Genomic DNA, 72,089 nt, shown 5'->3' with positions numbered 1-72,089 from the left:
ACCATTTGTAGTTTTTTGGGTCTTTGTCAATGAGGTAGTGGTTTCCCTCTTCATGGTGGAACCTATCACCATTTTTGGTTTTCACCTTTATCCTTTAGTAGGCCGTTCTTCAATACAGATGTATTGTCATCCTCGAGCATCTGCATACACTAGGGCTTCAAGGGTGTTTGTTCCCTTTAGAAAGATTTTCGTGTATTTCGGTGTGCTCAAAAGGTTTTAAGAGCTTCTACCCCCATAGTCCCTTGCTACTAGAAGCCTCCTAGTTTTTGTGGTTAGCCATCTTGTGATGTGATTTGTCAAAAGAGGTGTCGATATCATTTCCCTCTTCTATGATTGGAGCTAAGGGATCTATCTTGGCTTGGTTTACACTCTCCTCCATCGATACTAGACTCCCTTGGTCCGTTGTTACTCTATCGTCTCTCAAAAGATACCTACCCAATTTCAAATACATGAAAAAATACAAACACGCTCTTGCAAAATCCCAACCTCTTACTTGTAAGGTCAGCTAGTTCTTTGTGCAGCCTTTGCTCTTCGTAATTTGGATTCTGTTATACACAAAATCAAGCACTTTGGCTCTTGGCTTCTTTGACTGATTAGTCTAGTTTTCTCTTCCAAATCTTTACTAAAATTCAAAATTTTGCACAAATTTTGGAACCTAGGTCAAGAATTTGACAAATCAAAGCCTAATCTTTAACAAGCTCTTTGCAAGTGATTCTAGAGTCTGTTTGATTCAACCAAAGTATTTTTGGAATGCTAGCAAGATGGCCTACATCCTGGTTGGGGAAAATTTGTAAGCTGAGCCAGATGACAACTACCATGGTAGCTGACAATGTGGAATTTTTTAGCCTGGTCAATTCTCGCTGGTTGGTCTTTGCTTGGTGAGTCTTCTGACACCTGATATGAAGTGTTTTGACGCTTTTTTATGTTTGTTGGGTCAGTTATCATAGGTTATCCTTAGACATTAAAAATGTGGGTGATTAGAGGGGTTTTTATTGGTCCAAATCAATCAAGGAAGGTATATTTGGGATTCTTGCAATGCTAGGAATCAAATGACACCATATTGGTCCCAATCTGGCCCAAAATAACAACCATTGTGCTAGCTGGCTTTTGTGGAATTTTGGACTTCTGACACTTCCTGTGGTCTCCTAATCACCTGTGTAGTCTTTTGCACCTATGTGTCACTTGTAATTTTGGATTTTGACTTGTCAAAAGTGAAGTTAACTCCCTTGTCCTAGTCACGTAAGCAATTTGGTTGGTTTTACCCAATTTTTGAACCTTTCTGACTTGAGGAAAGTGGATTGGAAAGTATGGATCTAAGGATCCTACTAGTATGTTTTGGATGTGAAAAAGTGACAAGTGGTAGTAACCATGATAACTACCACTGGGGTCTGATTTTAGCATGGTCACTTTCTCTAGTTTTCTTACCTCTGGGGCTTCTGAATGACACCCTGTATGACTTAAAATGATCACTTTTTGGCCCCTGTCCAAAGTTTCAAGTCTGACTTGGCTAATTACTACAAAATTTGCTTTAACTCACAACTGATGACTCAAACGTAAGCCAAAATTTCCATATATTCTCTACTAGAGTGTATGCAAGTAAATAAGCAAGAATTTTTCAAATCACACACTTTGTTCTCAAATTATGCATACTTCTCGTTCAATCATTTTTTTTATCAAAGGCTGCAATATGGCATTCAAAAGCAACTTTGGCTCATACAAGCAACACCAAAAATGTAATGTTAACCTAACTACTACTCCTACAACTAACCTAAACAAAAAAATATAAAACAAAATGAAGTAAAAAGAAATGATAGCGGGGTAGATGACAGCGGAATTTTTAACTTTAGTCCCTACTCACCACAACCACCTACCAAACAAAATCTACAACAAGACTCAAAGCGCGGACTCAATGCACAATACACTAAAACCACCAACAAAGGTTGTCCTAACCTACAAGGCAATCAAAAAAGAACACACAAATCTTTAATCTACTTGAGAAATTTGCAAGCCTCACTGACTCTCCTACCTAAACATAAATGTAAGGAACTATAATAATTGGGCACTACGTAAAGAGGAACCTCATTGTGACCTCCTTCGCTACTGTAAGTCCTATGTCCCCCAAAAAGGCACCAATGTTGGCGGACCATTGTGATCGGACTATGCAGACTAGCGAGAACTCAAACCACCATAAATATAACAATCCAAGGATGTAGCCAACTTTACTAGTGCATGGAAATCTCAAATGCAATGTCCGAATGGCAAAGCATTGAGGAGAGAGGTGTCACTCTCAAGCCAAGAAGCAACTAAGAGGGAAATGCCTAAGTCTCTTGTGTGGTCTAACTAAAACTCAAATGGTCGTAGAGGGGTCAAATGAACTCCAAATGACATGAAACTTGAGATTGGGGGTCTCTAGGCTATAGGCAATAGGTTTCCAACATCAAGACTTGCAAAAGTCAAATTCGGGAAAATGAGCAACCACAATTGTTGCCACCTCTCAAATTCAACAAAAGTGACAATGAGGGGTCATTTGGATCCTCTTAAGGCCTACTTACCTCTATGCATGCCTAGTTTCACTAAAAACACCATCAACAATTCAAAACAAGCACTTAAATACTCTAGGTGACCTATAGCTAAAATCGCTCATTGCGTCACACGCGCACACACACACACACACACACACACACACACACACACACACACACACACACACACACACACACACACACACACACTCAAACAAAGCACATTGAACATGTGCATGATGCCAAGAGCATGAGGAAACAACACATGAACTTTCATCAACAATGCTTACTCGAACAAAGAGTAGCAAGCATGCAAGCATAGTCGTACTCTTCACTATGTGAGCTCCAAAATAAAAATAGATCTCCCTTAATAATTACAAAGTTTGGCTTATATACCCAAGGTAGAAAATTGGGTATTTTTCTAGAAAGGAATAGTTACTTTAAAAATGTGATGTGGCATCTAGCCTCTTCATTAAGTACAAAATGGTTCGAAAATCATCACTCTTTCGAGTTCAGAATTTACAACGCTAGCTTAGGCAAAAAATAAATGAGTGAAGAAAAAAGGTTTTACAGGCCCATTTGGATTGACGTGATTGGGCTTCTTGCTTCAACACACGGGTAGATTCTCTATCTCAAGGCTTCAAGCACTCCCTCAAGGGAGGCTTCCCACAAGGCCTTCAAGCCCTTCTTCCTACCAAAAGGGTATTCAAGAGACCTCTCAAGAATCAAGGAGAATTCAAGCAAAACTTCAAAAGAGATTCAACCATTGAAGCTTTGACTTTGAGGCAACAAGGCATCAATAGATTTTCAAGGGCCTCTTTGAACAAACAAAGCAAGGGTCTTCCAAAGGAAGTTAAACATTGAGCATTCAAATGAGTTTTTTGGAGCTTCAAGCAAAGGTTTTTCAAGTATCTCAAATTCAAGCAATCGCGGCTTCAAGTTTTTCTTTTGAGCTTCAAAGATCTCTCTCTCTCTCTCTCTCTCTCTCTCTCTCTCTCTCTCTCTCTCTCTCTCTCTCTCTCTCTCTCTCTCTCTCTCTCTCTCTTTCTCTTTGTGTGTGTGTGTGTGTGCGTGCGCGTGCGCGCATCTGTGTGTGTGGATAGTTTCCTATGATGTTAAAATACTCTTCCTCGTGTGTGTGTGTGTGTGTGTGTGTGTGTGTGTGTGTGTGTGTGTGTGTGTGTGTGTGTGTGTGTGTGTGTGTGTGTGTGTGTGTGTGTGTGTAGCTGTTTAAATCTTAACTAATAAGACATAATTGAATTTTTACATTCAAAAGATAGCTGGCCAGGGAACAATGAACAGATAAGTACAAAAATAACTCAGTATTAGAATTATTTAGGTACAATGATTGTAGGAAAGAGATCCTCTTTCAGTAAGCAAGTAGTCAAAGAACTTCCCCAGTCCTCAGTGAGTGCTTCATTAAAGTAGGGTAGCTTGCCAAAGAAAAGAAAATCCTCCAAGATAAGATAGAGTCCTTACCTGCATCCGTCCAAACAAAACAACAAATCTGTTAGCCTTGGATGTGTTTTACAGGTATTAATGGACCATATCAGTTGTTATCCATGTCCATCTTATAGAATATTAATCACTTTAGCCAAGCTAGGTCATCCGTTTAGCAGTGTTTGTGTCAAAAACAGGGAGTGATACAATCTCCTTACTGGATGGTGCAGTCCATCAATCATCAAAACATTAACAGTAATGCGGTTTATTTGTTAGCTTAGAGCAAGAACAAAACCCTATTTAGTTTTTAAAAACTGATTCCTTCTTGAAGTAAAAAATCATTTCAATGTGGAACATCATTTCAAGAGCCATAGCTCGGTAGCTATGCTTAAGCCCAAAGTAGAAACCATATACTTACCTTCAGAAGTAGCAATCCCAAGATTTCATTGTACAAGTCATTAGCATCCCTTTATACAAAGAAAGGTCATGTCCGACCCTATTTGTGTAAGATGCCTAATCATTTTTTCTAATGTTCAACAACAAAAGGTACCAAATGAGGGCAATGAATACCACCCTTTTTCCAACTAGTAAAAAAACAACAGTATTACCAGTTCAACAGAGTAGCGAGACTCCATCTTTTCAATGTGGAACCTCATTTCAAGGGCCATAGCTCGGTAACTATGCCAAAGCCAAAAGTAACAGCCATATATTTACCTTCAGAAGTAATAATCCCAAGATTTATACAAGTCATTAGCATCCCTTAAAGAGCGGTAATGTCCGGCCCTGTTTGAGTAAGATGCCTAATCGTTCTTCCTTGCCGTTCAACAACCAAAGGTGCTAGATGAGGGTAATAAATATCACCCTTTCATAACCAAAAACAACATAACTGATTACACCTATATTTGCAAGGTACTGTAGCGGCTATAACAGAGCGCGAAAAAAACTTCAGCAAAAAAAACCTTGTATGCAAGTGTTTAGCTAATATAGTCGAAAGAAACCCCAAACAGTCGCCGAAATGTCAAAGGACAAACTGTACACATGCCCAGGTGTGGCAGCAGTTTATCAAGCCAAACTAACCAAAAATGTTTTTAACAAATAGTCTCCAATCACTCTAATCATGCATAGTGTTATACTGTTTAACAGAAATAGACTAACATCCTGCAGCGGTTAAAACAAAGCCAATACAACAACCTGTAGAGCGAAAGCCAGTACGTGCATGTGTTCCCTTCATCAATACAGTCGACAAAAACACAGTCGCTCTTTATGCATAAGAGGTCTCAAGGCCCAAGCTAAGAAAATGCCACAGCAGTTTATTATGTGATCAAGCAAGACCAACCTATAGTGTATATAACAGCCGGCTCCCAATCTTACCAACCATGCATAGTTACCACAACAGAAACAAACTAGAACTGGTATTGTCAGTAAGGTAAAACAACCACAGCACCTGAGATGTTTGAGCGACAAGCTCCATCACTCAGCAAGTTCAGACAATAGCGACACTAAGCAAAAAACACCTAATCCAAGGCTAAGCGAGGGCCAAGGTGTGCCCTCACCTTTGTTTAAATAGGTTGGTGTGCACACTTCCAGAGCAGATGAGATGAATGCACCAAGCCGCCCTCTACTATGTGAGTCCCTTAAGCGGCCTGCAGATACCATCGCCTGGGGAGGTCCATAGTTAGAGAGTAGAAGGGGCCACCTTCCCCGTATAATGATAGCAGGGTATTTTTTCATGCTTCGATTATGCAAGGGCCTTGTCCCATTATAAGGCAAGTTTTTACAGTAGTAGAGCAAAAAGCTCTATAATGCCAATAGGTGGGGGGGGGGGGGGGGGGGGGGGGGGGATGTAGGGGGGTGAGAGATTGAGTTGTAGCAAGCATTTACTAGTACCTTAGTGTGTGTGTGTGTGTGTGTGTGTGTGTGTGTGTGTGTGTGTGTGTGTGTGTGTGTGTGTGTGTGTGTGTGTGTGTGTGTGTGTGTGTGTGTGTGTGTGTGTGTGTGTGTGTGTGTGTAGTTGTTCATAGATAATAAGACATAATTGAACTTTTTACATTCAAGAGACAGTTGGCTTTAGAAGAAGGAAATGAGAGGTACAAAACAAATTAATCTTAGAATAATTTTGTACAATGATTGTAAGAATAAAGCCACATTCCAGTATACAATATAACAAAAGAACTTCCTAGGCAGTAGGTGAATGTGTAATTCAGTGTTGGACAGCTTGCTACAGCCAAAAAAACTTTCCAAGACAAGATAGAGTCCTTACCTGCATCCATCCAAACAAGACAACAAATACGTTAGCCTTGGATGTGGTCTACATGTATTATCGGACTATACTAGTTGTTATCAAAGTCCATCTTACAAACTTTTTTAACTTACAAGCTTAGTCCATAATATTTTTGTAAAAAAATGTTTTTTTCTTAAAAGAATCCCAAAGTTTCAAGTAAAAGAGTATCGTTTTGATTAAAAGGCCATCACCCCTTCTAGTCCAAGTGTCTGGATCCCCTCTTTTCAATATTTTCAACAGTTTTACCAATTTACGAAAGCTCCACCAAATGAAGTTTAAAAAAAGTTCCATTTACAGTTAAATTTGCTTTTAGGTTAGATAACCATCGTGGTGAATGGACTCCAAATCATCCCTTAATTTGTACATCATTTAGCATATACTTCTCTTAAGCAATCAAAGTTACAAAGAGCACTGCTAAAAGCCAGGCCTTAATCCAAACCATGAAGTTTTAAGGGAAAAGATATACCATGTTTAAAGTGCTAGTACCATATCACTATACAAAGCTATAACAGGAGCAACATCTGTCCGAGTGAATGCAGAAATTGTAATGCATATCCTAACCTTACTAAAGTAAAGACGAAGAACTACCATAGTGTGCAGCCAAGTACAACACCCTAATTCCCCATTTGTGTTTTTATATATAAGAAAACAGTGAACAGTAGGACACAAAAACACTACCACCCATGTATGTAACCACCCAATTAAAATCAGTGTGCAGTAAGGTAGAAAAAACACCTCCAACCCATGTACGAACCCATAGCCATCCAATATACAAGGCCAATCAAGGCTTCTCATTGATGGTGCTACAAAAATTATGTAAAAAAGCGATAATATCAAGTAAATCACACGGCATTTTGATGCTCAGCAAGACACCAAAGTAGTCCTGATTACTGCCAACAGAGTATTGCCAAGCTCAGTAAAGTGGCAACAAAATCCCTTTCAAAAGCCAATGTTGACGTAGAGTAGTCCCCAAAAAAACAGTTTTAATCAACGATTATAAATGGCAACATTTGGTACCACTTACCCGAAAAACCTTTTTGCACAATAACCACGAAGTTTTAACAGCAACCCAAAAACCCAATGGAAGGGTAAAAATCCATGCCAAAATACCATTATCATATATACTCACCTACCATCAAGGACCATAAGAAACTGCCCTTTTAAAATAGGTCTGCAAAGAAATATGCATGGGCAGAGTGGAAAACCTGAGTGACTTGTGTTGCGAGCTCCATACTTCATTGTAAAAAAGACACAAAATTCTACTTAAACAGAATGACAACCAAAGCTAAGTGAGGGGCAGAGTTGCACCCTCACCTCTTTAAATAGAGAAAGGCTGCCAGTCCGGAATAATGAGTATAGCGCCATGAGTGGAGAGACACCCTCCATCAACAACAGTGAGGCCACCTATAAGCAGTATGAAAGAACTACACTAGCGTCTTTACGACAAGTATTATATAAGGCAGTAAACCACACCCCTTTATGTCAAAACCTACTTATACCACAGAATGGCCAAGTCACATGGTGGAGACCTAATAAAGTGAATCTTGAGTGTTCAATAAGCTATGGGTCCTTTAAATAATACAATGTGTGTGTGTGTGTGCGTGCGTGCACGTGTGTGTGTGTGTGTGTACGTGCGTGTGTGTGTGCGCATGCATGTGTGCGTGTGTGCGTGTCCACCCTGTCCCAGGCACCAAACACAATGAGTCGATAGTAGGCCCATTGTGAATGGGCCTACTACCTTATTAGAGAAATGAGATTTTCATGTTTAAAGTGTAACCTAGGCCATTCATGCTAAGTAAGAGATTGTATAATTTTATTGACTATTAGGCTTCTATTGAAACGGTTATGGCAATATTTACTTATTATTAGTAATCTTATATCCTCTTAGGCAAGGAGAAAGTTGGAGGAAGGGTAGATAATCAAATATAGTAAGCTGATACAAGTGCTAAGTGCTGCTTTGTGAGGCTTGTTACTATTCCTTTTAATGAACTCCAAAGGTGGCAGTTTAAGAAGATCCCTTTTCCACACAAATCTTAGGTCGTATCCTCCGTGTTAGCGGGTACGCCGCGATGGACAATGGAGCACAGCGAGAACACAGACCAACAAACTGTCAATCTGAGGACGTAGCTGACCCGACTAGGGCATGGAGGCAATCTCTGGGTTGTCAACCCTGATGTAGACACGAACAACACTCCACAGTCACTAATCCTACCACAACACTACCATAAAGCAAAGAAACAGACAACGCATCCTACGAAACACTACAAGCTCGAAACAGTCTCAAATCATATCGGAATGACTCGAAATCGAAGGGTAAGACTCACAAGGACATATCCTATATGGCCAAACACCTAAACCGTGAAAACCATAACTGTAACACCTCTAATCGCTATCGCGATAGACTCAAAACAGCAATTTCCAACGTGTCTGGAACTAATCTACAAAGACATCAACACGAAGAGCTTCTCGCCCTGATTCTAACGACTACTCGATCATTCAGAACGGATGTCGTTTGAGGTACTTACGACCAAATATAGCTCGTAGCAGGCGGGCTCGCGATGTGGTCCTCGGCTTGCATTGCTTGCGTCGACGCAGAGAGCTCCTCGATGCTAACACGCTCCTACTCTCATATCTGCAATGTGATTAGTGTGCGCGACGGTGTGTGTGCGTGAAGCTCACTACTGTGTGCTGCAGAACCCACGACTGTATATTAATTGATATAACGTAATGTGTCCTTTACAAAGCCTTAGGTTTTAGCTTATATACAAAGCCTTCAAACCTAATGTCCGGCCAGATGACCTGAATTGTCCTTAGCCTTCTACAGAGCTTAATTACAAGAAACTGAGTTGGCTTTACTCATTATACAAGCATCTGCGGCCAAAATACAAGTGCCGATTTAAAATATGAGGTTCCCGTAAACATTACAAAAGTGGCCGTAATGGCTCAAAATAATAATAACGGGATATTCGATGACGTCCATGAACTCGTATCTTCATGTTGCAGCATCCATCTTCATCTTCATTACTTCATCACCATCTTCATGTGGAATCTTTACAGAATCTTTGAGGAATATTTAATGGAATCTTTATGGAAACGTTGTTGAAAGGGCGTCCTTTCAACACTCTCCCCCTCCGAATTCTTGTCGTCCCCGACAAGACCCTATGTCTTTGCTGGCCTTGACGAGTTCTTGATGTCTTGGTGTTGGTTGAAGTTTTTGTGGCAGCCTCTTCTGTAGTTGGTTGCTTTGTGTGATGTTAAAGCTACCTTGAAGTTGTACCTGTAGTGTATCTGAAGCCTGGAACTCTCCCCCTCTGGCTCTAGTATTTGCTTTTCCTGTGGTTGTTATCTGGAAGTCGTACCTGTAACTTGACTTGAAGCTTTGTCAAGCTGTTTTTGGCCTCTCCCTTTTGATTTGTCATTAGATTTGCAATTAGTAGTGTGGGGATATCATGGTTCTTCTTGTTTTTGTTGTTATAAAAAATAAAAGAGTAAAAGTAAAATATAGCGTATATACAAAATGAAGGTCTTGGATACCTGGATAAGACTAAAGGGAAAAACCCAGTGGGAAAAAATGTCTTTAGTCATAATTAAATGCGAGGCTATATGTACTTAGGTTCTGATGTTATAGAGTTCTGTTGAGTTAAAGTACATATGGCTATATGGCTACTAGTATGGGCTTGATATACATGGATAAGTGTTAGTAGCTTGAAGTCAGAGTCGTTTTTGTTGAGCAAAGGCTCATAAAACCTGTTTCCGCTTGGTCATCGTCATTTGTTTGTGTAAGTGAATGGGTGGAATAAAAAAGAGAGTGCCTAATGCATATGTCCAATGATGGGACATCTATATGCTTGCACAGAGTTATGCATATTAAACAAGATGTGGTGCGAGAGAAGAGTATTGATGGGCTATTCATGGAGTTAGTGTAGCTAGCAAAACATATAGCATGAGTGCTTCAAAAGCTTTCACTACTCACAAGAAGGATTTTTGTTGTCGAGGTTTCTCCACTCTTCCTCACTGTGTCAAGTGTGTGAGTGTTTTTGTTTTGGACTACTCCGCCTTCTCCACCTTATATATTATATGGACTTTGACTCTTATGCTCACCTCTTCCAGCATGAGCGACATGACTTTATGTATGCTCAACTCTCCAGCTTGAGCTTATACCTATTAGCTAGACTCATAGACCACAGAAAAATATTAACTTGAAGCTTGGGTCTGACACTTTGCTCATTTAGTGGCTTAGCTGCCCGACTCTCGACTCTTATGCCATGTAAGTTTAATGGCGACTTGGACTTACCTGATCGCGGCCTGAAATCCAATTCCATATGCTTTTGATGTTTAGGCCTTTCTCGTTAGTTTCTGTTTGAGATGCCATGTTGTCCAATACATTGGCATATATCTGCTCTTCATTCCTTGGTAGCAAATTGTGGTCGCTTGATGAGACAGGTATTGATGTTGAAGCAATGATTGATGAAGTCTTCTTCTTCCAGATAGTGTTCCTCAAAACTGTGACCTCCGCATTTACCGTTGCTTTCTTTTTGTTGTTAAGAGGCTGTAAAGGAGTTGTGTATCTTTCTTGTTGTTGAGCCTCAATCGCGGTTTTTGGAACCCACATTGTTCTTGGGCCTGGTGTGATCTCCTTTGCCACTTGCCTTGTTTCTTCTTAGACTTGATGGTACCTTATCTTTAATTTCCAAATATGGCTATTACTTTTGTACAAGCCTTGCTCTTGTAGTAATTGACGAGGGATCCATCTATAGGTTGTAGTACTCTTGGGTGTAGCGGGTGGCTGCTCTTGATTTGTTGATGTTTCTTGCTTTTCCTGGGTAACTCCTTGATAAGCTACTACCTTAGGTAACCAGATTTGAAAGTTACCCTCATAGAATCCTTGTGCTTCGAGTAACTCGACTGGAATGAATCTTTGGACTTTCTTGGAGGTGATCTTCACTTGACTTTGTTGGGTAGTCTGGTAGAATTCTGATTTCATTACCCAGACTTGTCGTATGGTTTGTCTAGTGGAAGACCTTCTCTTTTGCTTTTTGTACCTGTCCTTTCTCTTGGTTGAGTTATGCGATTGACGTTGACGGCTTTGTTGATTCCTGACCGAGTGGTCGTCATGGGATGGAAATCGCCAGGCTGTTATCTTGGGCTTGTTGACCTAAACATCTGAATTTCCTTTCTTGTAGCCTTGTGCAATAGATGACTCGCTTGATGTGATCCATCCTGTTACCTTTACTTGTTGAGGTTGTTCCTGTGATTGTATCCAAATTGGATCATTAACTTTAATATGCGCCTTGGATACTAGCACTTGGTTGACCTGTTTTGACTTCCTTTGGAGACGTTCGGGCGATGGAAACTTTGGTTGATAGACTTTTTGTTTGGGTTTCCATTGTTTTGTTGATGGTTTGGCTTTTGATGTAGAGGCTTTGTCTTGCACTTGCATTGGTTGGGCTAGAGACTGTGGGCTTACTTTAGCTTTGCCTTTTTCAATAGCCAAGAATCTTTGAACTGTGGTAGGCTTGACCTCTGTTTCCACTTGATAGCTTGTCGTGATGACCATTGTTGAAGATTCCGGCTCGTCTTCAAAGACTTGTGCCCATGGCTTGGACAAAATCAAGTGTGTTTCCATTTTTTGAGAATCTACCACCAAGAATTTTTCTTTGACATTCTGTGAGTGTAGTTGGAGAGTAGCTTCTGCAATCCCCATACTTATAACATCTACTTCGGGTGAGAGATTTACCTTTAATTGAATATCATAAAGCTTTGGCTTACCTAGAAGTAACCACATGCCATATGACATGACATTAGTCGTGGAATTTGTATCAATTTCTGCCATAAAATTCATCTTGACTCCGTCTTGTGCACTTAGCAAAAAGTTGATCTTCTTTGGTACTAGATTGTCTATGTTCTCTTTAGTGACTTGAGCAATCTTTGGCCTGGACTCCTTGTCGTCTTCTTCTTCATTGTTCACACTTTTGAGTTCATCTGTGTGTTCTAGCTCCTGCTTGACCACCATTTCCTCTGATATGTCTTTTGGAGAGACAAAATCAGCATTTGGTTCCTGTAGAGTCATAGGCTCTTCTTCCTCGACTTCAGCTATTGAAATGTCACCAATAGTGTCTGAACTTCCTGTCACTTGCTACACCTCTTCTTTGATTGATTCCAAGTGTTCATATTGCTCTTTTGTAGGCGTTGGACCTGAAGCATCTTCTTTGGATCTTAGCCCTTCTTCCTGCAACTTTGCTTCGTTGACTTGTGGCTCCTCCTTTGTACTATGCATTCGATTTGGACAGTTTGTAATCAAGTGTGTTATCGCACACTGATCGCAAAGAGCACCAATTTCTATATGACCAGTATTCGGGCTAGGTATGTGGTTTTGTGCTATCCCCATAGCTAATAACCCTGTTTCGAACTCATACTCAGATTCTTCATCTGTCTCACACATAACCCTTAGCATGTAGTAGGGGAATATGTCATACCCATTCTCATCGCAAAATTTTGTTGGTGTGGTCTCATTAACACAGACATCCAAAGTAGCCAATATCTGAGTCCACTCTAGCGGTTCTAACGCCTCTTCCGGAAAAAGTTCTCTTATGTAAGCATCATCTTCTAAGACCCTCTCTAAGGCATTCTCATTTCTCCCAAAGTCACTACACTCCGATGCTCCGCACATCCAGATTTCTTTCTTTTTGCCCATCCATGGATGGTCTGTTGATCCACTTTGTGTTGCAGAATCAAAATCTTCCACGGGCGTTCTAGTTACATCTTGGTAACTTTGATTTCTCATATTTACACGTGTTGTGGTTTCAGCATGTCTCAAGTATAGATAATCATAACCCCAATCTTGTACCATCTTGAGTTGCCTCATGAATGGTCTTCCAAGGATGATTTCATAGTTATTTTTCTTGCCAAAGTCAACTATGGCAAAAGTATGCGCATACTCTATACCACAAGAAGACACCACTATCGCTTCTAGCAATCCCATGGGTCTTTCCACATGCCCATCAGCTAACTGTAATTTTATTCTGGTTGTTCTAAAGGCGGACCTACCCCATTTCTCCCATATTCGTTTTGTTGCTATGGCAATTCCTGCTCCGCTGTCAAGTATAGCTTTCGTTTCAATCCCATTGTACTCGACAGGCAAAGTGGCATTACCATCTTCTCCTTCACAGTACTCTCCTACTTTGTTCAGAGGTACCGGTCTTACATTTGATCTAGGCTTCTCAATCTCATCTAGCTCTTTTTCCAGGAACCTTAACGGGATTTTGATCCCAATTTTTTCCAAGCATTTTCCTATATCCGTCCACATACTTGGCCTGATTTTTAAAAGTTCTGCCAACGTAATTGTGCACTTCACTGGCGTGGATAGCAAGTTAGTCAAAATTTTTGTGTCCAATTCTTTTGTCCCCCCTGGCCTCTGTGATGGAACTCTCACAATCTCAGACTTTGCCTCAAAATCTCCCATGTACTGTGGCAAAGTTCTTAACGATGCAGGTCTACTGTCTTCGGAGGCTATCGATCCTACGTCACCATAATATGACCTCGCATCAACACTCATTTGTGGTCTATCTAATCTGATTTCAGGAAATGGTGCTGGTCCAGCATCCTCTTCTCTTTTTTGGGCATCTCACACAGCCTTCCATAACTCCTCTGGCCACTGCTCCTCAACTATAGGAACATAAGGTGGGAAATCCCTCATTGATTCATCTGTTGTATTTTGGACTATCCTCAAGTCTTGCGACCTTGGCAGTGGTTCTTCCCTATGATCCACCTCTTCTCTAGGCAATTCGTCTACTTTAATGCTCTCGTCTTTGTGCACTGGGGTGACTATCCTATCCTTCACTTCTGGTGGAGGTGGTTCTAGCAATGCTTGAGCAGTTTCAATGAGCTGCGTACACATTTCTAGCCTCTGCTTCTCTAGTTCAGGATAAGGATGGGTCATCCATCTTTGTTCTAAGGTCTGTCTATTTGCCAATCTAGCCTCATAAGCCTGTAAAATCGCATCTAAAGGCTCATTCACTTTGTCCACTAGGACAGATCCTCCTGAACTAGCACTCTTGGGTGCTTCAGCTGGTTTAAGGGTTTCAACTTCCCTTTGCTATGTCTGTTGCTCTTGAGTTTTTTCCAACTGAGCTGTAACAGCCTTTTCTTCTCCTTTCTCCCTTTCTAGTTTCGCTTTCATTCTAGTCCTTCTTGCTTGTCTAGAGTTTCTACGGCTTTTGGAACTCTTACTAGTCTCTCCATCTGTAGGCTTCTGCTCCTACACTTTTGCTTGTGCTCTTGTGACAATGTTTATTGGAGCAACTTGCTTACTTTCATCTTCTTGTTGTTTAAGCACCTGTTCTTTTGTAATTGTTTCTTTCTCTGTTGTTGTTGTTGTCTCTCCTTTTGTTGCGGCTCGTTCTTTCTCTGATTTGATGGTAGAAGGAAAGGTAACATGTGGTTGCATTTTACCTTTCTTTCTTGGATTCTTAGGACAATCCAAAATCATATGTGTGACTGCACACTCATTACAATATAGAGGACGCCCTTTCAACACTCCGACACAAGGAACATGAAGGGAGATAGAAAGGTTAAGGAATTGTACCGAAGTGCAAAATGCCCCATTGGGTGTTACGAACTCGTGTAAAGAAGTAGGTTCAATCTTTAGGCAGTGAGGATATATAAGGCAGATTTCCTCAAGTAAAGCCTTATTGTTGATGCTTAGTATGTCATCCATGTATCTGTACGTATGTCTGAACAATGAAAGATTACTACTCCTACATTACATGGATTTGAGAAACCATCTGTATTTAAAGAAGGCCAGGTATAAATTGCACATAAGTGGAGAACAGGAGAACCCCTTGGGGATGCCCAGGCATTGGTTAAAACAATGTCCTCCAGAAAGGATAGTACAATTATCAAGCAACCATGAGATGTAAAGACAAAGCTTCTCTTCATTGAAGTGTAAGGGGTTGTACAGAGTACATCTTTTTTAACCACCTCGGTTTTTTGGAAAGTGATATGTAGAAAAGACTCTTCTTTCTTGCATTGGAGAAAGCCATTTTAATAACCTTGGCTAGAACATTCTTAAGGCCAAGATCCCCATCAAGGGGAATGTTTTCATAACATTGCGTTGAAAAAATATGGAAGATTTGTTTAGGGAGGTTAAGAGAGACCTCAGTAGAGTTTTTTGTTATCCAGAAGGGATTGTAATGTATTTGTAGAAAGTCGTGGGTCTTTGAAAACTTATGCTTATATGGGATTTTTTTAATCCTAGGAAGTGCATATTTATTGCATGACAAGGTAAAATTTTGGAACATACAGTGTCTAAAGTGGGAAATCAATAGATCTTGAAAAGATCAAGGCCAGCAATTATTTAACAAGACCTACCACAATTTGAAAAGTGCATGTATTCATATGACATTGTGAATATTTTAGAAGATTTGTCTATATAAATCTCATAGTAGTGAGGCCTCTCTATGCTTTGATACTAACTTTAACTAGACTAATGAATGTGGAGAGTCTTTTCAAAAGATGAAGGATACGTTGGTAACTGCACAAAACCTAAACGTGCATGATTGGAACAAGATCTTCCACGTACATAAGATGCATCAAATTTTTCTATTGGTTGTGTTTTGACTCAACTTGATGATTGCACAAAGAATTTTCTAATCTACTATGCTAATAGGCATGTGAGCATTGCATATATAAATTACATCACCATTGAAAGAGGAGGGATATGGATGATATATGTTATGAAAAAAGTTCAACATTATCTATTGACAAAAATGTTGACATCCTTTGTAGACCAGCACGCCCTATTCTATTTAACACAGGCAAAATTATGACACGGCTCATATAATATTGTTAAAATGTTACTTTACTATTGTGGTAAAGAAAGGTACCATGCATATTAGAGCTAATCACCCTTCTAGGTTTACGTTAGGAGAAGCATCTAAAGGGGTGGATGATTATCTACAAGACGCTTATCTCTTTTCTATAGAGACGGTACCAATATGGTCCAACAAAAAAGTGACTCTAATGACCATAGCATAGTTTGATCCTAGAATTCCTATTCCTTTAAACCCTAAGATAACAATTGACAATTTATCAATTACTTGCAAAATGATTGTATCAAAAAGATCGTAATGAGATTATGAATTGATGACTTGAACCACATGAATAACACTCTTATTTGAACCAAGCTTGTGAGACCATAACAAGTTGGCACTTAACCAAGGATAAAGCTATACAAAGGCTCAAATGGATGGGGGGGTTTTGCCCATCAATGAAAATGGATGTCCACAAATACATTGAGAGGTGTGAACAATGTCATGACAGGTAGATCCAATGCCACCTTCCACCCTATTCAAGATACTGGTTGTATCATTATAGGGTCAATACATGGTGGAATACCTTTCCACAAAAACCGACCCTAAAACTTGGAGTAAACAAAGACAAATAAAAATATCAATAAAGTCTTGAGATTATACTTTTATTGAAGCCTATTAGGTCTCCCCAATCTCAGAAAAATAAAAATTCTTTCAAAACATATTAAGTGCATAAGTGAAGACACATGAAGGTGGAAAGTCAAAAGATGAATGAAGATGGAAATTCAAAAGACAAATAAAGATGGAAAGTCAAAAGACAAATAAAGATGGAAATTCAAAAGACCTTTTGCATCCATATAAATATGTGTTTTTTTGCTCTTTCATTTTTCCTTTAGCGTTTTCTTCTAAGTTCTCTCTAGCATTTTCCTCTCTCTCTCTCTCTCTCTCTCTCTCTCTCTCTCTCTCTCTCAATGTTGCATTCATATTTCTTAGTTAATATTATTGCAAATCTATGTGCTTCATCATTGCATGTGGTTACGTGCTATAGATCAACGCATGGTTTTTTTTGTTTTTGGGTGGAATCTTTGAATTAAGAGCACCTTTTAATTTTTTTGAAGCCATTAGGAATACCTTATAATTTTTTAAAGGCTAGTTATATAGCCAAGCTAATAACCAACAACTTTGTTTATGTGCAAGCCAAGATGGAACATGTACTATCTTAAAGCAAGCATATGCAGGACTAGCAAGAGGAAATTTTTCAATTGATACCAACTCTCATACTTGGTGTCCTACTCTATTTTCCAATTCCAAAGAGTATGTTAAACAATGTGATACTTGCCAAAGGGCAAAAATGCCATAGAAGCAAGGCTATATGTCAATGAAGGGGGCCAAAGTTTCTTCCAAATTGGGCATAGATTTTTTAGACCAATTCAACCTTCTTAAGAGCCAAGCCCAATAAATCATTGTGGATATTGAGTGTGTTGGGTGGGCTTCTTGCCTCACTCTATCTTATTGCATACATAGCAAGAACACTACATAATTGTCAATCCATAGGATCTAGCTGACACAATTAATGCATGGAGGCTACAAGAGGTTGTAAATTCTTGGGAAACACACTCAATCCTAATTTACTCAAATGAAACAATCAATTGCATGTCAAACAATGAAAGCTAATCATCACATCAATAAGAAAATCATGATAGTCCACTAAGTTACCAAGCTCTAATTTGTATCGATCTTATAGGATAAATAAATACGGTCTAGAAATATATGCCCAAGGCCTCAAATCCACTATTTGACCACTTGCCAAAAAAAAACAATTTCGTATCAATAGGGAAAATTTGATCCAGCTGGTTTTGCTTTAAAATGCACCTAAAGGCTTAGCTTGGTGCATCCATACCCCTCCTATAGTTAAAATGCATTTTTTATACTTAAACCTTCAGTTACCAGATGATTAGCAAGAGTATTAGAGACAAAAAATTCAAAGAACCATTGCAAGAGACTTAATGTTGCTACATAGAGCTTTCACATGTGGATGTGTATTAACAGACAACACTCCAAACATACAATCCACGAGACTGATACAAGCATTACAAGGTAGAGGGAGAGTGCATAGTACTCAAAGACAATGACTACAATTCATTATTCAAAAATTAAAGAGTTTTTACAAAAAATTGCTTTTATGCCTCAGCCAAAAGATTTTAGGTCAATAATAAATGATGATTAAGCCCATATGTGACTATAATTGACTCATACAACTTGGAAACACTTAGCTCGTCTTTGTTAGGCTCATAATTACACATATAAACTTGAAAAATGACAATTTACATAAATTAGAGGCTATGAATGTCCAAGTTTCTTAAATGAATTATAAGACATTATAATAGGGATCATGGGTGAGGCTATTTGCTCATAGATTAGCTATGTTGCTAGCATTCGCCCCCTCCTACTATGTGCCATTCATGACACAACTACCTATTGGTGAGGTAGTGTGTGGTTTGACAGGTTGTGTGCCTCTTCTACAACTCTTCTAGTGCCTTTTGATAGCAGTTGAGAAGCTCCTTTTCAGATCGAGTTATAAAATTCATGGTAATTAGGTTCTTCACTTCGATGGCTAATAGGCCACAAACCTAGCTTGCAAATTGGAGACAAATAAGTTCAAAGATCTTTGATCTAAAAGTGAAGAATCTGATATAGAATGCCTCCTCAAATGTAGAATCCACAAAGAACTTCATCGAAGGGATGGCTAGATAGGTTGTTGCAAACTAGTCTATTAGCTTCAATGTAGTAGATGCCACCAGATGGTATCCAATCAATCCTTTATCCTCTTTGAATCCTTGAATTTGGTGGTACAAACAACTTTTCAATCATTTTTTGAAAGACGTATTTTGGTTATCCACATGTAGCCTCATACATGACACATAATGTCACAAACTTCTCATAAGTCATATGAATATCTTTGTGCATTGGGAAATTCTAATTGTAAGCCTATGTAGGACATAAAAACAATATTCCTAAGCCAACTAAATAGCAAACATTCATTCCCTACTATGAGAGAATAGCCCATATTCCTAGGATTACTAAACCTTGCTCTAATACCAGTGTGAGGTCCCTACCCCATCAATATGAAGTATGGGGTACCATTGAGAAATGTTCAACCCTATTTCCATAGATTAAGAAAGAACCAATGGACATTTCCCTTGCTACATGTGTATCTTTAGGCATGAACCACTAGTGAAGGCTTGGTCTCGTCTCTCATTGTGGAATCTAAGATAAAACATAACCCGATAGTAACATTTTACTTCCTCACTCTACATAGACACCGTAGGTTTGTGAGTCTCAACATTGCAGATCCTCAAGTAAGAGTCATTGACCGTTGAACTTCTCTATAGCCTACAAAGTTACACATCTAAACAGAAGTCTTAACATGGAATGTGCATGCTCTTGGGTAGCTAATTGTAATACTTTTTGCCCCCATAGCTTTTACACTCATAGCCGACAAGTTTCACTGATCCCTAAGGCATATAACTAGCTATGCTAATCTTTGAAAATGTACCTGACTTGTAAGGTCCCTCCCTAAACCCTAGAGCCATTCAGAAAATTTTCAGCCTAGAAAATAATTTAGAAAAAGCAAGACCGACAAAGAAGTCATGCGGACAACGAGACTTTACTCCAGAATGAAAAGACAAGGATATCTCGGATAAGAAATTACGTCATCCCTATATTTTTCCAAAAAGATTAAGATTATTTTTATACTTCTTCGTCAAAAGCCGCGTGGGAACTGATCTAGATCAAGAACTGGAAGAAAAAGGGACTAACTTGATTGAAAGATAGAGTTAAGAGATAAGAATTAAGAAGAAAATTGGGGTCCAATAGGAATTAAGAAGAGAATTGGGGTCCAATAGCAATTGAGAAGAGAATTGGGGTCCAATAGGAATTGAGAAGAGAATACCCACCATTTCCTATATAAGCACCTCCTCTCCTTTGTAATTTTACACACAGACATATTGCTAAGCTACTTGCATACTTGCCATACTCAAGATTATGCTTAAGTAAATCAAGGTTTCCATTAAACCTTGCTCTTGATCTCTCCCTCTCTTGAAGGCCAAACCCTTGAGGGTTTTGTGAAGAAGCTCCTTTCTCCTTCCTCTTCATCCTAAATCCCTTTCCTTCATCCTTGAACCTCACATCTCTTCGAAAAGGACTTCAACCCCACTCCCCTCTTGTTTAGAGGAGGTAATCTTCATTTCTAGTAGGATTAATTAACCCATGTGTTTTAATACTAGGAAGGTTTATGTGCATCATTTTAGGTTTAAGCTTTAATGGTAACCTTGGAATTAGGGTTAAGTAGTAGTGGTAGTTATGCATCATAAAGTTAAGCTTCAAAGGTAGGTTTGCACTCGTAAGCTAAGCTTTAGTGGTAACTTTGCACTTAGGTGTAATCTTTAGTGACTACCTTGTATTTTAGGTTTAAGCTTCAATAGAAACCTCACAATTAGGGTTAAGTGATAAGAGTATCTATGCATCATAAAGTTAAGCTTCAAAGATATTTTTGCACGCTTAAGCTAAGCTTTAATGGTAAATTTTCACTTAGGTGTAAGCTTTGATGACTACCTTGTATTTTAGGTTTAAGCTTTAATGGTAACCTCGCAATTAGGGTTAAGTACTAGGAGTATCTATGCATCATTAAGTTAAGCTTTAAAGGTAGATTTTCACTCTTAAGCTAATCATTAATGGTAACTTTGCACTTAGGTGTAAGCTTTAGTGACTACGTTGTATTTTAGGTTTAAGCTTTAATGGTAACCTCGCAATTAGGGTTAAGTGCTAAGAGTATCTATGCATCATTAAGTTAAGCTTCAAAGGTAGATTTGCATCCTTAAGCTAAGCTTTAATGGTAACTTTGCACTTTAGTGTAAGCTTTACTACCTTGTATTTTAGGTTTAAGCTTTAATGGTAACCTCGCAATTAGGATTAAGTGCTAGGAGTATATATGCATCATTAAGTTAAGCTGCAAAGGTAGATTTTCATCCTTAAGCTAAGATTTGATGGTTACTTTGCACTTAGGAAAATCTTTGAAAGACAAACTTGCAATTTAAGGTCTAGCTTCCATGGTGACCTTGTGTGATTAGGGTTAAGCTTCCATGGAAACCTTGTCTCATTAAAGAGAAAAAGGTTTAGTCTCATTATGGTAATCAATCTTAGGGTTTGCATGTCTCTTTACGGTAGGAAGAATGTATGGTTATAATCCTCTCTTCCAAGCTTTAATGAAAAGCTCTAGATTTCCATTTATCTCCAAAGCGAGTTTTAATGGAAAGCTCGAAAACTCATAAATTATAGGACGACTTTCTATCTTCTTAAATGGAAAGCTAGGCACCATAAGAAAAGAGTAGTTGTTTAAGCTCGATAGAAGTAGTTCAATTTTTTGGTATTGAAGAGTACTTCTAAAGTTGTCAATTTCAAGTTTGTTTGCAAATACGGGATGGGGGAGATAGGGGATAACTTCGCAAAATTGATCTCCATGTTGTTTGAATGGAAAACTCTACAAGCTTCCATGGAGATGCCCCATGGATGGCAAAGGGTTCCAAAAACCTGGGAATCGTACAAAACGAGGATTGAACTTAAAAAGTTGGTATTTCGGAAGAGACATTAACCATCAAATGCCAATGGCAAAAACTCGTTTGTATTTTGTAAATAAACTTGGCTGGTAGATAATTAATGAAAATAGGAATTAAGGTTGATAAATGAATGAACCTGGAAATTACCAACTAGGAGTCAAAAAAGAATCTTGAAAGATGATAGGGGTAGCCTATTGCAAAACATAGATTTAATTAGGAGTTTTGAAGATTGTTTGGAAATGACGGGAAACCAAGATCGATCTTCTTGGGGTCATTTTGCTTCAAAGGCCGGCCCATTGAGAGGATTCTCTTGGGGAACTTGACGGAGATTGGTCCTTTTCGGCTAGGGCAGTGTAACCGACAATTTTTTATACCTAGGTCATTCATGCTCTAGGGATAAGGGATGAATTGGTTTGTTTTATTTTTGCCCGGCCAAGTGAAGTACCCCCGGTTTCTTATTGGAAAACGGCCATAGTCCGGGTATGGCTTGATGCCAATAGTTGGATGAGAAGGTCATACTCAAGGAGGAGGATGTGAATTTAATTAAGGAACTTTGTTCGACTTGGTTACTTAAAAAGGAACTGGAAAGGCTAGGAATATAGGGGCTATCCTGTGCATCTGTCATATATCACCAGATGGTGATATACCTCTCGAAATAAAATTCTTAGGAAGGAATGATTACATTACTTGATGAACCTTTCCCAAACACTTAATTCTGGGAAATATTGTGAAGGTGTTGCCATTTTGATGGCTTGTAACTGTTTATCTTGGTCCTGAATGGGGAGGCAAGATAAATTGGTTGAAACTAAATGTGTTGCATGATTAATTAGGAAACTAGCTACAAGCTAATTATAACAGATAAAGGAAAGGAAATGAATTTAACCTCGCAATCAGGGTTAAGTGCTAGGAGTATCTATGCATCATTAAGTTAAGCTTCAAAGGTAGATTTGCATCCTTAAGCTAAGCTTTGATGGTAACTTTGCACTTAGCAAAAGCTTTGAAAGACAAGCTTGCAATTTAGGGTCTAGCTTCCATGGTGACCTTGTGTGATTAGGGTTAAGCTTCCATGGAAACTTTGTCTCATTAAAGAGAGAAAGGTTTAGTCTCATTATGATAATCAAGCTTAGGGTTTGCATGTCTCTTTACGGTAGGAAGAATGTATGGTTATAATCCTCTCTTCCAAGCTTTAATGGAAAGCTCTAGATTCCCATTTATCTCCAAAGCGAGCATTAATGGAAATCTCGAAAACTCATAAATTATAGGACGACCTTCTAGCTTCCTAAATGGAAAGCTAGGCACCATAAGAAAAAAGTAGTTGTCTAAGCTCGATAGAAGTAGTTCAATTTTTTGGTATTGAAGAGTATTTCTAAAGTTGTCAATCTCAAGTTTGTTTGCAAATAGAGGATGGGGGAGATAGGGGATAACTTTGCGGAATTGATCTCCATGTTGTTTGAACCGAAAACTCTACAGCCTTCATGGAGATGCCCCATGGATGGCAAAGGATTCCAAAAATCTAGGAATCATACAAAATGGGGATTGAACTTAAAAAGTTGGTATTTTCGAAGAGACATTAACCATCAAATGTCTATGGAAAAAACTCGCTTGTATTTTGTAAATAAACTTGGCTGGTAGATAATTAATGAAAGTAGGAATTAAGAGTGATAAATGAATGAACCTGAAAATTATCAATTAGGAATCAAAAAGGAATATCGAGAGGTGATAGGGGTAGCCCATTGCAAATGGCATAGATTTAATTAGGAGTTTTGAAGATTGTCTGGAAATGACCGGAAACCAAGATGGATCTTCTTGGGGTCAATTTGATTGAAAGGCCGGCCCATTGAGAGCATTTTCTTGGGGAACTTGACAGAGATTGGCCCTTTTCGGCTAGGGCAACGTAACTGGCAAGTTGTTATACCTAGGTCATTCATGCCCGAGGGATAAGGGATGAATGGGTTTGATTTATTTTTGTCCGATCGGGTGAAGTACCTGCGGTTTCTTATTGGAAAATGGTCATAATCCGGGTATGGCCTGATACCAATAGTTGGATGAGAAGGTCATACTCAGGGAGGATGATGTGAATTTAATTAAAGAAATTTGTTCGACTTCGTTGCTTAAAAAGGAAATGGAAAGGCTAGGAATATAGGGGCTATCCTGTGCATCTGTCACTAGATGGTGCTATACCTCTCAAAATAAAATGCTTAGGACGGAATGATTAAATTACTTGATGAGCCTTTCCCAAACACTTAATTCTGGGAAATATTGTGAAGGTGTTGCCATTTTGATGGCTTGTAACCGATTACCTTGGTCTTGAATGGGGAGACAAGATGAATTGGTTGAAACTAAATGCGTTGCATGATTAGTTAGGAAACTAGCTACAAGATAATTATAACAGATAAAGGAAAGGAAATAAATTTAAAAGTTTCTAAATAAAGATCTGGTGGGAACAACCAGATGAATTTTCCTAAACGAGGGTATGCAACAGATTGCATGATGCTTGTTGTCTGATGATTTCTAATAGACTGTTGTCTTCCTAATTTTGTAGTAGTTAAGTACTACCTTGGGAAGGGATTTTCATGAAATGGTTCGGTGGGTGGATGGATCCGGAGGGTCAGATGGTCGGATGTTGATTTAAAAAATTTTATGTTAAACGCTAGGACTACGTGGGATTAAAAAATGGGTAATCGGGGACGAGCGAGACCAGGTAGGATTGCAAAATCCCTCTTCTTAGGGGAAAGTGATAACTGCCATGCCTGCTTGTTAGGAAAAAGGGGTTATCACCATGAACCAAGGGAGAACAAGAAAGCAAGAGTAGATCCTCAAGTTAAAGATCAAGAGAATCAAGACTAAGGCTACGATTTTGGGTGCGAAAAGCTGTCAAGGACAGATTGATTATGAGAAGCGGATAGAATCGTGAATGAAGGGATGTACCCCCTTGGGTTGGCATTCGAGATAGACCGGAGTCATGTCTGAGTGTCGGTCCCAAGTGGAAGGGATACTTGCAGATAGATCTACATCATTCCCTGGAACGGTCTGGAGGACTGAGGGAGGTGAGTAGGGTCAAGTCTCGGTATGGCCCTCACAAGTGGTATCAAAGCCTATTTTTTTATCTTGGACCTTGGAATTTTTTAGTAACGCATGAGGGAAAAACAACTCAGTCTATTCTACACCCAAATTTCAATAATATATTACAAAATGAAGTCTTGATGTTCCAATAAATTATTCAAAAAATTTCAAGATGGCTAGGGATCTGCTAGAAGAAATCCAGTGGCTTATATATGAGAGGATGGAAACTGCTACGCTAAAGTGAAGGCTCGCTATGTTGGAACATTTTAGGGAGCTCTTATTTCCAGAAACCTATATTTGTCCCAAGGATTTAAGCAAGTGTGAAGTGTGAGTAAAGTTCAAAATGAACGATATAGAAATTTATGAAAGAATAGGTAATGCACTTGTGCAAAGACGCATGGAAGTGGCATAAATGAATGAAGACGCATGCACTTGTGGAAGACACATGAAAGTGGAATGGATGAAACTTTTATTGAGCTTTACTTGTCATTCTCCCCTAAGCTTAGTAATAAGGATCAAGATTGGGTAAGGTAGCTACCACATGAAGAATTAATTTTTGGGACATTGATTGGAAGATAATTTTGAGTAATAATGAAAAAATCCAAGAAGTTCTTGTGATTAGCCACAGATAAAGCTATAAGTATATATAGCAAGACTCGTTTTTGAAATTACTGATGGCTTGGAATATTCATGAAGAAGAAGTTTATAGGATAGTCCTAAAAGAATGGGGATAGCCAAACCAGAGAACACGTTAGCCATGTTGAGACACCTTATCGAACTTTTCTCTCCTAAGGAAAGTACAATTTCTACTAAGAAATGGAGAACATGTGGGTCGAATGGAGTTACACGGTTAACCCTATGAGGACGCGTATAACTATTGAATAATTTACGGATTGCAATGATGAGAGAAAGCTGGGATTGGGATCAAAGAGATATGGTATTGTCCAATCTTATTTTTAGATTTTGAAAGTAAACTTCTACTTATAGCATCTCAAGACAAATAGAAAAGACAGTAAATGACACGTGCTTAAAAACGCACAAGGAATCAAGATGGGAAAGTGCAATAGATAAGCTCATAAATATTGCACACATTTCAACTCCGAAGAAGAATAAGAAAACAAACTTATGAGTTAGCCAAGAATTCAAAGTTGGAATCTTTACTCAAGACTATCATAGACAGAAGACCCTTTGCTGAAAGCACTAAATAGAGATGTCTTTAAGATTTTATTTAAAGAGGAGAGACTGACATTTCAAGACAAGGAAGTACGGACAATACTCAAATTTTTCAAAAAAATGGTTATTTCTTCAATTACTGCCAAAAAGGATTACAACGGAGGCAGGAATTAATTACAAGAGAGGCAAGAAAATTTACAGCTCCTCAAGATCCTCTAATATATGGTCACATTACCAAGTAGCGCAAGCAACGCACATATTAGGATGCTCACCCTCTGGAATGTTTCTACGAGAAACAGCTTGAGCAATTTCTCGGGTATGAGCTGAGAAAAGAAAGGGACCTCTAAGAGGAAGACTCTAGATGGTATCGAGGCAAATCTTGGAATGGGCGATAAACTGCACAAGCAAGAACAACCTTGCGGAGAAACCAGGATCTCGTGTCCTTTTGATGCAGTAGTATCGGGGGCCAAGTCCCAGAGCCTCTGTAACCATAGCAAGTCGGGTATTGTTGTGGAAATGGTCTCTACCCCAGAGAGTCACTCTTGTGAGATGTCGCCATGTCTTCCATATCACCTGGCCGACACAAGAATTTGGTTGAGGAAAGAGGAGATCTTTGTATCGCTCTAAGAACTGTCTTTTAACTGCCTCATCTGCACTCTGCAAGTGAGAGATGCATACAGGAAGAACCAAGTCTTCTTGCCAAGACACCATCAGATAAGAAAATGACTAAGTTACAAGAGAGTGAAGTTCGCAAAAATAAGAGGATAGCAAGTGCTAATAAAGAAGGGATTACCAGTAGCTTGTAAAGAAGAAGTAGTGTGTCAAAGAAGCCACAAATGCGATGACTTATTCAAGAAGATAGCTTATTAAGAAAGATTTTCCATGACTCCAATATTATATTAGAAGATTTTTGGGATGAAGAAGTGTAAGAGAGAAGTCAAGTTGAAAGCGTTAACAAGAAGTTAAGTCACAAGATGTATCCAAAAAGCTTCATCAATTACGTATTCTATTCAAGTTGAGGACAGCTCTTTCTTTTTTTGTTGGGGAGAGATGTTGCCTTCAATAGACTCAAAGACCTCTTGACCAACAATCCTGTCCTCATCAACTCTAACTAATTCATCCCTTAGCTCTTCTTTACCCAAGGAAGTTCAACAAGAAATTCAGGTAGACCCTTATTTTAGACCTCTTCTGCAAGACATTCAAGCTCAGAACCCGAGGGAACACTTAACTGACTATACCTTAGCAGATGGTCTTCTTTACTACTTGGAAAGCTTCAGCCCTAGATATTCCTCAGATGAAGTGGGAATGTCTGAGTATGGACTTTGTTACAAGTCTTCCAAAGACAACTGGAAACTATGATTCTATTTTTTGTCATAGTAGGTAAGATCACTAAGGTGGCTCATCTAATTCCAGTCAAGCAGACAGCCACCGCCATCGACATAGCCCAAGTAATTGTCAAAGAGGTAGTAAGATTACATGGAATCCCTGCAAGAATCATCAGTGATCGGGATGCCAAATTTACTTCTAAGTTCTGACAAGCCATGTTTCGATCTCTGGGTACCCAACTGAATCTCAGCGCAGCATATCATCCAGAGACTAATGGTCAAACTGAGCGAGTGAATCAAGTCATTGAAGATATGCTTCAAGCATACTGCAACCAGTAGCCCAAGCAATGGATCAAGTTTCTTCCCCTAGTTGAGTTTGCTTATAGCTCTTTTCACCATCACAACCTCGGAATGTCACCCTTTAAAGCCTTGTATGGTCAGGAATGTTTAGTCCCTCTTCGACTAGCCGACCCAGCTCTTCATCTTCCTGCCACTAAGTCTACCCTGGAACAGATGGATCATCAACTTCTAGTCATTAGAGACAACCTGAAGAGAGCTAGTGATAGGCAGAAGAGCTATGATGATCTTCACAGAAGCTTTAACGAAGGCAAACAAGTTTTCCTCAGAGTCAAACCCAAACGCAGCTCCTTAAAGCTAGAAAAATCCAGTAAGCTTGCATTCAGATATTGTGGACCTTTTGGAATCCTTAGAAAGATAGGACAACAAGCCTACAAGTTAGCCTTACCGCCTCACATGCGCATTCATAATGTTTTTCATGTCAGTCTCCTTAAGAAATATGTTACTGACCCTCTACATGTTTTGAATCATGATGACACAATTCTCGTCAATCAGGAAGAATTTCAAATGGAACCAGAACAAGTTCTGGAAACTAAAGAGAAGCAACTGCGGCACAAGACAATTCGAGAAGTACTAATCAAGTGGAAGGGCTATCCGGTTGAAGATGCTTCCTGGGAAGATTGGGACCAGCTAATTACTCAATTTCCAAGTTTTGGAGGATGAGCCCATGTAATTCATCTTTTGAAATCAAATCAATATCTCCCTTTTGTCCAAACCCTTGATTATATTTTTGGTTGGTTCTTCGGAACAACTTATGGTTATTCTTCAAGATATCGATGGCACTTTTGATGTAATTTTTATGTGGATGTAATCAATCGTCATATTTATGGAATTCAAGCATCTCTAGTCATTCAATTCTTTTGAGATTTGAATCGTCTATGGTGTTTTACAAGTCTAATTATTATGATACGTGAAATATCTGATTGCCAAGTGAAAGATGAGGCAGTAAGCTATATACATAAGAGAAATAAGGAAGGAGAAAATAAATTGGGTACACAAGGGAGAAGATATTGCAAGATTAATTGAAAGATCGGTATGAAATCCTTAACTGTCAAAAACATGGTATTAGTTGGATGATATCAATAGAGAAATGAGTCAACGCTCAAAACGAAAAAAAGTTAAAGTCTAGGTAAGAATGCTAAGATTTTTACAAAACATATTAAGGCTAGATAGAGAGTGAAGTGAAGAAATGATCTTCAGACCTAACAAGAGAAACACAATCCGGTCACACCAAAGAAAAAATACCTAGTTGAGTAAGATCACACTCAGTAATTAAAGTAACCCCGAGTCATTAACACTTCTTTATGATTAAGACTTTTAAGTCAGCGCTAAAAAATGGAAGAGAAGTGTATTATTCAAGTTCCATACCAACTTCACTGTCCTTTAATCTAAATACCCTAAAGTTACTGACTATCTTCAATCATAAGTTGACAGAAGATTGAGTCTGACTACTCTCTAAAGAATGTCCCGAGCTGAGGACAGCTCTTTCTTTTTGTTGGGGAGTTTGTAAGGTCCCTCCCTAAACCCTAGAGCCATTCATAACTTTTTCAGCCTAGAAAATAATTTAGAAAAAGCAAGGCCAACAAAGAAGTCATGCGGACAACGAGAATTTACTCCAGAATGAAAAGACAAGGATATTTCGGATAAGAAATTACGTCATCCCTAAATTTTTCCAAAAAGATTAAGATTATTTTTATACTTCTTCGTCAAAAGCCGTGTGGGAACTAATCTAGATCGAGAACTGGGAGAAAAAGGGAGTAACTTGATTGAAAGAGAAAGTTAAGAGATAAGAATTAAGAAGAAAATTGGGGTCCAATAGCAATTGAGAGAGAATTAGGATTCAATAGCAATTGAGAAGAGAATTGGGTTCCAATAGGTATTGAGAAGAGAATACCCACCATTTTCTATATAAGCACCCCCTCTCCTTTGTAATATTACACAAAGACATATTGCTAAGCTACTTGCATACTTGCCATGCTCAAGGTTATGCTTAAGTAAATCAAAGTTTCCATTAAACCTTGCTCTTTCTCTTTCCCTCTCTTGAAGGCCAAACCCTTGAGGGTTTTGTGAAGAAGCTCCTCTCTCCTTCCTCTTCATCCTAAATCCCTTTCCTTCCTCCTTGAACCTCACATCTCTTCGAGAAGGACTTCAACCCCACTCCCCTCTTTTTTAGAGGAGGTAATCTTCATTTCTAGTAGGATTAATTAACCCATGTGTTTTAATACTAGTAAGGTTTATGTGCATCATTTTAGGTTTAAGCTTTAATGGTAACCTTGGAATTAGGGTTAAGTAGTAATGGTAGTTATGCATCATAAAGTTAAGCTTCAAAGATAGGTTTGCACTCGTAAGCTAAACATTAATGGTAACTTTGCACTTAGGTGTAATCTTTAGTGACTACCTTGTATTTTAGGTTTACTCTTCAATAGAAACCTCACAATTAGGGTTAAGTGATAAGAATATCTATGCATCATAAAGTTAAGCTTCAAAGATAGATTTGAACTCTTAACTAAGCTTTAATGGTAACTTTGCACTTAGATGTAAGCTTTGATGACTACCTTGCATTTTAGGTTTAAGCTTTAATGGTAACCTCGCAATTAGGGTTATGTGCTAAGAGTATCTATGCATCATTAAGTTAAGCTTCAACGGTAGATTTTCACTCTTAAGCTAATCATTAATGGTAACTTTGCACTTAGGTGTAAGCTTTAGTGACTATGTTGTATTTTAGGTTTAAGCTTTAATGGTAACCTCGCAATTAGGGTTAAGTGCTAAGAGTATCTATGCATCATTAAGTTAAGCTTCAAAGGTAGATTTGCATCCTTAAGCTAAGCATTCATTGGAAACGTTGCACTTAGATGTAAGCTTTAGTGACTACCTTGTATTTTAGGTTTAAGCTTTAATGATAACCTCGCAATTAGGATTAAGTGCTAAGAGTATATATGCACCATTAAGTTAATCTTCAAAGGTAGATTTGCATCCTTAAGCTAAGCTTTAATGGTGACTTTGCACTTAGGTGTAGCTTTAATGACTACCATGTATTTTAGGTTTAAGCTTTAATGGTAACCTCGCAATTAGGGTTAAGTGCTAAGAGTATCTATGCATCATTAAGTTAAGCTTCAAAGGTAGATTTTCACTCTTAATCTAAGCATTAATGGTAACTTTGCACTTAGGTATAAGCTTTAGTGACTACCTTGTATTTTAGGTTTAAGCTTTAATGGTAACCTCACAATTAGGGTTAAGTGCTAAGAGTATCTATGCATCGTTAAGTTAAGCTTCAAAGGTAGATTTGCATCCTTAAGCTAAGCTTTAATGGTAACTTTGCACTTAGGTGTAAGCCTTAATGACTACCTTGTATTTTAGGTTTAACCTTTAATGGTAACCTCGCAATTAGGGTTAAGTGCTAGGAGTATTTATGCATCATTAAGTTAAGCTTCAAAGGTAGATTTTCATCTTATAGCTAAGCTTTGATGGTAACTTTTCACTTAGGAAAAGCTTTGAAAGACAAGCTTACAATTTAGGGTCTAGCTTCCATGGTGACCTTGTGTGATTAAGGTTAAGCTTCCATGGAAACCTTGTCTCATTAAAGAGAGAAAGGTTTAGTCTCATTGTGTAATCAAGCCTAGGGTTTGCATGTCTCTTTACGGTAGGAAGAATCTATGGTTATAATCCTCTCTTCCAAGCTTTAATGTAAAGCTCTAGATTCCCATTTATCTCCAAAGCGAGTTTTAATGGAAAACTCGAAAAGTCATAAATTATAGGACGACCTTCTAGCTTCCTGAATGGAAAGCTAGGCACCATAAGAAAAGAGTAGTTGTCTAAGCTGAATAGAAGTAGTTCAATTTTTTGGTATTGAAGAGTATTTCTAAAGTTGTCAATTTCAAGTTTGTTTGCAAATACAGGATGGGGGAGATAGGGGATAACTTTGCGGAATTGATCTCCGTGTTGTTTGAACCGAAAACTCTACAAGCTTCCGTGGAGATTCCCCATGGATGGCAAAGGATTCCAAAAACCTAGGAATCATACAAAACGGGGATTGAACTTAAAAAGTTGGTATTTCCGAAGAGACATTAACCATCAAATGTCTATGGAAAAAACTCGCTTGTATTTTCTAAATAAACTTGGCTGGTAGATAATTAATGAAAGTAGAAATTAAGGTTGATAAAAGAATGAACCTGGAAATTACCAACTAGGAGTCAAAAAGGAATCTGGAGAGGTGATAGGGCAAAACATAGATTTAATTAGGAGTTTTGAAGATTGTCTGGAAATAACTGGAAACCAAGATGGATCTTCTTGGGGTCAATTTGATTGAAAGGCTGGCCCATTGAGAGGATTCTCTTAGGAAACTTGACGGAGATTGGCCCTTTTTGGCTAGGGCAACGTAACCGGCAAGTTGTTACACCTAGGTCATTCATGCCCGAGGGGTAAGGGATGAATGGGTTTGTTTTATTTTTGCCCGGCCGGGTGAAGTACCCATGGTTTTTTATTAGAAAACGGCCATAATCCGGGTATGGCCTTATGCCAATAGTTGGATGAGAAGGTCATACTCAGGGAAGATGATGTGAATTTAATTAAAGAAATTTGTTTGACTTGGTTGCTTAAAAAGGAACTGAAAGGCTAGGAATATAGGGGCTATCCTGTGCATCTGTCACCAGATGGTGCTATACCTCTCGAAATAAAATGCTTAGGAAGGAATGATTAAATTACTTGATGAGCCTTTCCCAAACACTTAATTCTAGGAAATATTGTGAAGGCGCTGCCATTTTGATGGCTTGTAACCGATTACCTTGGTCGTGAATGGGGAGACAAGATGAATTGGTTGAAACTAAATGTATTGCATGATTAGTTAGGAAACTAGCTACAAGCTAATAATAACAGATAAAGCTGTTATTATTAGCTACAAGCTAATAATAACAGATAAAGGAAAGGAGATGAATTTAAAAGTTTCTAAATAAAGATTTGGTGGGAACAACCAAATGAATTTTCCTAAACGAGGGTATGCAACAGATTGCATGCTGCTTGTTGTTTGATGATGTGTGATAAATTATTGTCTTCCTGATTTTGTAGTAGTTAAATACTACCTTGGGAAGGGATTTTCATGAAATGGTTCAATGGGTGGGCAGATCCGGAGGGTCAGTTGGTCAGATATTGATTTAAAAATTTTATGTTAAACGCTAGGACTACGTGGGATAAAAAAGTAATCGGGGACGAGCAAGACCAGGTAGGATTGCAAGATCTCTCTTCTTAGGGGAAAGTGATAACTGTCGTACCTGCTTGTCAGGAAAAAGGGGTTATCACCATGAACCAAGGGAGAACAAGAAAGCAAGAGCAGATCCTCAAGTTAAAGATCAAGAGAATCAAGACTAAGGACCATGACTTTGGGTTCAAAAATTTGTCAAGGACAGATTGATTATGAGAAGTGGATAGAATCGTTGAATGAAGGGATGTGCCCCCTTGGGTTGGCATTTGAGATAGACCGGAGTCCTATCTGAGTGCCGGTCACAAGTGGGAGGGATACTTGCAAATATATCTGTGTCATTCCCTGGAACGGTCTGGAGGACTGAGGGAGGTGAGTAGGGTCGAGTCTGGGTATGGCCCTCACATGACTGATTGGTTCCATCCATAGCTTTTACACTCATAGCTGACAAGTTTCAATGATCCCTAAGGCATATAACTAGCTACACTAATCTTTGAAAATCTACCTAACTAATTGGGTCCACCCATCCATAGAATGGTGCCGTCGTGGCTTCATTCTAATTACTACCAAGATGTGAAATTACTACCAAGATGTGAAAAATGTTTGAGTTCTTTATTAGTTTATCTCACATGTTTGTTCCATCAGCCTTCCAAATAGTATTGAAGAAATTATTTTAAAAACAAAGGAGTAGATCAAGTTTCTCCAAGACACTCTTGGAATAGGTTTCTGTTAGAAATTCAACTTCCACAATAATCGTGTATACATTATATATAAAACATCTTTGCCACTTGTGAGGGTCCCATATCGCTTGACAAGTAGCTTGTTGAGCTAACTTGGGCATACTCCCACCATAGCAATAGTGGTGCCAACCTAAATGTCATCTCATGTCACAAAAAAAACAAGAAGTTTACAGTATTCTGTTAGGCTAACCTGGATGTGCTCTTGTCAGAGCAACAAGAGTGCACCTTGGGCATCACCTCATGCCACATATCAATGCTAGTAAGTAGAGAGTCTAAGAGAAAACTATATCAAAAGGTTTTGCAAACATTCTTTCCTAGTCAGTCATTCCTAAACATTTCTTTCCTAGTTTATACAAAATGTTGTGTTTCCACGAATAAACCCTATGTTTCGGTCAGTGCTTTTCTTAAGATGGATTTTTCTATTGGTTCTCTAGGGTCACATATGCAACGTATGCATAACTTGAATGAAATTTCTAACCTATGCAACATCCACAACAGGTATAGTTAGTATCACCTCTTTCTCCTCCACTTGTGCTGCCAAGATGCTTAGACCAGCCTCATGATCATTCATCGCCTGGTCTTGAACTCTTTTGCAAGGTTCCATAGCTACTACACTTAGATTTATTTATTGGTATCTTTTATTTTATAAGCGTATCCAAGAATGCACTAAGTCTATTAGATGCACTCTCATAAGGTTTATGTAATTTTCTCTATTTATTTTCTTAATTTTATAGCTAGTTTTAGCATAAATACCTAGCTTATAGATTCTTATGAGTTAAACAAGCTCTAATGATAACCACAAGTAAGTATAGCTAAGAACTATCTACCATAATTATCTCATAATTAACTATAATAAAATTGTACTTTTTCTATCTACTTTATGTGTTGAAAAAGACAATTTTTCTAAAATTAATTAGCAAAATTAATCTTTCAAGATTCTTCTAGTATCTCAAGCTATTCTAGTAGAGAATTATTGAATCCACTTTTTTACTTTTTCTAGCTATTTTTCTAATTTGTAAGCCTAATTCTAGCATTATTTCTGCTAAAAATGGCACAAAGTAATGATAAAGGACCTATAAAATTTATGATTTTTTTTTTGTAAAGTCAAAATACGTCTTTGAGTATAAGGGTTTTATTTTTAAACAAAAAAAAATGATAATATAGGTCTCTTAACCATGCAGTAGAGAATCCAATTCTAACTTTAATTTTCTTAATTGGTCTATAGAAAGATTAAGCTTGTCAATACTTGTGCTAGTTATAAGTACATACGATAATTAGTTAATAAATTAACAATGCTTTACTCTTAGCGAGAGCATAATCACCACCTAAGCCTAATCATGCATAATATACTAACAATGGTTAGCATAATCACTCTTGTTTAAGAAAACAAGGTGAGTAGTTAACAGAGATTCTAACATAGAGAAAGACTTGGCATAGTTGCATAGAGATTTTATAGAACAATTATAATAATAATGCTTAATTATCTAATAAATTCACTTGAGTTTTTTATCTCTAAGTGGCTTGTGTATGCCCTTCTCTTGGGAGAAGGAAACGTCTCGAGTGCACTAGAGTATTTCCAACACAATGTCTAAATATGTGAGAACCAATTCCTATCTATAGCTTTTTTCAAGCAAGGCCCTACCATAAGCTTCCCCTTGCTACTACAGAAGCAAGCATCTTGCTTGATAGCTCACCCTAGCATCCTTATTTAGTCCTAGTCAAGTTCTAGGGCTTCTAAGCCTTGTAGTAGGTTCCATGCTTCATTTAAGAGCCACGTTGGTCCCCCATGTGACTAAGGTTCCAATAAAATTTCAGCCTAGATTTCAAGGGCCTAGATTTTTCCAATAAGATGCATGTGTGAAGTAATGCTCAACTTAAGATTCATAAAATATCATAATTCACCCAATTTTGAATTCCCTTTATCCATTTATAGTTAAAGAATTATAACTCTAGTAGAAAAGAAAGTAGGTACTTTAAAATTTAAGATCCATTCCTCACTTAAGCAAAAAACACTCAAAGCATCAAATTTCCAAAATTTGAGCTAAGGGGCACTTGAAAATTTCCAAAATTTACCAAAACCACACCTAGAGCTTCATTACATCATGATCTTCCATTGTACAACGTCAAACTTGCAACAAAAGTGAAAAAAGTGCCAAGAGATAATAATTGAGCTTATTATCTTTTGAATCAAAATGAGTTCAAATTCACATTTTCGTATAAACCAATACTCTAATGTGTCATCATAATAGACACACCAAATTTAGAAGAATTTGGACTACCAAAGCTCTCCAATTCATAGTTACCACTTTTAGAGGCCTTCTGTTCAAAAAATGTTCCCAACCAAGCATCAACTCATCCAAAATTTCCCAAAAGCCAAACCCTATCTATTTATGATACACTTAGCCCTTATGCAAGTCCAATGCTCAATTTTGATATCAAAATCAAACCCTAGATAATAATCATAATTATTATCGTGCTTTGAATTTTTTTTCCCAAAGTTGAATTTTTGAATGCATCATGTTTGCATGGGTTTTAGTGATTACCTTTGAACAATATAATTCAATTTGACATTTCCAAGTTCAAGCAGTGATGATGCATAGATAATGGAACTCTAAAATGTATATTACTTGAAAATTATGTATGCTACATATAGGCTCAATGCAATCATCACCAAAGTGCTACTCAAAATAAGAAAATCATGAACAAAAATCTACAAGAACTCCCAATATATGAGCTAGAAGACGAATCCATTAGAGTTTCCAAGAAGACTTATACAGGAGAAGCTCAATTGGAAGAATGCCTTGTGTCCATCTTCCATGGAATATTTAGAAATGAAGACAACCAGTCGGTAGAGCTATAGCTCATGCCCAAAGGAATATATGATGTTGCTAAGGCACCAAGCACAATGGAAGCCAGTCACAGACTGGGTTTACTTCCATTGTATCAAATGGAACCATGTCGAGTAGATTTATAGAGATTTTATGATCTCTTGAGCACTCTTTAAGAAGATGATATTTCCAAAATCATTGACTCCACATGCCCAACCACTGAGGTGAATATCACAAAGGAGATAGTTGAAGAACCTCTAAAAATTCCAAAAAAAGGGGTTTCTATGATATCCAAAAAAAGAAGAGAACAGGGGTGTTCACGAAGAGCATTGTTCTAGCCATCTTCTTTGACATGATCCACAAACCTATTGAGGATCCTACCAAGTTGTATCACCAACATTTTCATTTTATGGAAAAAGGGCCACCATGGTGCACAATAAACCATGTCGTTGCATTGGCATTCACCAATGCAAATTGATTGTGCATTATATGTGCTAAACACCTTGAAGAGTAGAAGAGTCTCATACCGAAGGCTCCAACAGTCCTCACTAGAATTTACTATCGTGCTATGGGGAGTAAAATAATATATTGCCGGTACTTGACCAAAATGCTTTCCTCCTAGTCGGAGCAAAAAATGAAGAAGTGGAAGGTGAAGAAGCCAAAAAGGGCTAAATCCCAAAATACCTACTCCAAGAGAAAGTAGATGGAACTCTTGGAATACGACAAAGAAGATGAAGAAGGTGAGGAATCTAAAGATGAAGGGTTAGAAGATGTTATCGTGGAAAGAGCTCTAGCAAAACCTACTGAAGGTGCACAAGGACCTTTAGAGTTAGAAGAATAAAATAAAAGAATCACTAAGGGAAAGAAAAAGTGGGTGAGCATAGCAACAAGCACACCAAAGTATTGTCACTTGTCAAAGTTGAGGAGTCATCACAATGAGCTACCTAGCTTGAAAGGGAAAAGGAAGCAGTTGAGAGGGAAAGAGATCTCCAAGGAGACGGTGAGGAATTTTGTCAACCCAAGCCCATAAAACTAATAACAAAGAGCCCAATGTTTTGACAAAAAGAAGATCCACTAGCAAGGTTGGAGTATTGCTATGTTCTAGAGGGGAGAGAAAGAGCCTAGGAAGGGGGTGCAAAGAAAGAAGAAGCACAAGTTAATTTAATAACAGTGGAAACCACATTTGTTGTTAAGGAATCAACAACCCAGTATACCACATCATCACCTATCCTTGAAGAACCTCATGAGGGAAATCTCCCTATATCTTTAGAGCAAACAACTACATATAAACACCATATTAGTGAATTTGAGAGATTCCAAATTCCCACTTTCAAAACAAGCTTAAGATTTCACCACATGGCCAAATCTTAGCCAAATTTTTGAGAGCATGGTGCGAAAGAGCTTTTCAAGTACTAACTTGTGGAAGGATTTGGTCTTATAAACAATTTGAGATTTGTCCATATGGCCAAATCTTCAAGACATTGGTGATTCCCAAATTCGCTTTAAAGTCTCAAAATCTCTAATATTGTGTTTATATGGGAACTAAAGAAGACATAAGCAAAAAGGATCAAGGGAAATATGACCAGGCAAAGAACCAAAAACCTAGAGACAATATAGAGGAGCAAGATGAGAAAAAAGATGAATGTATCAATAGACAAGGGGAAGCCAGTATATCCCAAATAGCTCCCATGAAGGACATGAAGTTTACACAAGCTTTGCTCACCACATCATAGACAAGATGAATAATGAAGTGTACTCTTACCAACAACATATGCATGAGATAGAAAGTACACACCACTAATTCAACACACAACTTGAAGTGGAAAAATAATTCTTGGAAGAATATAGTGGTTTACATGACCAAGCCCATGAAGAGAACAAAATCTTCTAAGAGGTTAACCGCAAGAAATTGGAAGTAATGATTGATATGACTATGATCATGGAGCAGCTATCAATCGCAAGAAAAGAACAAGAGAAAAGATAAAAGAGTTAAACACTTCTATCATGGACACAATTTTTCCCATGCACAATGGCTACAAGTACAATTAGATGTGGTAAATATCCAGATAGCACAAGCCAAATCAAGGGTTAAAGAACATAATGAGCTTCTTGATCAGCTAAGGACCAACCAAAACATCCTAATACTCCAAGGATGTGTAACCTATCAAGCATTGGAAAAGAGGAAAGAATAAAGATTGAGCAAATGCACAGAAGAGAGCTTGCAATCAACTTTATGTAGAAGGAGTAAGCGTACCAGTAGCAAATAGAAAGCTTGAGAAATGCTCCAAAGATGACACAAGACAAAGGAAAGTACGGGCAAGGGAAAATACAGTAGCTAGACTCACCAATGGGTGACTTTGAAGCTCTACAATTTTCTTGATACTTGTTGAAAAAACCCATTGGTGATTCAACACAATTTCTAGAGATAACCCCTACAAAAATAGAAGCTAGAACTTCTTATTGCCTATCATCCTCAAACCAATGGCCAAATAGAAAGGGTTAATCAATTAAATGAAGATATCCTCCAAGCTTACTGCAATTGGGAGCCTCACAAATGGATTCAATATCTACCCTTAGTAGAATATTCCTACAAATCCTCTACTCAAACGTGTATTGGGATGACAACCTTTAACGCTCTCTATGGTCAAGAGTGTTTATCACCTTTCATTTTTCCAGACCCTACTATAAAGGGCGAAGCGTCAAAACAAATGTTTGAAGAGATGCATGCCAAGAACAAAGCTAGTCAGAGAGACATTCAAGTGGCTCAAGACGATCAAAAGAAATATGTTGACCTTAATAGATCTGATAGGATTTTCTTGAGATTAAATCCCAAGAACATTAATTTATCATTAACAAACTATAAGAAGCTTAGGTATCACTATTGTGGACCTTACAAAATCATCAAGGTCATAAGTGATCAAGCCTACAAGCTAAAGCTTCTACCTCTCTACGGTCAAGAGTGTTTATCACCTTTCATTTTTCCAGACCCTACTATAAAGGTAGAAGAATCAAAACAAATGTTAGAAGAGATGCATGCCAAGAACAAATCTAGTCAGAGAGACATTCAAGTTGCTCAAGACCATCAAAAGAAATATGTTGACCTTAATAGATCTGATAGGATTTTCTTGAGATTAAATCCCAAGAATATTAATTTATCATTAATAAAGTATAAGAAGCTTAGGTATCACTATTGTGGATCTTACAAAATCATCAAGGTCATAAGTAACCAAGCCTACAAGCTAAAGTTTCTACCTCATCTCAAAGTTCATGATGTATTTCATGTGAGTTCACTGAGAAAACGTGTGCCTAATCTGGATCATATCCTTGATGATGATGAGAAAATCACCTTACTTGCCCAAGATGTACATCATCTTATGCCGTATTCTTTCTTGGAAACTTGAGAGAGGAAACTCTAAAATAGATCTATTCAAGAATACCTTATTTCATGGAAGGACTAACTAGTTGAAGATGTTACTTGAGAGAGGAAGCAACACTCCTCAAAGAATATCCTAGCTGACTCTTGGGATGAGGAAACCTCAATTTCCAAGTTGGGGAGGTTGTAAGGTATCCACTTTTTTTCTACTAAAGTTAGAATTATTTTATTATAAATAGCTATAGAGAAATCCAAATTGGGCAAAGTATGATATTTAATGAATCTTAAAGTGAGCATTACTTCACACAAAAAAATTCTACTCTATATCGGAAAATATAGACTCTTAAAACCTAAACATATATTTGATCAGAACCTCAGACATTTGTAGATATATTGGAAAATGTAAGGGTTGAAAAATATGCAATCCTATTGACTAGAATGGATACGAAATCACATGGGTTGCACATGGAGTCACATGGGGGGTAGTGTGGCTCTTAGATGAAGCATGGAAGCAACTACAAGGCTTAAAAGCCATAGAACTTGACCAACCGGGTAGTGTAGAAGCCTTAGGTGGCCTCCAAGACCTAACTAGGCGTAAATAAGCATGCTAAAGTGAGCTACCAAGCAAGAGGGCTACCCTCTCTCATGAGAGGCAACCGAGTGTAGCCGCCCTTGTGTTGACAAGTTCAACTTGGACTCTCCAATGCACCCATGTGTGGCCGCCCTTGAGAAGACAAGTCCATCTTGAAATCGGCCACCGGCCACCGGCCATTTTCCGACCACTTTTTGGTTGATCGTCTGGCCATAATATTCCGGCAAAAAAGAATATTCTTGCAAAGCTCGAGACTGGACATGAAAATTTTGGTTTTCGACAAGTGATTTTTCTTCACGCACGATGGCTTCTCCTCATAATGGGGGCCTTACAAATGTGCATTTTTAATACAAAAAATTACACGGGGTAAATCAAGCTCCATACTTAACAATCTCCCATTTGGAGATTGATCTCCACACCAAACTTGTGACTGCTTTCCATCCTCGCTTCTTCTCCTTGAATGCCAATTGAAGATGAGCAAAATCTCAACTTTGCCTTGTTGACCACCTTTGTAAACATGTCTGCAGGATTTTCACTTGTATGCACCTTTCTTAGCTTTAGCTGTCCCTCTTCCAAAAGTGTGTGTATGAAGTGATATCTCACCTCAATGTGCTTTGTCCTTGAATGAAAGGTTGAGTTTTTGCAAGACGAATAGCGCTTTGACTATCATTGTTCAAGACACAATTGTCTTGTTTGAATCCAAGCTCTTCTAAGAATCTGTGAAGCCACAGAATTTCTTTGCTTGCCTCTGTCATTGCTACATACTTTGCTTCCGTGGTAGAAAGTGAGACCAGTTTCTACAGATTTGAAGCCCAGCTTATTGTTGTACCTCCAACTGTGAAGACATAGCTAGTAGTACTCCTTCAAGTATCTTTGTCACCTGCCATATCTGCATCAGCATACCTTTGAAGAAAATATCAGTGCCTCCAAAATACAACAAAGAATATTTTGTTGTCCCTTTCAAATACCTAAGTATCCACTTCATTGCTTGCCAGTCCTCTTTACCTAGGTTGTCCGTGAACCTACTTACACCTCCCATTGCATGTGCAATGTCTTGCCTTGTCTAGGCCATAGCATACATAAGAGAACCTACCACTAGAGCATATGGAACTTTATACCTATAGGCTATCTCCTCTTGTGTCTTTGGACACATTTCCTTGGTTAGTTTAAAGTGACCAACCAAAGGTGTAGAAACCGTTTTTGCATTTTGCATTGCAAACCTTTCTTCATCAAGAACTCACGGGTTTTCTCTAAAATCAATTTTAAAAACCCCTTTTGTTAATAGAATCCTATTAAAATTTAAACATTTTGGCAATTAGAAAACCCATTCATTTAAACTCACATGGTAACTTACATGTCTAAGAGGTGAACTTCCCAAGCATATGTCCCAACATCATTTACGTCAGCATCAACAGTATCATCTGTGCTAGCATCCACAATTCCATATGTGGCATTATCAACTACCATAGCATCAATGATGTCATATGTGCTAGATTCAACTTTAGTAGGGATAGGCAATGTACCCTTTCCAAGTTCAGTAGGCTTAACATTTGTGAGCATATCATCATATGCAACCTACACATGAACTGTATTTTCATCACCAATGGCTTGGGTGTCAACTGTATTAGGGGTAGGCAATGTATTTTCAAGTTCATCATGCTCTATATTTGTGTGCACATCATCATGCAAAACCTGCACATGAACTGCATCATCGTCAACAATGGCATCTATGCCAGATTCAATAGTAGGAGAAGTAGATAATGTATCCCTTCCCATATTAGTAGGCTCAACATCTCCCATTACACATCATCATGCACAAAATTCACATCAACTGCATTATCATCCACAATGGCATCTGTGTCAGATTCAACTATAGGAGGAGTAGGTAATGTATCTGTGTGCACATCATGATGCAAACCTCCACATCAATTGCATTTTTGTCAACAATGGCATCTATGCAATATTCTATTGTGGTAGGGATAAGTAATGTACCCTTTCTATGTATAGCAAGCTCAACATCTATGTGCACATCATCATGCACAACCTGCACATCAACTGCATTAGGCACATCCATTGGAACAAGTGAAGTAGTACTAGTAGTGGTGCAGTGATCAATTGTATTTGTGCACACTTTCTTGTTATCATGCTCACTTGTATTTGTGCACGCTTTATGTCTATCATGTTTGTCTATATCTATGCACACTTTTTTTCTATCACTTTTGCCTCTATCTAAGCACACAATCTTTGTATAACTTTTGGCTCTTGGATTCTTTAAAGCATAAGAAGATTGAGTATGTGAATGTACAGAACCCTCATCTAGAGACACTGAAGAGAGAAGGCATCTTGTGATGGTACTTCTATTTTTAGCCTCTTGATTATCTATGACAAGAAAAAGTAGAAATATATTAATAAACATGTACAAAAAACTTTTTGAAATAGTTTACAACTTCTCAATGCAAAGAAATAAAAGACATGTCATTAACAGATTCCAACAATTGAATCAACAAGGGGCATGGATAGAATAGGGGTGCAATCGAAAGAACGAGCCTTTTAAAGGCATCTTCTAGATGCATGGACCTATGATTAAGATATAATTAGTACTTTGCATTTGGTTTCTTCCTCTTCCTAAATGAGTCAAGGGGTATATCCATTATGGGAATTCCACCTAGTTTCTTGGGAGTCGATCTCGTGCGCTTTGGTGCTAGCTTCTTTGGCTCCGGAGGTGGCAATAATTTCTCCTCATCTGAAACTACCTCATCTGATGCTTCACCCTTACTATCCACCCTTGGGGATTCTTTGGCACTCAGCGGCGGAGAATGCAACATCTTCTTGGAGTTACTTTTTGCCTAGATGATTTGGTTGTAGTAGACTTAGCAGTCATGATGTTTTCAATTACTTCACGTACTGCATCCCCTAAGGTAGACTCTGCTTTACTTTCCCTATGCATCCCTGGTGTAATTAGGCCATCCTTTCTTATGATCCTCTTGTTAGAGAAAGCATGCTTGCTCTACAAAGAAGTTTATTACTCAATCTCAATTGGAATATCCCAAAAATACACACATAAATAATTATTTTGGACCTACCAGTGGCTTGCATGGAGACTCTCTCTCTATTTTCCTCATTGATTCTTGTAGAAATATCTTTGTTAGGGTGTCTATGCGTGCAAACCATTTCATTAAATGCAAGAGATTAAATTTCCAATTGGAAAGAGAACCTTCAATAGTGCTAGTTAAATAATTCACATTTAGTACTTACGTGCACTTGATTCTTTCATCTCACTCTTCACCTTCACACCAATCATATGCTTTGCTCTAGGGGGAATAGACATGTTGCAATCTTGTGCAACACAGTAGCCATAATCCCTACAAACATGAGCAAAGCATAGCATAAAGTACACATGGGTGCAAGGAAGGGAGAATACTTCCAAGCTTCTAGCATCAAAGGGGAATCCACATCCTCCTGCACAGTGGTAGAATCCTCTAATTTCCACCTGGCTATTTTTGTCATCAGAATCTTTAGATGGAGGGAAAGGCTTCATCAAATTGGTCCCCATATTAAGTGAAGCCCTTTCCATGCTGACACAAAATTTAAGGTGCTTGGACCTCTACTGCATCCATCTCTATTTTTGCAAGTAGAGTCTGTAAAACAAAGAAGAAAAAACATTAATTTAAGTCTAAAATAGCCCAACAAAAGCAGAATGATAAAATACAAGTTTATACAAGGTATTTTGTAGTCAATGATAGCATTTTTTCAATTTTGTGATGTATAGCACATAGCAGACCATGATAGCACATCTACTTTCTACATTTACTATTGTGCTACATAGCACATAGACCAAGGATTATGTGCTATAACTGCTACATATATTATGTAGTGTAGATCATAGCAATTTACAATACCACATATAACACATGCATTTTCTCTATATGCTATATAGCACAAGCTTGTTCTGGTAAATGATATGATGTGTCCTATATGCTATATAGCACATAGCACATAGCACATAGCACACATGAATATTGTGCTATATAGCACATATCACAAAACCACACAAAATCCAGGGATATGCAAAGATTGTGGTATATAGCACACATCACATTTGTAGATTGTGATTTATATCACATATCACATAGCACATAAACACACACACTCTAGGGAGATGAGGGTTATATTGTGACCATATAGTACACAGATTGTGCTATGTAGCGCATAGCACATATGAGGATTGTGCTATATCACACAATATCACAAAACCACACAAACTCCAGGGCTATGTAAAGATTGTGCTATGTAGCACATATTACATATGTAGGTTGTGCTATATATCACATAGCACACAGTGCATATCACATAATCACACATAGAATATATAACAGAACCACACACATTGCATGGCTATATTGTGAACATATAGCACATAGATATGTTATATAGCACATATTACATATGTAGCTTGTGCTATATATCACATAGCACACAACTACACACAATACATAATGCATAATAACACACATCTAGGAAGATAAGTGCTATATTGTGGCCATATAGCACGTAGATTGTCCTATATATAGCACATAGCACAAATGGATTATTCTATACGACATACAACACATAACCACACACATTCCTTGAAGATGAGGGCTACATTATGACCATATAGCACATATATTGTGCTATAAATCACATAGCACAAATGTAGTGTGTTGTATAGCATACAGCACACAACCATACACCTCAAAACACACATGACCACAAAAGCACATGGGAGTGAAACCACACACTCCAAAAAAACTCAAGTACATGTAGGAGGGTGAGATGTTAAGCACCTTTTCCATGGCCACCTTGGCTTCTAATTCAGCAATGTTCTCTGCAGTGGTACACGAGAACTGAAAAATCAAATCAATCAAACTTTTTGGTCTATAGGGTCTTGCATGCAATCAACCTTTGTTTGTAATTGCATGGCTAGAGTGTTTGATGTTTTAGCACCCTCATCCATATGCAATTATCTAACTTCATCCTCCACCTCCTTCTTCTAGTCTTGACTTTGAAACTTGCAATTTGTCCTTTGCAATATTCTTCATTGCTACAAGTACCATGTTGTCCTCCTCTTCCAATTGTACTCCTGTAGGAACACTTAACAATGGTACGTACATACCTTCTACTTTCACTAATGGTTTAGCAGAAGCACCACTGGTTCTAAAACCACTCCCTCTACCACTCATCTAGTCTTCCCACCTCTTGATCTTGCTACAGGTTGTGTCTTTCCTCTGAGGCTTTCATTGTCCTCTTTGCAAAGTTAGCCCATGCAATTTGATGTTTTCCAAGATATGAGGTGGTTGATGTGTAGTTTTCCAATGCAAAGGCCTTTGCAAACTAAACCCCTACTTCATATATGAAGGGACCCTCCTAGTACACATCACAATGTCTCCACACAAGCTTTTGTAAGAATTATTATTGTGCATGCATACACAACTAAATGCAACAGAGCAGAGTATGGCATTCATGAACTCATTCAACTAGTTAATCTTGCCTTGTCATATGTGATATAAATTGAACTCTATATAAATAGAGCTACATGCAACATAGAACTAGTACAACATATGCAACAACCCAGGTACCTTTGCAGCAATGCATGTGCCTACAGTGTGTATAGAGTGAGACATACTTTGTTCAAAGACCTGTACAGTAGGAGAAGCCCTTTGCCACCTTCTTCAATCATTCCATCTATCTTGTCAAGCATCAAGCATAGTATAAGCGTGAGCATCTTTGAGTAGGGTAACAAGCCTGGTATTCAAGAATGATGGCAGTACAGGTAGCTCCTGATGAGAGAGAGAGAGAGAGAGAGAGAGAGAGGGTGGGTGGGTCCCCTTTCAAGCTGCCATTGGGCCATGTTAAAGAGAGTGGGGTATTCAAGGCTAATCTCACGTTAAATATTTTCTCTCTCAATGTATATCAATCTCCTTGTGCTATGCTATTTCATGATATTATACATATAGCTTTCCACCTATTCGTGCTTTCACCCAGATGATAGTGAGCCATCAAGAGACTGTAGTGCATGGAGTAAAACCATGTGTTTATGCATAGCCTTGGTTGATTCTATCATGTAATTGAAATCAATGAAGTTTAAAACCTATGCAGTTTAAGAAGAGGGACTTGAGCAATGTGCTCAAGGATGTTTGATGGTGAGGCATCCTAATCATTGCTATGTTTCATAAAGAGAAATATTTGCAGCTTTAACTCTCTGTTAAACAAACACACTCATATTGAGGAATAGAAGGTATGATGATGATCAAGAAGATATGATGGACAAGCACGTCAAATCTTGTTCAATTTAGACAACGGTGACAGAATTTTCAATTGGATCCACGGTGCTTGAGATTGCAAAATTTGTAGAAACTGGCCAAGCAAAATTCAATTGAAGATATTTTTGAAGGAAGAGTAGTTTGTAACTTACTAGGATTGACCGAGAGGTATGCAAGAATTTGATTTACGGGGTCCAAGTATGTATATACTAGGTAGGTCAAAATCTATACTAAATTTTTAAAGAAAGTGTAATTCATAACTTACTAGGATTGATCGAGAGGTATGAGTGAATTTGATTTATGGGTCTAAGTATATATTAGGTAGGCCAAAAATAATCTTATTTTAAATTTTCACCTTTGGGAAGAGCTCTTGGAGACCATTTTTTATGTGCGTATACAAGCTTTGATTGGACTCCATAGTGCAGTTCAACAGGGTTTTTAGAGGTGTTATACATTGTATGGAGCTGGCACGAAGTGACAGCATGACCATCGAAGCCCGGACCATGGGGATATTGTGGATCAAATTTTGTGCAAGGTGATGGCAATGTAATGCCCTTTTTTTTTTGTTTTTTGGACTCACAGTTTGCAAGCTTTGCAAAGTCCAAATGTGACAAGACCTTTAAGAGTTGAAGTTGACAATGGGAGTTTTTAGCTGGTTTTAGTGGCTTCATCATTGGACCCCCTGGCACCAAACTGTAGTGCAATCAACTTGGGGGGAAAAACAAGATTTTATTTGAGGATTTTTTATGAACTTGGAGGTGGTTTTGGATTGCCACTATGGGGGGGTGCCCGAAGGCTGCCACGTGGCATCAAGCCAATCCCACATGCAATATGTAGAGCAGGCACCGGGGGTATTTGGTCAAGGCCGTGGGGTCACTATGGGTGTCAAGTAGACAAGGTGGAGCTCTTTGAGCTCCTTGCCATGGCGCTTATGCCGCGTGGGCACTGTTGAGCGTAGGTCAATGCCATGCAAGGCTGCCTTAAGGTGGTTTTGGAGGAGGTTGGTGGTGCACAATGGCAACCAGCTGCTTTGGGATGTTGATTGATAGCACATGCAGCATGTTAACATTGAAGGTCTACTGGTGGGGCTTGGTCCCGCACCATCAAAGGGAAAATTTTTTGAGAAGGGAGTGCACCCTCCGCCCCCCCCCCCCCCCCCCCCCCCCCCAGCGACCTCGCTAGTGCCTAGGGGAAGGAGAAGGGTTGAGTGCAAGCAGCAATGGATCCATAACTAGGAGATGAGAGAGAGGGCAAAGGTGGAATTGGAGGGTGATTTTGGCCCATAAGGGGGTGGTCAAAGCCGACTCCAAGGCCGGTCAAGGTGGTCAATGGGGAGCTCCAAGGCCAAGCTCGGTGGGCAAAACGAGGGCGGACTAGGCCGGAGAAGGGGGGGAGTTCATGAGTTGAGAGAGAGAGAGAGAGAGAGAGAGAGAGAGAGAGAGAGAGAGAGAGAGAGAGAGAGAGAGAGAGAGAGAGAGAGAGAGAGAGAGAGAATGGAAGCTTGCCGAGGTGTCCACCCTACAATGGTAATGCTAAATGGATAGTGCAATGTACAAAATTTCTAAAAAGAGACTCAAATGGAGCTGCGAGAGCAGGGGACAACAAGTTTTTTTTTCTTTTTTTGGGTTGGCACCTCTTATAAGAGGGGTATTTTCAACTTATAAAGGGATTTTTTGGTTGATTGAAGGATTTTTTGCCAAGGCGGCCATTGGAGCTAGTGGATATTGCGGAGAATTATGACGGTGTGAAATACGTTTTACATGGTTATGTTGATGATAGTGGAAGCCATCATTGATGTCTTCTAGTCTCGATTCTCCCTCCCCCTTCTCTTCTCTGTTTGTGTGGGTGTGTTTCCATGCGTGTGTCAGCATGTGTGCCCCTCAAAGTCTATTGTGAAAAAAGAGATAGAGAGAGGCCATGTGCATGTGGAAGGATGCGAGTTGAGCAGGGCGGGATGATTGGGTTGGTTTCGTGTGTTGCAATGCATATGTGCATATGGTTGTGTGAAAGCAGTGGTTTGCTTGTGGATAGTGTTGAGTTTTGAACGGGAACTCTAATGGATTGGGATGCTATGTACACCTTGGACTATAGTGAGGCATTGTGTTGTGGTATGGGTGTGTTCCACTTTCCCCCACTCCATCTTTTAGTGCCCCCATGGAGGAGCGCACTAATGCTCCGGTTTGAAGATTGATGGTGATGTTTGATGATGACAAGCGGTTTTTGGATGGTCAAAAAGTGTTCATTGGTCAATCTTGCAGCTGGCAGAGATGGTGGAGCCAAGTTTTGGCCCCATATTCATAGGTGTTGAAGACTTGAAAGATTGGTTAGCAAATTTTGAATTATGGTTGTTATCGATGCATATAGTGACGGATGCAAAAAACTTGCAGAGGGTGTCGTTGCTGATGCGTGGACGGGCCAAGATTTGGTTTGATGGTCTAAACAGCAGTGATCAGGGTTTGTGGCAGGAGCTTCATAACCAATTTTTAAAGCGGTTTCAAAGTGTGGTTACTCCAAAAGAAGCTGGTGCAAAGCTGAAGGTAGAACGCCAGGATGTAAGTAAGGATTTTTCCATTTTCTTTGAGCAGTTTGAAGCATGTTGAAGGCAGTTAGAGATTGTTTCCAAGGTGAAGGGCAACGAGTACCTAAAGTTGTCAACGTTGTTAGAGTGCTTGCATCCGAGCATCAAATAAAAGGTTGAGTACAAATGCATCCCTATGAAGATATGGTCTAATTGGCCAAGATAAAGAGCCAACAGGTAAAGCGAAAGTTGGAGTTGGGCATGTTGAGGCCTACAGATTATGTACCCATTGTAGCCATAATGGAGCGTTCTTTGGTCCGATCGAAGGCAGTGCACCTTGTTCTAAGTGCATAGCCTATTGAGGTAAGGCCTATGGTTGGTTATGCTCCTTAGAGGTTTCCACTTTATGATGTGATTATGACGATGGTGGACAAGCTTGTTACGAGGATAAGCCCTTGTTGAAGAGATCTAGTGTGCAAAAGAGCTAGCAGATGTGGATTCCCATAACAGATTGAAGAGGTAAGACCCTGTTCTTATGGAGAGTTTGTAGAGTGCAGTCAAGTGGCAGATGTCGAGTGCTTAGAAGTGGAAGAAGCAAGTAAGTCTGCAAAGCCATGGAAATGGTCAAGCTTTTATGCGACAGCGAGCAGATGAAGAAGTTGATACAGAGTTGAGACCAAGTGGAGGAGTCTATGCCCACCAATGGAGGTATATAGATAAAGACAATGCAAAATCTTACCACAAGGAATGAAGTGGCCTTACCTATGAATCGTGACCAAGAGGATGCAGTGTGTGGAGAATTTTTCTCTACCTTGGCATAGCATGATGCAGTGGTAGAAGAGGTGATTGAGGTGCGAATAGTTGTTGAAAATGATAACTAGGTGGACCACATCCACCTTGAAGAGCAGTTGGTTGTAGGAGAAGGGCTTGATGATGCTAGAATCAAGTGTATTGTTGTTGTAGAAGAGGGAGTGGAATCAAAGATAATGGAGATTCAGTTGCAGCAGTCATGTCCAGTGATAGATCAAGGAGAGTTTGAGGCGGTGTCTTTTCATCCTTTGAAGGTATGCGATCTCTGGTTGATGAGTATGGTGGTAGATAAAGCTATGTGTGGATGGTTCAGCAGGTGCAAGGGCCTGGATGAGAGGGAGGGTAAGACATGTGGTCAGATATGTTGCCAGGTACATGTTTCTTGGATGATGGTATGCTTGGTGTTTCTTGGTATGTAGTGGATTGTTTGTGGGTGAATGCATGGATTGTTGAAGGTATGCCATGGACGGTCTACAAAGACGATGGGATATGTGATGGGGTGCAACATAATGGTATGGTGTTACAAGTGGGTGGGAGGAACCAATGGCAGGTTCTTGATCCATGCAAAAACTTTGTGATGCAGGGGGTGGGGCCATGGACGGTCTACAAAGACGATGGGATATGTGGTGGGGTGCAACATAATGGTATGGTGTTACAAGTGGGTGGAAGGAACCAATGGTAGGTTCTTGATCCACGCAAAAACTATGTGATGTAGGGGGTGGGGCCACCCACTTGAGGTTTGCTAGACACCAATAAGACTATGTATATGTGGTTGTGGTTTTATGATAGTATGCTCAGTTTGTGTAGTCTGTATACATGAATAAAGATCTTTTCGGTTGAACATAAATGCTCAACTGGGGGGTGGGCAATGATAGTGCATCCAAAGTCCGATCGACCATAGAAGATGGTACTAGCCGGTATATGCAAGCTAGCAAACACATGGCAAAGAGCTAGAGCAACTACAAGGATCCTGGGCAAACAGGTAGCAGCGATTGTGTGTGGCTGATGCGGTTTATAGGCGAAGATGAGCTTTAAAAACGGCCAAATGGGATAGCAAGTGAAGGAGGATTTCAGGAATGGTTTTTGGGTTTCAAAGGTAGAGCTTGAAGTGCTACGGAAATTGCTTCAGACAGCTCATCAAACAGAGCTACAAAGCCCAAGATATTTGAGTTTGAAGGTGCACTTCATTGCATATCTGAGACAAATAGGGCAGATGGTGCCAAAAGTAGTCTGAGCCAGTTTCAGTGGATGTTTGAATTATGGATCCTCTTGGTCTTTTTAGATCAGCACTCTAAGTCCTGGATGCCGACTTACAAATCTTTGAAATTTTGTCATGGGCCAATTTTCCCACCTTCGAAAATGTGCATGCAGGAGGTTTTTGGAGTTCAACGGTTTTCAGAGGTGTTATGTGTTGTATGGAGTTGGTAGGAAGTGACACCACGACCATCAAATCTTGGACCATGGAGATATTGCAGTCAAAGTTTGTGCGAGGCGACGACAGTGTAATGCCATATGTTTTTTTGTGTTTTGTCGACTGATGGTTTGCATTCTTAGCAAAGTCAGAATGCGACACAAGACCTTTAAGAGTTGAATTTGACAATGGGAGTTTCATGCTGGTTTTGGTGGCTCGATCATTGGGACCCCTGGCACCAAACTACAGTGCAATCACCTTGGGGAATAAAACAAGATTTTATTTCAATATTTTTTATGAACTTGGAGGTGGTTTTGGATTGCCACTATGGGGGGGCACTCAGAGGCTACCACGTGTGGCATCAAGCCAATCCCACATGCAATATGTAGAGCTGGCAATGGGGGGTATTTAGTCAAGGCTCTGGAGCCACTATGGGCATCAAGTGGAGAAGGTGGAGCTCTTTGAGCTCGTTGCCATGGCGCTTATGCGTGGGTGCTATTGAGTGCATGCCGGTGTCGTGCAAGGTTGCCTTAAGTCGGTTTTGGAGGAGGTAGGTGGTGCATGATGGCAGTCACTGGCTCTGGGGTGTTCATTTGTAGCAGGTGCAGCATGCTGATGTGGCAACTCCACTAGGGCTTGGTCCCATGCCCTCAAAGGGAAAAAATTTTGAGAAGGGAGTGCACCCCCCCTACTAGCAACCTCGCTAGTGCCTTGGGGCAGAGGAAGGTTTGAGTGCAAGCAATGATCAATCCATAAGTGGGAGATGAGAGAGAGGGCAAAGGTGGATTTGAAAAATGATTTCGATGCTCATCAGAGAGTGGTCAAAAATGACTCCAAGGACGGTCAAGGTGGTCAATTGGGAGCTCCAAGGCCAAGTTGGGTAGACAAAATGAGGGCGGACAAGGCCGAACCGGGGGGGGGGGGGGGGGGTTCATGAGCTGAGAGAGAGAGAGAGAGAGAGAGAGAGAGAGAGAGAGAGAGAGAGAGAGAGAGAGAGAGAGAGAGAGAGAGAGAGAGAGAGAGAGAGAGAGAGAATGGAAGCTTGCCGAGGTGTCCACCATGCAGGGGTGATGCAATGCACAAAAATTCTAAAAAGAGACTCAAATGGAGATGCACGAGCAAGGGACAACAAGTTTTTTTCTTTTTTTGGGTTGCACCTCCTATAAGAGGGGTATTTTCATCTTGTAAAGGTCTTTTTTGGCCAGTTGAAGGGCTTTTTTCCGAGCCGGTCATTGGAGCTAGTGTATAATGCCAATGTGGAATATGTTGTACATGGTTGTGTTGATGATAGTGGAAGCCATCATTGATGTATTCTAGTGTTGATTCTCCCTTACCCCTTCTCTTCTCTGCTTGTGTGCATGTGTTTCCGGGCATGTGTTGGCATGTGTGCCCCCCCAAATTCTGTTGTGAAAAGAGAGATAGAGAGAGGTTGTGTGCATGTAGAAGGCTATGAGTTGAGGAGGGCGGGATGATTGGGTTGGTGTGGTGTGTTGCAACGCATGTGTGCATATGGTGATTATTATAAGCGATGATTTTCTTGTGGATAGTGTCAAGTTTTGAAGGGAACTCTAGTGGATTGGGGCATTGTGTATACCCTGGACTATAGTGAGCATTGTGTTGTGTTCTGGGTGTGTTCCCCTTTCCCCCTTTCTAATGGTGTTGTGCTAGTATTACACACACCTGCTATATGGCACACATATTGCTCTGATACTATAACATAGTTCTTCTACATAGAACATATAAGAGCATAGACAAGGATAACGTGCTATTATTATAGAAAGCTGCTATATATCACATATAGTGCTCTCGTACTATGACACAGTTCTTCTACATATAGCACTCTTAATAGCATAAACGTGGATATTATGTTACTATCACACACGTCTGCTATATAACACATATAGTGCTCTCATAATATGGCATAGTTCTTCTACATAGCACTTATAATAGCATAAACAAGGATATTGTGTTATTATTACACACATCTGCTATATAACACACATACTTCCCTCATACTATAACATAGGTTTTCTACATAGCACACATAATAGCATAGACAGAGATATGGTGCAATTATTACACACAATTCTACTATATAGCACATGTATTGGTCTCATACTACAACAGAGTTCTTTTACACAGCACACATAATAGAATAGATAGAGACTACTATTATTACACCATACTATGCTCTTATTACACATATGTCTGCTATATAGCACACATAGTGCTCTCTCCTTGTAATATAGTTCTTCTATGTAGCACACATAGTAGCTTGGACAGAGATAATGTGCTATTATTACACACTCCTGCTATATAGCCCACATTCTGCTCTCATATTATAAAAAAGTCCTTCTACATGGCACATATAACAACATAGACAGGGACACTTAGCTATTATTTTACACACTTCTGCTATATAGCACACATAATAGCCTACATAGAGACAATGGACTATCATGAGAAACAAATTTGCCACATATCACACATAATTGCCTGGATAGATATCATTATGCACAATGTTGCTATATAAATCCATAACATCAATGCATAGATTTCATAAGGATGAGATGGTTTACATGAGAGTTAGTCATTAAAAGAATGACACATGTTTACGTGAGAGTCATCAAGTAAGTGAATGGGATGTTGTTCATAAGACTTTCTTCCCAAATTTTTTTGACAAATATCTTTCTTATGTGGAGTCACCGTGGTGTGCTCTATCCAAAATGTATCAATTATCTGCTTCGATTTGTCAGATAACCGAGCATATCCATACTTCTTTTTGCATAATTTGAAGTTCATTGTGCTTGCCATAGGATCGCTTTCAACTCTACCTAAAGCCAAGTAAAAATTCCTCGGATGAGCATTCAAAATATTTGCCACCTTATTTAGAGTAACAACCCTGCCTGGACTCCCATTATTCTGTAGTAATCTGTTCACCAGCATGATGAATGTGCTTCCTTTCAAAAAGATCTCATCATTTGATTATAGGATCTTTAATTATTTTAGGGAGACTTTGAGTGCAAAAATAAGTCCATTCGAATAAAGAGATCCATCTTCACACCATGGCAAGATGCACTCATCACTCAGGACACCCTACTTAATTGCATTCCTGTTTTCTTTTCCATAACTAGATAATTGTCTCATAATGTGTTGAACGATATTCTGAATAGTTTGTTGCATCCTACCTTTCTTTGTGTGTACATCCACATCTCCTCTATGACATTCTTATGCTCCAGTTGATGTTGGGTTGTACTTGCGTTCATGCATGTCATCACTTTCTATACTTGCAATTAACTTGTATTGCATTCAAGTGCACGTCATCACTTTCTTTACTCGTGTTTAATTTCATCCTCATTTAAATAAGCCTTTCTCTTGGAGTACACGTGTATGATTAACCATACGTACTCCAAGTTCCACACCATGAAATACTTCCTCCACCATCTCCGAACAGTGTGTAGAAGTGTGAGATGAATGAGGGTATAGAAAACTTGTCGATTGTAATAGTGAAGTGAAATCCATCTATTCTGCATTGTTGAGTTCAAGAAGCTCCATTTGTGCTTGTGATGATGTATGAGCTTTTTTTTTTTTAAAAGCAAGCTCAAGGAAAGAGTCTCCAACGTCCATTTTCTCAACAAGAGAGAGAGAAAGAGAGAGAGAGAGAGAGAGAGAGAGAGGTAGAGCTTCTGGACACACAAATAGAGATGGGGATGCAGCTTGTGCACACACACACACACACACACACACACAGATGTTAATGCTCAACATGTTCCATGTAGTGGAATCGTGAAGCAATTAGTCTAAAGGATATATTTTATTAAAAGAATTCACTTAAAAATCAGTAGCTTATAGGATATATTTTCTTGAAATCTAACTATGGTGCCATACATAGCATTATAATTGGTGTCCATGGACACGAAGTATGTAGACACCATTCTATGCTTTGACCATTTAGGAGGACTCCAATCAGGAGGGGGAGGCATTCCAAATGCAAACCCAAGTTAAACTGAAATAGATAGATATGGGCATTTATTTTGCACAAAAATTTCAAATTCTTGAATGTTTTTACTTGAGTTTTTTACTTTGTGTAAATATGCTTAATAGACTAACTCCAATCACATATGGGGACAAAAGTCAAATATGAGTCCCCTAAGTGTGTGTAAATATGTAAATAATGTTGCCTTTTTGCTTATTTTTTGTTGTTTCATAGCCAAAACAATTAAAAAATGAAGCAATCCACCAAAAGATGTCACTTTTTGAGTTTTTAGAGTATGTGAGATATTTTTGGGTGAGTTTTATTATTCTCTTTTGATTTTTTAAAAAGGTTCAAATTTATTATAAATGGTCATGAGTGTGTGATGGACAGACATAGTTTGAGTGGCCGATCTAAAAGATATGACAAACATGGCATGAAAATTTGAAAAAGTTTGGAGCATGTCAATAGGTTCCTTGAGCAACATTGGCAAAGTAGAGGTAAAGCAAGAGGGCTATATAGATACAAAATAAGTAATTTTTGACCCAAAACAATATAGCACGCCCTATTACACTTAATGGGTAGGTTTGGGCAAGTCGAGTTTAGGAAACCCCTAGATCATATAGTCTAATTGTCCATTTCCAAGCTCATTCCTTTCGTTTACCTTAGAGAGAGAGAGAGAGAGAGAGAGAGAGAGAGAGAGAGAGAGAGAGAGAGAGAGAGACAAAGAGAGAGAGAGAGAGAGAGAGAGAGAGAGAGAGAGAGAGATTCTTTGCTATTATCTTTCCTCAAGGGGGTCATTCAAAAATATGTAAGTGTAGCACATGGTTTCAACGGAAGAAAAATGTAAGTTCATGTGGGTTCACTTGTTATAAAGGGAGTACTTACAAATTGAATAGAGAAAGGGTGTGTTTTATTCATGGAAATTTCACCAAAAAAATGGGTATGTAGGCCTTTAAGGAACATGATATAAAGGAATTACATATAGTGAACCCCTCGAGCGTCTTTCAATGTACACCTAGCTTGACACTCCTTGGAGCAGACATGAGAGGGGTAAATTCCTAATATATTTAAACATGCATTTACATCCTCTTTGTGCACTGTCAAGTTTTAGGAGGGTAGAGAATAGAATAGGTTGAAATGTTACCATGTATATGGTAGTGATTTTTGTGATAACAGCTAGGACCACCGGGGTAATGTTTTCCATCACTAGGAGGCTTTTCTCCCCATGCTTTCTATATATGCCCATCACTTTATCTTGTAGTCGCACCCCAAGTAATATATTCTCCATTGTGTGCCTTGATCGTCTTCTCCCTATCTAAGTTGTGTGTGCATTGCACCCTTAACTCCAACAATTGATATCAAAGCAAGTTGCATCCTCTTGGGCATAATCACCAGCATTGCTGGCACCCTTCCCCCCTCACTTTCTTCAATTTGGGTGACATTTAACTCAATTGACCTATGTTTCCACTACTATAGGTGTTGCATAGGCAATTTTGTCTATTTGTGCAAAATTTCTTCCACCACAAAATTTTGCATAATAGGTCTTTGACAGTCTGTTGTGGATTGTGCTATATAGTCTGTCAGTCTGTCAATTTCAACATAGTTTGGGCATTTTCTACATCAATTTTAGTATTTCATCATGGCAGAGAGCAATGAAATTTTCAAGATCTTGTCTTATGATGACAAACTAGATGGAGACAACTATCAATTGTGGGCTTACATGATGCACCATGTACTTGTTTCTAAAGATGTGTGGAACATTGTTAAAGGTTTTGAAGTATTCTAGATTTTTGTGGATCTAGGTTCAGTAGGGAATGTCACAAGCTCAAGCATTTTTGCTCCTTTCATCAAGGTTTGGGGGGGGTGGTTATATGTCAAAAGAATTTGATAACTTTCTAGCTGGAACACCAATGTACGATGCCTTATACACCTCAATTGAATGGTGTTACTAAAAGGGAAAACATGTCACTTATGGAGATGTTAGGATGTATGGTGGTCAAAAGCCAAGCTTTGCCACATGCTTTTTGGTTGGAGACTATCATGTGTGCTACCTACATACTTAACATGTGTCCCACTAAAGATTTGTAGTCTCTGTGAATGCATATAAGGCATGGCATAATAAGAAGCTATCTATTGGTCACTTACATGTTTTTGGTTGCTTGGCTCGTGCTCTAGTGCAACAACAACAATGCAAGAAATTGGATGATAAGTTTTTCAAATGTATCTGGAATGTTCTAGATCACTTTGACAGCTATTCCAAAGTTAGACTCAAAGTGGCCTAGACTTTGGACGCCAAATGTTCACATGATGGAGTCAAACTCAAATGTCCATATGACAGATGGAGTTAGACTCAAATGACCATATGATAGATGTAGACGTTAGATACAAAACAAATTTCAAATAATAGATGAATAATTGGAAATAATATATTTGGATCATAGACAATTGGGATGAACCACCGGATGTATATCTCAAATTTAGATAGTACATTGAAGTACAAGAGTTCAAAAAACAGCGTTGTGGTATGATTAATCTAGGCAATACAATGATATAAGGTTTAGTACTAAGTACTCCTAAGCTCTACAAAATGCCTAGTCTATAAAGTTCCAAGAGATACTAGTGTAAGAAATACAAATGTTCTCGTTATAGATGTCCACACTAGGGTCTGAGTGGTTGCACAATCACACAACATTGGGTAATTGCAGATGAATCCACCAAGCAACTCATGTAGCTAAACCCTCATGCATTCCTAGAGACTGATAACAACCTTCTACATCTTCCTATTTCATGATTTTTTTCATGTGAATTTTTTTACGGATCACTTCTTCCACTTGCGCTTTGGTTTTACTAGGGCCTTTTCCACCTCAAGTTTTGTATCCTTTTTGAACTATTGGTTCAGAGTCTCTCAATCATGATTTGACCTTGGCCCTTGCTTTTTGCCGTATTCTCCTTCATTATATAAGCTGATAGTTGGTCTCTTGCTACAGCTGCTCCTTCCTTTCTACTAGCTTCTCTAGCTAATAAAGTGAAGGCATGCCAGATCTTTGTATTATTAGGATTGCAAAGTGTTTTCTTGCCCTTTGTCAATCTTGCCTTGGCTAGCTTATGGTAGGTAGAGGCAGTCTTGGATCCATCCACCTGGGTCTAGATGATTGCTTTGATCCACACTTAAAACAGAATCTCATATATTTCTATGAACTAGGGTTCTGAACTTACTTCATGTGCCAATTCCTTTTCACGTATTTTGGAAGCTTCTACTAACAATTGAAGTAGTTTATTTGTGTACGTTATCAATTGGCTAACTTGGGATATCCATTGGGTCATCATGCCTTTTAAGTTGATAGCGTCATCTTTGAGCTCTAATATTTTATCCTTTTTAATTTCACTAAGTAGTGATTTCTAAGCTACCCACAAGGCAATGCTTTGCTCATACTATTCTTTGATCTCATCTACAACTTAGATATACTATTCTTTGATCTCATCTACAATTCTTTGCTCGTACTATTCTTTGATCTCATCTACAACCTAGATATACTTCATACACAAATCTGGATAGAACCTTGGTAGCTCATCCCCCGCATGGGTAGAGCATACAAGAGCATAGGAGAATCTAGAACAACCTCAATATAGTTCAACACAATTTCATTCTCCTATCATATCATCTTACTAAGGATTCTCACCAAGTGGAGCTTTCCTTTGCTACTGAATGCATTATTTTCAAGCAAGGTGGCTACTATGTGGTCTAAAACTCTTTGGATGATTTGTAATTTCAATAGTGTCTCTTTGATCTCATCTTGGATGTCTTGCATACACAGATAAGTTGGTATGTTGCCTAGCACTTCTAATTGAATTTCCAAGCTTTGAACATTCATAGTATTGTCCTTATGATATCATTGAGTTCAATAGTTAGCTTTGGGATTCTTTCACATACTTTGACATCTCATCTTGTTTGTTTCTAAAACTTTTATTTAAACTGTGTGATCTTCCCTCTAGAAAACTATCTTCACAGTGTCATGCCTTTGCTGACCTCTTGTGTCTTCTAGCAGATGGATCCTTTTGTGGAAATTTGGATTGTTTCTACTAAACATTTTTTGTCCCTATATCCTTTCTATCTAGATGCTTTGACCAAGTATACCTTGACTTTTTGTACCTCTTTCTCAGGATGCTCCTCAGGTCCGTTTATTGGTTTCTTAACTACTACCTCATCACTTTTCTTACCAGATTTAAAAATTAGGATTTTCAATTTTAGAGCTACTAAAGCTATTTTCCAAATCCTTTGAATGATTTTGGCTACTAATCATTTTTGCTTCTTTGGATTCCTTTGCTTTAGTTCCTGAGTGATGTGAGCTATCAGTGCATTTGCTCCTAGCACTCATCTACTTCTTTGGCCTTTCCCTTAGCCTTCTGGACAGCCCTTTGTTTCGCCCACTTTTGAGCCTCTTTGCTTTGTTTCATTTGACTAGTTGGTTCATTTAGTAATTCTTCAATGACAATGCTAGCACTATTAGTGATCATACGCTCTCGAATTGGCTCTATCACTAGCTTTTAAATTGTTTGGACATTACATTGTAAATTGTCTGTATTTTCCACAAGTGTAACAACTAAAATTTTTCCTGGAAAAATTAGTTCTACCCTATCATTTTTCAGGAAAACTTTGTTACCTCCCTCTTCTAACCATCCCACTCGTACTAGCTATGTTCTTTGTATTTTTAGATTCCTTCTTTTGCTTTGGATTGGTCATTGCTATCATGGATACATGTTTTTTCTCCTTAAAGTGATGGATTCTAATTTTGCAATTGTTCCACAACCCAAAAGATTTGCAATAAGTACATTGGCAACGTTCTGCTAAATATGGAGTCCGATTATGCTTGTAATTTTTATTCTAGAAAAGCATATTTGTAAGGCCCCATTATAAGGAAAAGCCATGGTGCATGAGAAAAATCACTTGCCAAAAAACCAAAAATCAATTTTCATAATATTCTCTTGTTGTCCAAATATCTCGTCAAATGGTAGCCCAAAAATGGTTGATGGTTGATGGGTGGTGTGGTGAACTACACATGATGGAGAAGCAAGAAGTGCAAGCTAGAGAGAGCAACATGCAAGATGACCATTGAGGGATTCTAAGATCTTTGTAAGGTACTTTGAGTGGCTACTTTCTCATGGAAATATCTTACACTTGGGTGAAACAAGTATCTCTCTCTCTCTCTCTCTCACTCTCTCTCTCTCTCTCTCTCTCTCTCTCTCTCTCTCTCTCTCTTAAATACATCACTCATATTGCTACTTAGTGACCTCTTGATTGTAACTGTTGTTATCAGAGTAAGATTTATTAGTAGAGCTAATACATATAAAGAAAATCATTCCTTAAATTGAGTGGAAGCGATGGCAGAGGAGGGTGGTAAGTTCAAAATTGAGAAACTCAATGGGCAAGAACTACTAGCATTGGAAGATGCAGATCTATACCATGAAAAGAAGCCTACAGCAATTGCACATGAAGCTTGGAATGTTCTTGCTTGAAAGGCATTGTGAAATTTATCTTCGCTTGGTATCAACGGTGGCATTCTCAACATTTTAGAGATGAAGATCACAGAGGATTTGAAAAAAGACATATGACCTCTATAAGAAGCCATCTGCATCAAATAAGGTATTTCTCATCAAGTGATTTAGAACATTTAAATGAGCTCAACACCTACATAAGTCAGCTTCAATCGATAGAAAGTCATCTTTGATGATGATGAATTTCAAGCTCTCATTCATTGTATAAATTGATGTCTTCCTAGTCAGATAATCTATAAATGTCACATGATACAATGATCCACCAAGGGAGGGTATACTAGCAAGACCCCATACATCAAAATGAACCAATTCAAACCTTTTCAAACTTGGTAGATGTTTCATTGAGTGTAGGATTAGCATTCCTTTGGCATTCATGTGCCCAAGCCAATAATTCCATACCACAACATTGATTTCTATGGATGTTGCACAAAAGGAAGATTGCTTGCTAGCCATACATGAGTAGAGTGTACCCACATTATCTCCTCCTTTGCATTTACCAAAGATCCTTTTGAGACCTTCCAACATGTGTTTCTTGAGACAACACTGCAACCTTCATCCTCCAATTGACCTGTAGAGATTAAGTTTCTAAAAAGAGAGAGAACATGCCTGACATCTTTAAGCATCCATTTATATCCTTTCTCAATTTTAATAGAAACTTTTTCTTTGCCAACAATATCACAAGCTTCATCATCCCCCAAATACACATACCCAAAATTACCTTTGGTGCTATCTTGGAAGTACTTACCTGTGATGTGTTTCATGGAATGAAGTCCTAGAGTCTACTACCCAAGAGTTTGACACATTGTCTAATGAAAGAAATAAAGCATCTTGCTCTACTTTACGCTCCACATTGGCCTCTGATGTTGGCTTGCTGTCTTGAGACTGTGTCTCTTTCTTCTTTAAGCCAACAATCCTTTTTTATGTAGCCCCTTTTTTATGCAATGTCACCAACACTCTATAATTGGAATTTTTTATTGAACTTATTATGCTTTGAGCGATCACGGCTCCTTTGGTGTTTGAATCTCTCTCTTGGTCTTCCTCTAGTTTCTACACAATGTAGCACTTGATGATTCTCTTATGCTCCTCCTTTGTATTTCCTTGCTTAAGAGAACACCCACAACATAATCAAACTTGATATTATTTGTACCAAAAATGGAATTACTAACGGCCATTACAAGGCTATTCTTACTATCCGCCCGCTGGCAAAGAGGACAGCATTAGGGACAAGGGAGGAGAGTACTGCAGCAAAGAATTTGAAGGATTTTGTGATAGCAATGGAGTTCAAAGATGAAACAAAATATCATAGATACCTCAGCAAAATGGATTTTTGGAAATGATGAAGAAAACAATCATGGAGCATGCAAGAAGCATGAGGTTACATGTAGGTTTGCCACTTGAGCTTTGGGTAGGAGTAGTAAGTACATCCATATATTTGATAAACCAGTCACACGCAATAGCATTGAATGGAGTAATTCTAGAAGTGGTGTGGACAGGTTAGAAGGTGAACTATGCATTTCTCAAAGTATTTGGAGGTGAGGCCTTCATGCACGTAGATAAAAGTATATTAGATGCAAAGTCCAAGAAAAATTTTTTAATTGGTTATGCAAAAGTAGACTTTCGGTATCACCTATCAAATCCTAAAAATGGTAAAATGGTCAGGAGTACATGGAGCTGGAGGAAAATGAAGACATAAAGAGCGCAATTGGTGAAAACTTGCAACAATGCGAACAAGATGAGGAACCTCAAACTATACCCTAAAGATCTACAAGAGTTAATAGACCTCCAGAGATATTCATTCCTTCCTTCAACCATCCCTTGGTCACAGATTATGGAGAGCTAGAGTCATATGAAGAAGCCATGCAATATGAATCCAAGAGGAGTGGACGAAGAGAATGTAAGCAGATATGGACTCATTACAACAAAATCAAACCCAAGAATTGGTTGTTTTGTCTAAAGGTAAATGGGCATTACAAAATAATAGATGTACAAGTTAAAAGAGGAAGAACGAAGAAGACAAGATACAAGTTAAAGATTTTAAAGGGGTTTTCTCAACAAAAAAAAAAAGGTGTTGATTTTAATGATCTCCTATTGTCACAATGAATTCCATTGGACTTTGTTTTATGCCTTTGGTTGCTCAAGACTTGGATCTTGAACCAATGGATGTAAACATGGCATCCCCTCATGGCAACTTGAAGGAGGAGATTTACATGCTTCAAACAATGGGGTATGAGGAAAAGGGTAAGGAGAAAATGATGTGTAGATTGAGAAAAAGCTTGTAAGTTTTAAAGAAATCATCAAGAGAGTGGTACCTAAAATTCAACTGATGGATTCAAAGGATGCAACTTAGATCATTGTTTATACACAAAGAATTTAGGGGATGGAAAATACCATTCTAGCGTTGTATGTTAATGACATGCTAACTACAAGTGCTAACATGTAGGATATAAGAGAGCTAAAAAGAGATTTGTCTAAATCTTTTTCAAATGAAAGATTTAGGTGATGTAAAATGGATACTTGGTATGAAAATATCAAGGGAGGACACGTTGAAGGAAACATTAATACTATCTCAAGAGGATTATATCAAGAAGGTACTAGAAAGGTTTGCATTGCAAAATGAATAACTAGTTTCTACACCTTTGGCTAGTCACTTTAAACCAAACAAGGATATTTTATATGTTCAAATTTCCATAGGTTGTAACAATAGGTTCCCTAATTAATACTATGGTCTAGATAAGGCCAAATATTGCACATGCATTGGGAGTTATGAGTAGATTCATGGAGAATCTAGGTAAAGAACATTGAAAAGTTGTGAAATGGATACTTAGGTATCTAAAAGGGACAACCACAAAGAATTTATGTTTTGGAGGCATTGAAATTTGTTTGCAAGGATATCTTGATGCAGATATGGTAGGTGATAAAGAAATTGTAGAAGCACTACAAGTTACATCTTCACCATTGGAGACACAGGATTAATTTGTTGCAAAAAGTGGTATCGCTATCTACCATATTAAAGAAAAATATATAGCTTTTATAGAGGCTAGCAAATAGATTTTGTGGCATGATAGGTTTTTGGAGGAGCTTGGATATAAGCAAGACAATTGTGTCTTGTATAGTGACAATCATACCTTGCAAAAAATCCTCCTTTCACAGGACAAAGCATATAGAAGCAAGGTTTCTCTTGATACATACTATTTTGGAAGAGGGAAAACTATATCTTAGAAAAGTGCACACAAGAAAGAATCCTACAGAGATGTTGACAAAAATGGTTAACAAGGGTCTTCCATTGGTATTCAAGAATAAGAAGCTAGAATGGAAAATACTCATAGGTTTTCTAGAAATTAGTCTCTAAGTGAGAGATTGTTAAGTATGGAGCGTGATTTACCCTTGTAATTTTAATTTTAGAAAATCACATTTGTAAGGCTCTCGTTATGAGGAAAATCCATTGTGTATGCGAAAAATCACTCAGTAGAAAACCAAAAATTGATTGTCAAAATATTCCCTTTTCTTGGCCAGATGGTGGCCAAAACATGGCTAGTGGATACATGGTCGGTGAGGCCAGTGGGCGCGACGATCAATGCCTAGTGGTTGATGGTCAATGGATGATACTAGGTGGCTAGTGGATGCATCTGTATATGGGTGGGCTACCTCTCATGTAAGAGAGAAACCCATACAGGCTCCTTAGTATCTATAAATGGAGGCCTCTTTTACATAGGATGGAGAAGCACAAAGTGCAACCTGGAGAGAGAATCATGCAAGATGACCATTGAGGACTTTTAAGCTCGTTGTAAATTACTTCTCAATTTTGAAGTGTAAAGCCATTGAGTGGCTACTTTTCCATGGATGTAACCCACACTTGGGTGAACCATGTACACCTCTATGTATGCTCTCTCTCTCTCTCTCTCTCTCTCTCTCTCTCTCTCTCTCTCTCTCTCTCTCTCTCTCTCTCTCTCTCTCTCTTATGTATGTTATATCTCTCTGCAATGAGTACATCACCCTAATTTCTACTTAGCGACCCCTTAATCCTGACGCATTCATCAATCAATGTTCTTTGGATTTGCATTTTGTACGCCAAGTCTCTACTTTCTTCAGTGGAGGTCTGGTCCTTGAGATCTCAAATATTTTGTTAAAAAATGAGCTTTTTTCTTTTAAATTCACTTAGAAACCAAGCACACATATGCTTCTCTAAGGGTTGCTCATTCAGTTGTCTGGTCAACTCTTTAATTTTCTCCACATAACACCTGACTAAAAGTTTACCTTACTTGATTTTATCCAATTCATAGAGAATATACTCATCTCCTTGACTGTCACTATATTCTAGCAAGAAGATTTTCATCAATTTACTTTATGTCTTCAGCTTATAGGTTGGATAATGATAGTACCATTTTTGTGAAGCATCTTTTAGAGTTGGTGGAAAATAATCCACCCAGTCATCTTCATCTATACTCCTTAGATCATCATATTGTTCAAACACCTAAATATGAATGTATGGGTCACCTTTGTAACTACCTTTGAAAGTGGTAAATGATATTTTCAAATCACTAGACCTCTCTCCATGTCTAGATCTGATGTGATGATCTCCCTCCCTTTCTTGGCATGTCAATTTATCATTGTGATTTGGAAATCACTAGACCTCTCTCCATGTCTAGATCTGATGTGATGATCTCCCTCCCTTTTGTCAATTTATCATTGTGATTTGGTTTTCTCTCCCAATGCCTATGCTTGTGATTGTTTGCATCCCATATCTCATTGTAGTTATCCATCTTTATGATTTTTCCAACTTCTTTTCCCCAACCAAGTTTTATATGAGAACTTGGATCATTGAGGCATGTGTTTGGTTACATTGTTAGTATAAGTATGATCTTTCACCTTCCCTTTTAAAACCAAATGATGAGACCCATTTGAATGAGAGTATCTTTTAGCTTTTTATGAGCGTCTTCTTTTGGCATGTACTGAGTTATCCTCATTGATACTTGGATTTCCTTTGGTTTCTTTGGCTTGATATTCTTGTTTCTCATTGTCATATTCTTGTTCTTATTCCTCCACCATATTACTAATGTGATCTTGATTTTTAGTAAATGCTTTGGCAGCTCTCTATCCTCATGTTGATTTCCATACATGCATTTATGAATGATTCACTATCTCTAAGTTCTAACTAGAAGATTGTTTCCACCACCTTGATTGCCAAAATGGAATGAGTTGGATCATTTTCATAACTATTCTACAGTCAAACTCAGATTCACTGCCCACACTTCAGACTCCAGATGTTCAAGTGATGGATTCAAACTCAAATGACCAAATGAAAGATAGAGACTTCAAATGTCAGACTCTAGATATAGAATAGATTTCAGAGAATAGATGAAGAATTGGAAAAAATAGATTCACATGATAAACAAGTGGAATAAACAACTACATGTGGTGTACAGACTTAAATAGTACTTCAAATTACAAGAGTTCATAGATCAATTCTCTTGTATGATTAATCTGGGCAATACAATGATACAAGGTTTAGCAATGAGTACTCTTGAGCTTTATAAAATGCTTAGCATCTAGAGTTCTTTCTGACTCATCATCGAATAACTGCTGGTGGTAGTTTTTCTAGGTATTTCATTCATCTAAACCCATGTGCAAGGGATGTTGAGAAATGTTCTTAACAAATGATACTTCTTGTGTGAGGATGTTCAAGGGAGATGCATATAACAAAGAGTAATCCATAAAGCACTTAACTACACAAGTGCAACGACCCAAGGAAAAGATGAAAGAAATAGCTATATTTTAGAAAACCCTCAAAATTAAGAATTTAAAAATATTCCACCTACAGGAGGAGCTTACCAAGAAAAAGGCTAACAGCCATAGCCTACAACATCTTCTAGCAGAACAAGAAGCAAAAAACACAACAGTGGTAGAATGGCTAGAAGCTATACAATTCACATACTAGATAATAATATGAGCTTGATCAAGTAAGTTGCAATTGGGAAAAGTAGATTAATGACACTTCCAAGCTGAGAATACACGTTAATTTGGCCCAACACACAACTTAAGCTTATAGAAGAAAATTTGTAAGTTCAAGGCACATTGTTAAAGCAAATTGGGGAGAATCCCACGTGGCCTACTTACCTAGCAGGGATGAAGCTATGCGGACTTAGAAAAGAAAAACAAAGAACTAGAACAGGAGTTGAAGCTAGAGAAAAGAATCAGAAGGGATCTAACACTCCATTAGATGATCTGAGAAGAAGATAAGCGATGGAAAGAAGCGATGGAATGGGAATATAGAGTGTTACATTCAGTGAATGTTAGCATGATTGCACCCAAGCAAGTAGATCACTTATGGCATCAAAGCTCACTCCTTTTTCCATTGATGAAATTTAAATATCTAGGAGCTAAATATAAGTCAATCAAGGACCTTCTACAAGAGAAAAGATTGAAGGCAAAGAATCTAACTAAGGAAATAGAGCCTACTTTGATAATTAGGTGGACCGAGAGGCATCCCCTGCTACTGCATATTTTTTATTGAATGCACCAGAAGAGATCCATCAAAATCCCCTCTTTTGTCCAACACCAAAGTATGCAGTCGGGATTCTTATCAAAGAAGACAAGGGCCACATGGCTTGATTACCAATAGCTTTAAAAACCAAACACAAGGCACTCAACGAGGACTATATGGTGGAAACCCTAACCTACTGCAAGAGGATCCCAGTTGTGAACCATGTTAGTCAAAATAGCCAAGATGATGTTGACACATGTGGATGCATTCCATAGGGACGAGTAGACAAATGCACCATGGATGTCATTCCTAAAAGGTAGCAAGGGTTTATGCTTCGATCTTTGAGTGCAACCTACATATGAAATTGTTTATGGATGTTTCTACCCTTCTCTTTCATGCAAATATTTGAAGAGGTCTTCTATACCAAATTTTTCACATTGCAAACATGTATATTGGGCCCATGATAAAGAAGCTAAATGCTAGGTTTTTGGCCTACTCTACAAGAATCTCCATATCAAATATTAATAATCTTTGGAATAGATCTAGAGAAGAAACCAGACCCGAAGCTTGGATCACTGGCTTGCATATGTCATGCCTGATGACATGGCTTTCCCAAGTGGTGAAAGCTCTTCAAGTTGGTGCAAGTCTCTCACAAAATTTTAAAATTTATTAACGAGTACTCGCTTACAAGTTGTTTGATGCCATATCTTGATATTTAGATATCAAATTGACAAACCGTCAATTGCATAGAATATCACTCTTCATTTCTAAGTTGTAAGGTATCCTAAACGGTGATTGTGACATGTTGGAATTAGGGTTAGAGTCCAACATCATTTTTTACATCCACTCAGAGGATCTAAGGCCATAAGATTGGCCGTCCTAGTTTTCCTAGTCATTCTTACAAGTTTGATTGTGTTTGGATTCTGTTTGATTGTGTTTGGATTCTGTTTGACCATTGAAACTGTAGAGATTAACTAGCAGTCTGAAACTAGCCTTTGGTGATTTGGGATCACTTGATTGAGAGCATTGGATTATAGTTTGCATAGATATTGTTTAGTTGCGTTTGGATTCCGTTTGGCCATTGAAACGGTAGAAATTAACTTGCAGTCTAGAAGTAGCCTTTGGTGATTTGTGATCACTTGAATAAGAGCATGGAGGCTTGGTTTGCATAGATATTGTTTTCCAAGGGATTTGACACATCTTTGTTGCTTCCATGCCCCGATCGAATCACTATGTCCCTTCTATGGACAGTTAATTTGAAGTTCTCACTAATCCTACAATAAGATTAGAACGGGTTGGGTGATCATATAACACAAGCCCTTCCATGACAAACCCATGAAAATGTTGACCTTCATACAATGAAAAAAATACCTTAAGTAGGGCAGATGGGTGTCAAAAACTATGACAAAAAACAGTAGTGGATGATGTGATGGAGAAGAGAGGAAGGATTGACAAGCAAACTTTCTTATTGTGGTAGACATAAAAGGTTCAAGCTAAGCTTGGGTAAAGGATTGATAGGTGGTGGGTGAAAGGGTTTTGGGTCTAAGCAGCTACTCAAATATCCTTATTTTATGGCTTAAGGGATGATGAGTTACAAAATATTACAGTTTAAAAGTTGGTGGTGACGTGTACGTGTAAACATATTAATTACCTGGGCAAGAAGGCAAAATAGGAGAGACGGGACAAGTTTTGAACTTGAGTCGGCAAGCGGCCTAGGCCAGCTATTATAGCTATAGCTGGAGGGAGGAGCAATATTCTTAGAGCCTGGACGAGATATGTACGCCACGTGCTTGCTAGCTTTGGATGCAGCTGTCGCTCAGCGTAGAGAGAGAGAGAGAGAGAGAGAGAGAGCAGCGCGGAAAGAATAGTTGTGATTAAGTTACGTAGCGGGGCTGCAAAAAAGCCAAGTTCGACGACACAATGTGTCCCCTAAAAGCTAATTGATGGAGAGAGCCGACCAGCAGTCCGTGAGGCCACAACTCATATTATTGAGACCTCTCTCTCTCTCTCTCTCTCTCTCTCTCTCTGGTCGACGTGCACTGCAGAGGTCTTGTGGCCATGGGGCGCCTAACGTGCTTCTTCCCTACCATCTCTCTCTCTCTCTCTCTCTCTCTCTCTCTCTCTCTGCGAGCTTCCTCCTTGCTGGCGAGTCACGGGTTGACCAGCAAAAAGAAGAATAATGTGGTCTTACCAACGAGCTATCGGGGCAGCAGCATGCGGCCGCCAGGCTCCAAAAGAGAGAGAGAGAGAGAGAGAGAGAGAGAGAGAGCAGTTTGTACTTACCTTAAGGTCCAACGTGGCGGGCGCCGGGTACCCCCACTTTTTGAGCACAAAACTTTGAAGTGGAGTGTGTGTGTGTGTGTGTGTGTGTGTGTGTGGTACTGCATTGTAGCATATAAGAGAGAGGACTCATGAGTGAATGGGATGGCGGTGGTGGTAGGTAGCACTAGCCAAATCTGGGCCCACAACACACTTCACTACCTTCATATTCTAGCCAGCTAAGCTACTCAACTCTAGTGTCCGGTCATTCTGCAAATAATAATTTCTACAAAAGGGGACGACCAAACATCCTAGAACGTAATTAGTCTAGTACGTAAGTGTGCACTAAATCACTTGTGATATAAAAATATGATGGTGATACTAGAGATGCAACTTAAATAGTCCATGCATTGGTGGTGTGGTGGTGCTTACCCAAGGACCAAGGTGTCCAACATTCCCATGAACACGCATGCAATGCTTGGTTTTCTACTTTGAAGGTTTTGGTTTCGATTATGAGCATTTATACAGTCTTTTAATAAAGCTCCTTGCACTAAAAAGGTTGTAGCATAACTATCAAAAACTAGGACACTCTTGGATCTTATATCTGAGAGTATACTTTTGTTATTAAAATTGTTGTTAAAAACAACAATTACGTGCTAAAGTAAACAAGATGACGCAAATATGTATCTCATACTAACTTATTTTTCTTTGTTGTTTCTTGAACCCACTACTATCTCGCTTTTTCAATAGTGCACAAAGGTGAAAAACAACATACAACTTCGATATCTCTCATTTTGCATCCGAAACTGAGGTGTGAAGCTTACCATAGGTTCCCTAGGTATAAGAAATCGGCACGAGTCAAGATAACTGGGAGAAGAGAAAAAGAAATAGTCAAAAAAGTGGGGTTGTGTCTTCTCCGCTATGCTTCCGCAATAATGTGTGCATATTTGGCCTCCTATGAAAGCTAACATACAAAAGTTATCCAACAAGGTCAAGGCTCAAAGCTAATATTGATCCACTTTTTCCTCATTCATGTGTGTATTGCAAAAGAACCACGGAGGGGACAACATACCCAAAAAAACTCCAGCAAGTCTTTGCATATTACTTGTGTATTTTTTAGCAATGCCACACCCTTGTCTACAACATATACATTCTTACTGTGGGAAAACTAATTAGTTTCATTCATTAGCAAGTAATATTTTGTGCACTATGGATATATTGATAAGAAATGGATAGAACAAGAGCCATTCCAAAGTAAACAAAAAATTGATTGATTAGAGTGGATAAGGCGATGATCCATTCATAAGTTAATCATACTAAATCAAAGATAAACAAAGAATTAATTAAGTTATAATGCACAACATAAATATGCTTACAAAATAAGCTTGACTATTATGCATAAAATTATATAGAGCACAAGCTTTTTTGTAGAGCTAGAAAAGGTAGTGGAGTTGTCACACATGCAAGCACATTTGGTGGCTTATTCTAAGCATTACACATCATTGGGTTGGGTCCACTTTCCAAATCACCTTCCACATAGGATACATGACATGGTTAGGCTAAGAACGTGATAGGGAGAGGACATTCACACTAGATGCAACAAACTTGTATACAACAATTCTCCCCTTATGGGTCTTGTTGCAAGCTCTACACAATCCTCCTCCCAAAACTCAAGGGTGAGACACACAATACAAAATTCTACTCTTTAACAATGGGTAGTAGGCAAACTAAAATGGAATATGGCTATAACATTGATTGTAGCGGAATTAGAGTAACAATAGTGAGCAATTTTCTTAAGAGAATTCTTAAAGAGCATATGGAGAGTACTTGATTAAAGATAGCAAAATGAACATTATACCTATTTAACTTGGCATGAACAATACTTGTAAGAAAGAGAGAGAGTTAGAGAAATTGACAACAATTGAGGACCAAATTTACTTGAAGCCGGTCCCCCTGCAAAAAGATTTTGTATTATAGATTCTCCCATGACGAGAGACTTGTTTCAATACATGCTTTGTGTTCCTTGAGACCTTGTTGATGCAATGAAGATAGTAAACTTCATGCACCAAAGTTAAGCCCGTAACTACCTTGCAAAACCATTAACTTGTCTTTGGCCTCAATCCCAAGACCTCGAACACCTTCAAAGGTGGAGAGATCTAGCAGAGAGTGAGGGAAGGGAAGAGGAAGAAGATGTAGCATATGAGAAAGAAACAGCTTCCTCTCATATCATTACTCATAGAGCATAGCATAGCATAGTAATGAAGATGAAGAAGATGGTAAGCATTGCTTTGAAGCATGACTCTTCGTTGGATTTGCATTCCATAGCCAAGAGGTGTTGGTGTAGGAGCACCTCAAGCATCTTAGTGATCAAACACCTCAAGCACCTTAGTCAGCTCAAACACGACAAGCACCTCAAGAACCTTAAGCACATGCCTAGCTTGCCTAAGGTCTAAAGTACCTAAAGGTCCTA

Source organism: Adiantum capillus-veneris, chromosome 29 (genome assembly GCF_014529385.1).
Source record: "Adiantum capillus-veneris isolate H3 chromosome 29, ASM1452938v2, whole genome shotgun sequence".
Lineage (NCBI taxonomy): Eukaryota > Viridiplantae > Streptophyta > Polypodiopsida > Polypodiales > Pteridaceae > Adiantum > Adiantum capillus-veneris.
The sequence above is the reverse complement of the archived record's forward strand: the minus strand, read 5'-3'. Positions refer to the sequence as shown.